Below are 56,140 nucleotides of genomic sequence, written 5' to 3' on the forward strand. Positions count from 1 at the left end.
TCACTAACTTAGAGAAAAACATACCTTTATTAAGTTGATAGTTGATAATTTGGGAGAGAAATCATTGAAAAATTATATAGAAATAAAATTAAGTAAAAAAAAAATAGAGATGGGGAAGGATGTCGTTGGATATAGGAACGGATGTCGCCAGAGAGAGTGATAGATGGAGATGGAATGAGTTGCGATTTAGGGATTTAGGTTATGAGTTGCTGCTGCTGCGTTGTTATATACCCAAAACATTTGTGTTGTGAAACTAAAACCTGTTGCGAATTTGAAATTCAGTTGCGAATTTGACTTTCGCGTTGCGAATTTGGAATATCGCAACGCGAATTTGGAAAATCGCATTTACATATTCGCGTTGCGAAATTGGAAACTGTGTTGCGAAATTGGAATTCGCATTGCGAATTTGAGATCGCGTTGCGAATTTGTTGGTCATTTTGGCAAATCCAAAAGAAGTTGATTAAATTCGTATATTATAAGTCATTTTTGGTCACTGAAGTTATTTTCTCAAAATTAAAAGGTATTAATGAGGCTCAACGAACGTGTGGGGACTCTTTCATCGGTATGGGGGAGACATGTGACCAATTAATACTAATGTGTAGTCAAACTCGAGGGTTTTTGTTGTTGTTGAAACCTAATTTGTCGGTAATAGAGATGAATACACATCGTACATTATGTTAGAACCATTAATAGATATGTTTTAACAATTTAAAAATATTTATCATTTAGCACAATACATTTAAATAATTATGTATGAATAGATACATAATCGTTTAAATAAACAGCATCTATGTAACTAAATTTCCTAGGAAAGTGCCAAGACAATCTTTTCGTTTCACTTGTACTTGGACTGGCCCTCGATATTTTAATATTACTCTTGTTGTGTTCAACGATGAAAGGTTGGGGAAAAAGGAATAAAAGGAAGCCACTGTGGGTTTGCTTCTTATCTCTATATAAACCTTGTCTTCCTGGTTTGGTTTCTCATCATTCCTGCACTTTCGTTTCAGGTTCAGGATCTTGATTTCCTTCACCAAATCATTTTTTTCAAAGCTCATAAAAGAATTTGCTGCAAGCAAGTGCTCGATCAGGTTGATTCCAAAATCTATAACTTTATTGTTTGCATGTTAACATTCTCCTTCTCCATGTTTAAGCTACCTGGTTTTTGATGTTCTTGGGATTTTTGGTTGTTTCTTAAGAAAGTATAAGCATGAAATTTGCAGGTTTTGATATTATACTGATGAATTCATACATTAACTTATCCCCATTACAACAGTGACAAGTATAGTAAATTGATCCGTTTTTGAATCAGAAGGGAAGAGATCATCATGTGGAAGCTTAAGATCGCAGAGGGTGTTGATGGTCCTCATTTGTACAGCACCAACAACTACGTGGGGAGACAAACCTGGGAATTCGACGCTAACGCCGGCACCCCAGAAGAGCGAGCTCAGGTGGAAGAAGTTCGCCAAAATTTCTACAAGAACCGATTCCAGGTGAAGCCTAGTGGCGATCTCATTTGGCGCATGCAGGTATCTTCTGTCTCTATTTTAAATATACAAATATTTCGGATGCCCATTTTGAATCCTCATTTGAAACATTTTACTCTTTATTCTTTGTCTGTTCTTTTAGTTAATTTTTGTTTCAAAATATTCTGGGATTTGTTAGGTTTATGTCTGTCATGCCACTGCCTTAAACGAAAGGCCAAAAGATACGATCTTAATAACAATAAAAAAACCCCCAAGTTTCTCTATTTTATTTTTCCTTTCTTTAAAGACTGAACCATCTTTATCTTGCTTTTAGAAGCCTATGAAATACTTATGAAAATCGGTTAATTATGAAGATTTTTTTATCTCATCTACTAAATAAAAACGGTCTTTTATTTATTTTTATTAACTCGTGTTTAGATATTATAACATATTTATAATTTTAATAATTATAATTAAGTACAATTATAAAGCAATTATTTTTTAGATATGTTTAATTGATAAAATACAATTATATGATAATTATTAGAGTCATGTTTAATAATACAAATTATAATTATATAGGTGTATGAATTCAAATTTTAAAAAAATATTAATTATAACTATGTATTAAATATATCATAACTATATACTTATACCTAGCCACATACAAAACTAATTATATAACTTTCTAAACTCACTTTAATGTTCTAAAGTCCAATGTTTAAACGTAAAAGAAAACAAATAGTTTATGATTACTTATTTGACATAAAGTAATTGATACGAAATAACTGGCATAAAGTCCAACGCTACTCTTTTTAATGACAAATCAAATATACATGTGGTACGAAAGCCAGGAAATAAAACGATTCACCTACACAAGGTCATGTTAGATACGTATGTGCTTATATAATTTTTTCATGGATTCTTATCAAATTTTGATATATATATATATATATAGTATATACTTTTATAAAGTTAAAAAATGTTATATTACTAAAAAAAATTAAAATTTAAAAATTATCAGACCTAAAAAGTACTTTATCTCCAAATAAAAACATCTCATTAGCAATAATACATCATAAAGAGTAGATGGTAGGTGTATGGAAAGGAAAAGAAGTTGAAAAAAATGTACAAATATAGTAAGATATTTATTAAAGTGATTTTACTCTTAAGAAATAGACTATTATGCTTTTCAATTTTAAATGTTATTATATATGTTTTAATTTTCAATCAATCTCGTGTTAATCAACTCAACAACACTAAATTTATTTTTGTACTAAAGTAGAAATAAAAAGAAGTAACTATATGTTGCACGTTGTGCATTTCTTGTTCCTTTTCATTTGCTCGTATTTTGACACGTATCTGGGGTTTTTTTTTATAAAAATTAAATATGAAATCATCATTTTAATAAAAAGGCAAGTGAAGTGCATTTGGTGTGAGGTGAAACGTTGTCAGCAAAAGAGGAGAAAAGAAGTGTGGAAGTTGCGACGACTTTGAAAATTTTACCTTGTTTCTACGCCGAACCACACCATGCATTTTTCTCACTCATTTTCAGTTTACTGTGTTTTATACGCATTGTATAGAATTTTCACAAACCTATTTTATTTAATATATTATATAAAGTAAATTTTATACTATTTATATTTAGGGTAAACTGCATATTTAATATCTAAACTATCAGTTTTGATCCGTTTTAATACTTAAATTTTCAATTTTTTTAAAACCACACCTAATATTTAATTTTTGTTTCATTTTAATACCACGTCGTTAAAAATTTAACACGTTTAGTACCTAAACTATCAGTTAAGTATGGTTTAGGTACCTAAACTTTCAAATTTTTCAAAGTTTAAGTTTTGATACTAAAAATGAAACAAAAACTAAACTTTATGTATGATTTTGAAAAAATTGAAATTTTAGGTACTAAAACGGATCAAAAATGATAGTTTAGGTACTAAATGCATAGTTTACCCTTATATTTATAACTTTTTTCTTTGAATAATTCCTATCTAGAGAGGAGGAAGAAAATTTTAATCTTATTGGGTATTAAACTCATAATCTAGGAGAAGAGAATGTCGATTAAAAACTTTTTACCACATACTCTAAAGATCGTTGACAATTATATTTATAACTTTCAAATCTATTATAATATATAAAATGGATCGGCTCTATCAATAGGGATAGGATCCTGTTACATAATGTAAAACTCTTTTTGTTTTACACAGATTTAGAACCGTTAGATGAGTGAAAATAGATGATCGATATTAACATTAAGAAATGAGAAGATATTTACTGGAAAAAAAATAATGAGTCAATTTCAACTATCTATTTTCACTTACCTAATGGTTTTAAATCTGTGTAAAACTAGAGAATTTTACATTGTGTGGAAGTGGATCCAAACTCATCTATATATATATATATATAATTTCTTCTTTATTTTCTTCTTGAAAGTTGAATTCGATAAGTTTAAGTGGGTAAAATTGAAAAAGGATTAGCTTTTTTCTTTTTCTCTTTCATTTTTTTGGTTGATTTATGACATATTCCCATTACTATTAACATGTTTGAGACAGGCTCCCGATGTCATTTAATTAATTTGTCAGTTAAATTATTTGGATAATAGTTTAAAAATATTTTTTAAAATAATTATAAGTACTTATATATTAATTTTAAAAAGTGATAAGAATAACAAGTTTTTCATTCTTTCAGAAAATTAGGGGAAAAAGATTTCAATCCTTTCAAAATAATTAAAAAATTATCAATTGACGGTTTAGTGGGAGGAAATCTTAGGATTAGAATATTTCCGAATTATTTCTCAATTCTTTTTAATTTGGTTTTTATATGATATTAGAAAATTAATTCCTTGCGACAGAAATGAAGTAATTATTTAATTTGGTGATCCATATCACGCGATGAGTATATAAATTTTTATTTACAGTTTCTGAGGGAAAAGAATTTTAAGCAAAGTATACCAGCAGTGAAAATTGAAGATTCTGAGAAAATCTCAGACGAGAAGGCCAAAACAGCACTGAGGAGGGCTGTCCATTTCTTCACAGCTTTGCAAGCCAGTGATGGTCATTGGCCTGCTGAAAATGCCGGTCCATTGTTTTTCCTTCCACCCTTGGTAAAATTCCTTCTCTTCGACTTGTCAATCAGCTCTTAACCAAATGCAAATGCTAATCTATGATGTTATCTACACAAAAATTGCAGGTTTTCAGTATGTATATTACTGGGCACCTTAGTACCGTATTCCCTGAAGAGCATTGTAGAGAAATCCTTCGTTATATTTACTATCATCAGGTGCATATTCTATATTTTGATATAATTGATGTATATATATCCAAGTACATTGAAGCATTTTTTTTACGAGTGTGATGCAGAATGAAGATGGTGGTTGGGGATTGCATATAGAAGGTCACAGCACCATGTTCTGCACCGCACTTAGCTACATTTGCATGCGTATTCTCGGGGAAGGTCCCGATGGCGGACTCAACAATGCTTGCGCGAGAGCTCGAAAGTGGATTCTTGACCATGGCAGTGTCACTCACATGCCCTCTTGGGGAAAGACTTGGCTTTCGGTGTGTATGCATGAATGCACATGTTTCACGTATTGACCTTTAAAATTTACCCATATTCAGATTGAGAAAACCAAAGAAATCATACAATGTGCTCTCTTTTTTGGTAGATACTCGGTGTTTTTGACTGGTCTGGAGCTAATCCGATGCCCCCAGAGTTCTGGCTCCTCCCTTCTTTCCTTCCTATGCATCCAGGTTTGCATGAATCAATTTCATTGCATCAATGTATATATCGATGAAAGACGTTCATCTGAAACTGTCCTTTTAAATGTGCAGCTAAAATGTGGTGCTACTGTCGTATGGTGTACATGCCGATGTCATATCTATATGGTAAAAGGTTTGTTGGACCGATCACACCTCTCATCAAGCAATTGAGGGAAGAACTCTACCTTCAGCCTTACAATAAAATTAATTGGAAGAAGATACGCCATTCATGTGCACCTGTAAGTTTATCTTTATTGTATACAAATTACAACCTGCAAAGATATTAAACTGCACTACAATTAAGTTCATAAAACATTGATAAACAATTTGTTGTCACAGGAAGATATCTACTATCCGCATCCTTTGATTCAGGATCTGATGTGGGATAGTCTATATATATGTACTGAACCGCTTCTTACTCGTTGGCCTTTTAACAAGTTGATCAGAGAGAAGGCGCTCCAAGTAACAATGGAACACATCCACTATGAAGACGAAAATAGTAGATACATCACCATTGGTTGTGTGGAGAAGGTAATTCTACGATCTTAGTCGAGTTTGTGAAAATTCGATCCATGTATGTATGGCTACTTGATTGCTAACCATCTGGTGCCACTGAATGGAGTAGGTGTTATGCATGCTTGCCTGTTGGGCTGAAGAGCCAAATAGTGATTATTTTAAGAAACACCTTGCTCGAATCCCGGATTACCTTTGGGTGGCTGAAGATGGAATGAAGATGCAGGTTTGTGCACATTCATTCTTTAAAACAAACCTATTTATTGATTGAATCGGTAACAATGAAAGATGTTGCAAGCATTAAAAACCTCCATGATTATTGGTATGCAGAGCTTTGGAAGCCAACAATGGGATACTGGTTTCGCTGTTCAAGCTTTGCTTGCAAGTAACCTCACTGACGAAATCGGACCTGTACTCAAGAGGGGGCATGACTTCGTCAAGAAATCTCAGGTTTAATATCAGTTTCATTCATCATGAAGTCACTTTCAACCTTTCCCATAGCTCATCATCGAGAATAATTGTTATCTTTCGATTATGACGAATAGGTCAAAGACAATCCTTCTGGTGACTTTAAGAAAATGTACCGTCATATTTCGAAGGGATCTTGGACTTTCTCTGATCAAGATCATGGATGGCAAGTTTCTGATTGCACTGCAGAAGGTTTGAAGGTAACTGATTTCTTTATTCTCAATCAAATGCAATACAAAAATAGATATACGACTGATGCATCTATTCTATATATTCATGTTGCCTTAACAGATATTCCTCTGTTTTGCAGTGTTGCCTGCTGATGTCCATGTTGCCAGCAGAAATTGTTGGTGAGAAAATGGAACCTCAGCAGTTATATGATGCAGTCAATGTTATACTTTCTCTGCAGGTAACAATTTTCTCACTCTAGATTTCAAGGATGCTTTTCACGTAGTTTAAGTTGTTCGTTTCGACAAGCTTAAAATGCTTCACTTGTTATATACAGAGCAAAAATGGGGGATTAGCTGCCTGGGAGCCTGCTGGAGCTCAAGAGTGGTTGGAAGTAAGTGCTTAAGCCATTGATGTGTACTCTGGTTGACTATTAGTTTTATATGTTAATGATGATTCCTTCTTTGTTCTTCTTCTCCAGATGCTTAATCCTACCGAATTTTTCGCCGATATAGTCATCGAGCATGAATACATTGAGTGCACAGCATCTTCAATCCATGCTTTGGTTCTGTTTAAAAAGTTGTACCCTGGGCACAGGAAGAAAGAAATCGAGAATTTCATCACAAATGCTGCTCGCTACGTCGAAGATATACAAATGACTGATGGTTCATGGTACGCTCTTTTCTGATTTAAGTGAACAGACCTTTTTATGATTGCTTTTCAAAAATCATTAGAGTTTAATTGTATTGAAAACTTAAACAGGTATGGAAACTGGGGAGTTTGCTTCACATATGGTACATGGTTCGCACTCGGAGGACTTACTGCGGCTGGCAAGACATACGCCAATTGTGCAGCAATGCGCAGAGGTGTTCAATTCCTACTTAGAACCCAAAGAGTCGATGGTGGGTGGGGTGAGAGCTACAAATCATGTCCCGACAAGGTAAAATCTTAAATGTCACAAAACCCTCAGTCCGAATGTCCTGTTCCATGTTTGGCATACCATTGGCTTAATCAGTAAAAATATTGATTGGGTTGGTGATGCAGAGATATGTGCCTCTGGAAGATGGAAGATCAAACTTGGTGCATACTGCATGGGCCATGATGGGTTTGATTCATGCCGGACAAGCAGAACGAGACCCGACGCCTCTGCACCATGCCGCGAAGCTGATAATCAATTCTCAGTTGGAAGATGGCGATTTTCCGCAACAGGTGCTGGCTAATTCATGTTGTATAGCTTACTTGCATATTTACAAGACTTCATTTACAGAAATCATTAGAAGCTGACAATTGGATTTTATTGTTATGAACAGGATATCACTGGCGTGTTTATGAAAAACTGCATGTTACACTACGCAGCATATAGGAACATTTACCCACTGTGGGCACTTGCAGAGTACAGAAAACGTGTTCCGTTGCCATAATGCTTTGCCTAAACCTCTTCAAACTTGTACTCGTCAAACACAAAACAAGTGGGTTATAGGGATTTGTTGCTTCTGTTTACTACTTTATTCTATTTTTAATTTTTTTTCTCACGTGAATGTAAGATGAAGCTTGTAAAATATTGTATTGACTAATGATAAAAAGTGATATAATTCTTTTTAAATGTATCAGCTTCGGCCACTATAACAGCAGTCTGAAAATTCTAATATTTAAAGTTTATGTTTTGAAGTTATATTTTTCAAAAATTATAATTATGTTTAATTTATTTTAAATAGAATCATAAAGTCATAAAAATGAAAATAAATTAAAATTTTAAAAATATTTTTTCCCAAAAATGTAACTTTTAGATTTTAATTTTTTTTTGTAATTTATTAGTGTTAAAAATAATTTTAGTTTTTAAATTTATCATGTAATTTGTCATGAGAAATTTAAAGTTCATGTAATTTTAGTTTTGTAGTTTACCGTAAATAAATAAACCTCATAGTTCATAACTTGATTCAAGTTGGTGTTCGTAAAAAACCCTTTAATTATAAAGTTCAACATATTTAGTCTACAAATTAAACAAAAATGATTTCTTATTGGATATCTGATGTGTTTTACGGATTGATGAAGAGTTGGGATTGAAATTCCAAAAATTGAAGTTAGATTTGAGCATTTATCAGTTGAAGGAGACGTTTATGTAGGAAGCAGAGCCCTTCCTACGCTGCTTAATGCTACTTATGAACATTATAGAGGTACCCATTCTCTGTTTTTCTCCATTATTCAATCTCTGGTAACTATTCTTTTTAACGGGTGACGTGTTTTTCATGTTTCATGGACCGCAGAGTATTCTCGGATCGGTCCGGCTTCTACCATCGAAGAAGAGAAAGATTGAGATACTCCAAGATGTTAGTGGAATTATCAAACCAACAAGGTAAAATTCCATGGAAAGTCCTCAATATTTTTATACTAGTGGAGTGTAATCATTGAGAAATTGCGACAAGCCAGCACTATTCAGAATGCCTTCAAGAGATGAAATTCTATTCCATGAAAAAGTATCCGTGAATTTTCCACGCAAAAATGTTAAGTTGTACTCCTTTGCTAATGAAAGATAATTTGAAGGATGAAATCACTAGCCTGTTATTTATCAATTAGTTTGTATGGAAATTAATAGGATGACCCTAGTCCTGGGTCCTCCAGGGTCAGGGAAAACAAAGTTGTTACAAACACTTGCAGGAAAGCTTGATCGTGATCTAAGGGTGAGTTTCAGAACAATTCTTCTTTTTCCCCCTTCAGGTATCGATAGCACTAGCTAACAATCTTTATCTGAAATATTTTTCCTTGGCATTGGGGAAGTCTAGTGGGAGAATCACATATTGTGGTTATGAAATGAGCGAGTTATTCCTCAAAGAACATGTGCTTACATCAATCACCATCACGTCCAACATGATGAAATGACAGTGAGGGAAACATTGGATTTCTCGGGACGGTGTCTCAGCGTGGCATTATATGTGAAATATTGAAGGAGGATCTCTGTAAATACTCATTTTGTTCAGGGTTTCATCCAAATTTTATTTGTGTTTATCTATATATATATATATATACTATAAATTAGCTTAAATATAAGAGATTGTTAGGTTAATTATTTAATTATATATATAGTGTGCATGTCATAGGTATATATATTATATTATTATTATCATTAGTTATGTGTTAATATATACATGTTTATATATATATATATATATATATATATATATATATATATATATATATATATATATATATATATATATATATATGTTACTTATTAGTTAGGATTATATATTATTATTAGTTATATTTATATGTTATATTATATTACTTATATAGGCTAATTATTAGTTACTATATTTAGTTATGCGTGTGTTTGTGTATATATATAATTTATTTATACGGTTATATTAGGACATATATATATGTATATATATAGGAGTGCATATATTATATTGTATATATTTATGGTTGTGTGCGTGTGTTCCACATGATAAGCGTATAATATATTATATATGTACATGGGTTAATATGGTTGTGGGCGTGTGTTCTTTATTATATATGTACAAGATTCTTAACCTTGAGGTCGTGGGATCGAGTCCCACGGAGGGCATTTCATAATTTGGAGGTCTCTTACGGAAGCTGCTCTCAACCTGATGTTGGGGGTAGCCTACTATCTTACCTCCCCCTTACCCCATATATATGGGAAAAAGGGACAGCCATATATTACACATATATATGTGAAGAATGAACATTAAATAAATGCTAATTTGTATTAAATATGCTTTTACAAGCCCAAAACAAAATGCCCAAGTATCATGGCCCAAACTGCTAGGGTTTGAAAAAACCCTAGCTCCCATCGAGCCCCAGAGCCGCCAGATTCTAACCCTCGGATGGGAGAAGGATCCAACAGCTTAGATGGTCGCTCAAGATTTGATGTTAACTGTTGGATCCAATCAATGATCCAACGGCTCAAATCCCAGCCGAGAAATGCCAACCGTCCGGATCCCATGTGTGAGACACACGCACGTTGCTCCAGCAGTCACGCGCCAACGCTTGCAGCAGCAACGTATGTCCCCCTACCACATTCCCTCTGCCATGGCAGTGACAGGGGGGCAGAGCCTCCACGATGCAAAACTCCAAAACGACTAACGGGCTCCTCGGAGCCCTTAGATCATTCACGTGACCATATCAACGGGAAAAGAGATACCTTTCCCTTTGTCTCCCTCACATGCAAGCAAAAACAAAACAAAAATCAGAAAAAAGAGCAAAAAAGAGGGGAGAACTATATAGCAACCAACAGAGAACAAAAAAAAAAAGAGATCATTTTTCATCGTCAGCAGACACAAAAAAAAAAGATCCTTATTTTCTCGCCTCAGCAAGAGCAACAAAAAAAGTCCTACAAAAAACGAGAGGGGTTTCTTTTATGAGTGAGCCGAGTACCCAAGAAACACAAAAAAATAAAATGCAAAAGCCTCACCTTCCCCGTCGGAAAAGGACCGCTGCCATCCCCTGGAGTCAAAATGCCGCTAAGTTGAAGGTAACCCTTCTTTTGAGTGTATTTTGGGGGTTTAAAGGGCTATCTCGTCGGGACCTAGGTGGTTTTGGGGTTTAGGTCTAATAGGAGGAGTGTTAGGAGAGCACTTAGCCCCTCGTCGGAGCCCCTAAGCGTCGGCGGCCATGTGGTCGTGGATTCAAAGGAAAAAAAGTGAAGAAAGAGAACGGCGTGGGGTGGGGGGGAAAGAGTTTGGGTTAATGATAGGATGACAGGTGCTTAGGGTTTTTTAGGGTTAAATTTGGAGAGTGGGTTAAACCCTAAGAGGGTGTTTGGTTCAAGGATTGTGGGATTCCCGTGGGATGAGAATCCCACATTCCCATGTTTGGTTGGTTAGGAATCTCATTCCCGGTAATGTTTTATTACCAATAGTATATTTTTTTGGGTATATTATCGGGAATGTCATTACCTCCCTTCACTTAGGTATTGTAACATTACCGGCGTTTTGGACTAAAATGCCCTTAAATTTTTATTTTTTTTCAAAAATATACTTCTTCTATCATTAAATAATAAAAATTTTACGAATGTTAAATTACAAATTTATGCTTAAATTATTTTAGATTTACAAAAAAAGTCTATAATTAAAATTTTATATAAAGTTCAAGGGTTAAAAAAATTTACCCTTTCATTAAACCTTTTTTATATTTTTAATTTTGTAAAAAATGTATATAAATATTATGAATTTAATTTTTTAAAGAAAATATATAAATATTTTACAATTTGTAATATTATACAAATATATAATAAGGACAATTTGGTCAAATATACATTCCAATAATCTTTTATTCCTTTAATTAAACACGGTAATCTTACATTCCTGCTAAACCAACCAAACACAAAATATAACATTCCCAGTAATCCTATTCCCTGGTAATCTTTTATTCTCACTGGTAATCTTACATTCCGTGAACCAAACGTACCCTAAAAACCACCGTTTCGTTTGTGGGTTGGGATTGGGTCACCCGTTTGCGTATGGGTTATTTATGTAAGGGATCCTCCATCTTTGTTTCAATGCATTTTAGTCCACATATCGAAGTTTTTGATTTTATCACAATGCTTTTCGATATTTAATTTTAGTCCCCATTCTTAGTTATTTTAAGTTTTTACTTATTTGTAAATTTGACATGACATTTTCAAAAAAAATTTATTTTAATCTCACGCATGTTTATGGGTTTATTTCGATTTTAGTGCCTGAAATATAATTTTTTATGCTTCATGACCTGACGTTTGCCTAGCTTATGGTTTTGACCTTAGATTTACGTCCCTTTTATTTTGGTCACTATGTGATGTCCCTTCGTGTATATATCTGCTTATTTATGCTATGTTTTATTTCCTAAGCTATTGATGTGTTACCTGCTGTGCGTGTTACTTGTTCGATTGTCTAAACCTAGCACGTGTTTAATATATATATTTATATTATATATTATGGTTCCTATTATGCCATATGACATGTTTTCTTTCTTTTCTTTTATGATAATAAACATGTAAATATATATGTAGGGTAAATGTATTTTATGTTGTATTTAGAAGATTTCATGTGTGCACTGATACATGTATATGCGATTCATCTTGGTTATATTTGGTGTGTGTTAAGTATGATGCAGCATATTACGAAATTAATTGGTCTTAAATATACTATGTTTATATACGCCCTCTAAATCTCATTTAATCCAATCTAAACAAAATAATATGTTATTTAATTTAATTTTATGTGTTTATATAAGTATGTTTGTTCATACATATAGGTTTAGGTATTATTTATCTTTTCAAAATTAACATGTGCAATACCTTCATTAGCATAACTCGATTTGATTTAAATAATTGAATTAAGGGTAATACTTTTTCATTTTAGGGTTGTTATGAAATGAATGTCTTAAGGTATAAGAAAATTACTTTCAATAATTTTAAAATGAAAGTGTATCCTATTAAGTGAAAACCATGAAAATTTATCACACCTAAAATTTGGGCACGAGAGAAAAAAGAAATGTCCGTCTATTTAAATTCATTGAAAAAATATCGTTAGAACTTATAAAAGGTCATATCTCGATGTCTTTAAATAATCGATCATCCTTCTTCTTTCTAAAATGATTGGTAATTGTTAATTTATTTTGATTTATTTTATCATTATTCATGCATTCGAAATTTGAATTAATAATGAATTTTTGAATGGAATAGTAATATTTCTTTTATTTCAATTGGATTAAGAACTGACTACTTTAAGGCATGAGAGGTCGTTTCTTCTCGATTCTCGATAAGAAATAATTAAATATCACAGTTTTTCGTCCTAAAATTCAAGGAATTTCATTTAAAGGGATCTTAAATTAAATTCGAACTTGTAAGTTTCATTGCAAATACAACTAATTAATTGACTAGGTACTAATTTAGGGCTTTATGGGGGCGTTAACACTTCTATGTGCGTAATCAACTCTCAAACTTAATTTTTTTGGAAAGTAGACCTAAAAACGTTGCTTTAATAAAATTAAAATTAAAATTAAATTTTTATTAAAATGACGGTTTTTTGGGTGTCCAATCACACCCTAATCAAATATTGGTGGCAAATACTCAAATCATTTTTTATTTTAAAAGTAAACACCAAAATAATCGAGAAAGAGTTTAAATTACCTAAATTGATCAAGCCGGATCCTGAAAATGACGTGTTCATGAAAGCAACAGATATGGCAGGGCAACAAACTAGCTTGGTTTCAGATTATGTTCTTAAGGTTTGGTTTTCACATATTTCTTTTATTTGTCCATTAAACGCCAATCCAAGCATATTTACCCGTTTTATGAAATTTTCAAACTGATACTTGGATTAGAAATGTGTTCGGATACTCTGGTCGGAAACGAAACGCGTAGAGGTATTTCTGGTAGTGAAAAGAAGCGTTTGACTACGGGTATGCTTCTACCACAAGCTGAGCTTCTCGATACACTTATAAAAAAAGTTACCATTCACTCTACCAGCATGTCAAAATTGTACTCGATATCAAGTATACTTGTAATGTTAGATTCGTAGCCTAGGTATTCTCAAATTAGATATTGCCAGTCTAATAGTTTTTGTTTGCCTGAACTGCAGGAGAGATGTTGGTTGGTCCCGCGAAGGCCTTCTTTATGGATGAAATATCGACGGGGCTGGACCGTTGTACTACATATCAGATTTGCAAATTCATGAGACAAATGGTTCATATCATGGATGTAACCATGGTCATTTCACTTCTACAACCAGCACCGGAGACATGATCTGTTCGACCACATTATCCTACTTTCAGAGGGTCAAATAGTCTACCAAGGTCCCACTGAATGTGTCCTTGAGTTCTTTGAATACATGGGTTTCAAATGCCCTGAAAGAAAAGGAATTGCAGACTTTTTGCAAGAAGTAACTTCCAAGAAGGATCAAGAACAATATTGGTTCAGAAAAGACCAGCCTTATAGTATGTTACGGTTTCCGACTTTGTGCAGGGCTTCAACTCATTCCACATTGCGCAACAGCTCGAATCAGATCTTAGGGTTCCTTATGAAAGATCAGTAGCACACCATCATGCATTAGTTACAGAAAAGTATGGCATTTCAAACTGGAAATTGTTCAGGGCATGCTTTGCAAGTGGTTGCTAATTAAACGTAACTCATTCATGTACATATTCAGGATCATCCAAATTACGATCACGTCAACAATTGCCATGACCGTGTTTTTTAGAAAAGAAATGCACGCAGGCGATTTGCAAGGCGGATCGAAATTTTTAGGAGCTTTGTTTTACAGTCTAATCAATGTGACGTTTAATGGTACGCAAGAACTTGCAATGACAATTTCCAGGCTTCCTGTTTTCTATGAACAAAGGGACTTCTTGTTCTACCTTCCATGGGCTTTTATCCTTCCTATTTGGATCACCAAGATCCCATTTTCATTTCTGGAATCTGGATCTGCATCACATACTACACCATTGGATTTGCTGCAGCTGCTGGCAGGTGTCCACATTTTTAACAATCATCGTTCTCACATTCTACAAAATTAGTAGTTTCTTGAGAATCATGGACATTAGTTTCTTTTATCTAATAACTCTTTTCCTCTATATATTCAGGTTTTTCAGACAGTTCCTGGCATTCATAAGCATTCATCAGATGGCTCTATCCCTCTATAGGTTCATTGCTGCAGTAGGAAGAACACTAGTCATCGCCAACACTTTGGGTACCTTCACCATGCTAATAATTTTCGTGCTTGGAGGTTTCATTGTTGCCAAAGGTAAGTAATTCATCTCTATTTGCCTTAAAAGTTTTGCAGTCAAACCAAGCAGTAAGCAAAGCATAGCAATACGATATTACTAATGTCAAAAATTAATTTCTATCATATGTATATAATTGTTTCAATATATCCTTTTGATGTATATATTTAATATTCACTTGTTTTTATATATAAGTTTCTGCTTAAGTTCAACATTGGTAACCCTTTTTCTAACGACAGATGACATTGATCCATGGATGACGTGGGGCTACTATTTGTCACCAATGATGTATGGGCAAAATGCCATTGCCGTGAATGAATTTCTTGATGAGAGATGGAATACAATAAGATTTCTTCATATTCATATATATATATATATATTATAGCATGGATGCATATCCAATTATCCATGTATAAACACTGGTTAGGCACCTGCATTTTCTTGACCTTATTGTATTACTGTCATAACCGTTTTTCAGGTTGAACAATTATTTATTGTTTTTAAAATACAGTTACGACTTTTAATTTTAGAAAATTCAGTGATTTGGAATTAATTTGGATAAAATTGAAAAGAGTCGCCATCAACCTTTGGATTAGGTAGGTCGAACACCTAAAAACGTCTTTTTTAAAAAACAATTTTAAGAAAAATTATTTTTTAAAAGACTTACCAGAAGTTCATTTTAAAGGGTTCGGGAGTCGATTACGCGTGAGGAAGGATTAACACCCCCACAGCGCCCAAAATTAGTACTGTGTCGTTTACATATCGTCGTAAATGGTAAAAAATATGAATCGAATATAAAGTTAAGATATGATCCATTTATTAAATATTAATTAATTTGCTTCAAATTAATTAATTAATTTATAAAAAATTCTTTAATTTGAAAAGAAATCTCGACATTAACAATCCTTTATCGGGAAAGTTATTTCATCTGTTTCTTATTCATAAAGAAATATTCATCCTCATTAAATTTTTAAAAAAACGCAAAGAGAATATAAATTATCGACAATTTACAAACAAAATAAATTGCTACATACAAATGCCTTAAATCATAAAAGATTTAATTAATAAAACAAACTATATTTGTTTCAAATCTCATTTTGTTCGAACATCGTATCGGATTGTACCCCTTTGCACAAATGATACTTTCCATGTCCGTTCTATAAATCAGTATTCTTGAAATTATTCGAGTAAAAAATATTAATAAATAGAGTAAAAAATAATGATGAAAAATAAATTGAAAATTTTATATATATATAAAAATATATGTATACTTATATGAAAATAGATTTAGTGCAAATACGATTAATTTTTTTATTATATATATATATATATATATATATATATATATATATATATATATATATATATATATATATATATATATATATATATAATAAACCTTAATATGCATAAATATATAAAGTTGCGTCATCATGCGTGTAAGTATGGTTGATGGTTTTAATTTATATGCGTATGTATGCTCATTATATATGAAAGGATACAAAAATGTTTAATAAATATATATGGCAAACACGTGTGTATAATATAGCATATGCAAAACAGGTAAAACTATAATATAATATACACATACATATGCGTACAAATATGTAAAGGACTAAAACAAATAAATAATAAAAAAAATGGAATCATTGCAAACTAAAATTCAAACATATGAAATTAAGCAAACTTGATAATTTAAAGGATCATAATCATATTAATAGCAACTTAAAAAACAACAACCCTTACAACAATCAGGGTATTAATCAGAAATATTAACAGCGAAGGTACTAAAAATGCAAATAAACCATAAATGACATTTAGTATTAAAATAAAAAATGTAACAGCTAAGTGCAAAAAATTCGAAATATCCTTAAAGAAGAAACATAGGAAAAGAGGGACCAAATGCAAAACAAGAAAACAATACACCCATAATAGAAAACAAATTCATACTGCAGTCAGAATAAAGGATCTACAATTACAAGGACCAGGGGTTTATATAACCCTTTTTTTTATAACACTGGGCACGTCAATACCTTTTTTCTGATTTTTATTTTTTTATATTTTTTATGTTTTGAAACTACACCGTTTTGTAAATTGATTAAAATAGGGTTTATCTTTTCTAACCCTTTTACCCATTCACACTACTCTCAGCCGTATCTCTCTTCTAAACTCTCATTCTTCTTCATTTTTTATTTTTCAAACCTTCAAAAATCCCAAAACCGACCCCTTTCCTTTGAAACTCGAAACTACAACTTTAAAAACGGGAAAAAAATTACCTTCGTGATGGGGTTCTTCTTCTCCGGCGAGGGCTTCCAAAAATAAGGTAAACTTCTTTTTTTAGTTTTTTTGTTCGAATCTCTGTGTGAAATTGCCTCTATGTTTTTTTTATTCTGAAATTTTGGATTTTTATTGATAATTTTCGAATGGTTTACAAGATACCCTTGTTTGCTCACTCAAATCTTTTTCTCTGATTTTTTCTGTTCGAATGGATTTTCCCCGTGTTTTTTTTCTTTCGAATTTTTTTTCTTTTATTGCTCTTTTTTTCCTCCAATCTCTCTGTTTCAATCTATTTTTTTTGTTCCTCCCCTCCTCCCCCTGTTACCCCTCAATTTATTTCTTTTCTTCTTCACTGAATCCTTGTCCTCTTGCATTTTTTCTTTGCTGTTTGGTGAAATGTTGATGGGTTTAGGTATAATAATATCCTCTTTTTGACTTTGGATCACTGATTTGCAGATGGATGTTGATGGACGTGATCTCCATATGGCAATATGATATTGGCAATCGTGTTCGGATTCTATTTGTTCTAGCCCTTGAAGCGGTACGTGATTACGTGGAAGTTCATACACCATGTGCTCTGTCCTTAACCGCCTATTTTGCTTCAGTTTAAGAGCTGTGGTCAAAGCTGCTTTTGAATTCAAGGCAATTAAAGCATTTGAGACAATGCCACCTTCAAACATAAGATTGTTCTCTTCCAAATCATTGATATCTAGCTTGATTATATGAATTCCATCAGAATCATATTCGATCTCAGCTTTATCAAACTCTGATTTACGAGACTCTGTGAATAGTGTCGATGGAGCTTCGAAAGGTTCTTCAATCGGGTCAAGCTCTATTTGGGTTCCAGTGGGTCTAGGTTGAGTTGATGTGTTGGTCACTGGGATAACTGTATTGGGCCAACTTGGGCTTGAATGCCTGCAAAATAGTGTAACACAAGTAAATAATAATAATAATAATAATAATAAGAATAATAATATTTTAATAATATTTTTTTGACCCGGACAATTACTAAATGTGATATATGCAGAAAACCAATGACACCAAATTTCATGCAACTATAGTAGGAAAACTTCTTCTAAAGCGTAGCTTCTTTACAGAAGATCATTGGTTCTGGATATGTGTTGTTGCACTGTTTGGATTTTCTGTTCTCTTCAACGTTTTATTCATTGTAGCATTGACTTACTTGAACCGTAAGTTACATTAGTAGTTTCATTTTTACTCAGTACTTCAAACAGTTTTTGTATGAATTGAATGCCGAATCTGGGTTGCTTTCTTATGGACTCAGAATTTTGTTCATCTGCATGAATTTTCGATTTTGACAAGTGATTCCTTTGTGATTCAATTTTCAGCTCTGCATGATTCGAAAGCAATCGTTGTTGATGAAGATAAAAATGCGAACAAGAAAGAGTCATCCTCTAGAAAAAAACACAAAAGGTTACTTCAAAACTCAATGTAGAAAACAATTCTTCCTAGATGATGCTTTGCCTTAACTTTTGTGAATGATTGTAGGAATTGATTGGCCAGTGAGAAATTCTTTGGATACCACATACATTGCAGACCAACCAAGTAGAAGCGGAATGGTGTTGTCTTTCAAACCCCTTTCACTTGTATTCAACCACGTCAGCTACTCTGCAGATATGCCTGCTGTAAGTTACTGTTTCCTCAACAATTCACATGTTATTGTATGATATCAATTTCATGAGCCAAACAGTTAAGGTGAAATGTTGTTTTTCTTTTTCTAGGAAATGAAGAGTCAAGGTGTTGAGGAGGATCGTCTTTTGTTGCTACAAGATGTTAGTGGCGCTTGTAGAACTGGGATATTGACAACATTGGTAGGTGTCACTGGTGCCCGGAAGACAACCCTAATGGATGTATCATCAGGAAGAAAAACAGGGGGATACACTGAGGGAAATATAAACATCTCCGGATATCTAAATAATCAAGCTACATTTACTCGTGTCAGTGGCTACTGTGAACAAAACAATATCCACTCGCCTCTTGTCACGGTCTACGAATCTCTTCTGTACTTAGCCTGGCTTCGTCTTTCTACGAAAGTTGACACCAAGACAAGAAAGGTTAAATTATTTGTTATAAAATAACCTCTTTTTCTGTTGTAATTACCTAGAAAGGTTTAAATTTGATTCTCTGGACTATGCACAAATGTTCATTGAAGAGGTTATGGAGTTGGTTGAACTCTCGACATTAAGGAATGCTTTAGTTGGCCTTCCAGGAGTAGATGGTATTTTGATAGAACAAAGAAAGAGGTTGACAATAGTGGTTGAATTGGTTGCTAATCCTTCTATCATCTTCATGGATGAACCAACTTCCAGACTTGATACCCAGGCTGCTGCAATTGTAATGAGGACCGTGAGAAACACAGTTGATACAAGGAGAACTGTTTTGTGATCGATTCACCTGTTGGGAAATAAACGAGTAATTTTCCTATAACCAGATAAGTGAGAATACGAAATAAAAGTGAAAAAATAATACACGAAATTGATAACAGAGTTCATCCAATTATGCCTACGTTTCCGGACTGCTGCAGATTTTTTACTAAAGAGAGAAAATTTACAGGTGTTTACAAAACACTCACTAATCACAAAAAAACTCTCTAGTATTGGGAGAAAGAAATGATTATGGATGATTTTGAAAATAAATGAGCTAGGGTATTTATAGTTGAAGCTTAATGACTAATCTTGTAAATACCCTAAAGTGTGCAGGGATTAAAATGCATTTTCCCCATTTTTATTTTTAATAAAAAATTGGGGCACCGAATTGTTGAAAACGTGCATAGGCGGTGCCCCCCATCCCACCATTGTTAACTTTACAATCTCCCACTTAAAGACTGATTTTAATCTGTCTTCACTCTTCGATCAATGCAACAACATTTCTAGTCTTGTTACTCTAACATGCCAATTGAAGCTGAACACAACTTCAGTTTGTCCGTAGTCACCGTCTTTGTCAACATGTCTGCCGGATTTTGAGCTCCACTAATCTTTTCAAGTTTCAAAATCCCATATTCCAGAAGAGACCGGATAAAATGATACTGTAATTGTATGTGCTTCATCCTGGAATGAAAAGACGGATTCTTTGCTAGATGGATAGCACTTTGACTGTCGCAATACAAGACATTGTTTTCTTGTTTCTTGCCTAACTCTTCCAAGAAACTTTGGAGCCAAACCATCTCCTTGCTGGCTTCCGTAACAGCGACATATTCTGTTTCAGTTGTGGAGAGAGCAACTATCTTCTGTAGTTGAGAAACCCAACTCACTGTAGTACCTCCTAGAGTATAGACATACCATGTAGTTTTCATTCTGATGTCAACATTTCTGGCTAAGTCAACATCTACATAGTCTGTCAGTATTGTATCTCCACCTTTGAAACAAAGTGCTTTGTTTGTGGTACCATGCAGATATATGAGGATCCATTTGGCTACTTCCCAGTGTACCTTGCCTGATTATTCATGTACCTACTAACAGCTCCCACTGCATGAGCAATATCTGGTCTAGTACAAACCATGTCATACATTAGACTTCCAATTGCTGAGGCATACGACACCTTCACCATGTGTGCACGTTCTTCCTCCGTCTTTGGTGACTGTTCTTTGGAAAGTATAAAATGAACACCTAAAGGTGTACTTACTGGTTTAACATCTTGCATGTTGAACCTGGAGAGTACTTTATTGATGTACTCAGCATGTGATAACATCAAAGTCCTCGACTTTGTGTCTCTCTTAATCCTCATCCCAAGAATCTGCTTTGCAGCGCCCAAATCTTTCATTGCAAACTGCTTCGACAATTTTTGTTTCAAGTTTATAATCTCTTGCATGTCTGAGCCTGCAACGAGCATGCCATCAACGTACAATAATAAAATAATGAAGCTGTTGTCGAACCTTTTAATGTAGCAACAATGATCTGCTTGGCATTTGGTAAAACCACTGCTACTCATGAAACTATCGAACTTCTTGTACCACTGTCTAGGAGCTTGTTTTAAACCATACAAGCTCTTCTTCAACCTGCATACCAAGTTTTTCTTGCCTGCCTCTATGAAGCCTTCTGACTGCTTCATATAGATTTCTTCCTCCAAATCACCATGAAGGAAAGTTATCTTTACATCTAACTGCTCAAGATGTAAATTCTCTGCAGCTACAATTTTCAACACCAGTCTGATTGTAGACAGTTTTACGACTGGAGAGAAAATTTCATTGTAGTCAATATATTCTTTTTGTTGAAAACCTTTGACAACCAATCTTGCTTTGTAGCATTTTCTCCCATCATGCTTTTCTTTGATCCTGTAAATCCACTTGTTATGGAGCGCTTTCTTGCCTGGTGGTAATTCATCTAATTCTCACGTCTGATTTGACATAAGCGAGTCCATCTCATCTTTCATGAAAGACTCCAACTTGACTGAATCCTCCACCTGCATTGATTCATCATAACACTCTGGTTCACCATTGTCAGTCAGCAATAAGTAGTGCAAAGAAGGTGAATAACGCTGGGTTGGTTTAGGAATTCTGGATGAGCGTCTCAGTTCTGGTGTGCATGGTTGTTCTTGAACTGCTTCAAGACTGATCTGAACATCATTTTCAGAAATCTCCTCAAACTCAGTAAATTCCTTTGTTTCAGCTTCAGTATTGGAGCTACTTGATTCTATGGTTGACATATCTTTGTACATCACATTTTCATGAAAAATGACATCTCTGCTTCTGATGATCTTTCGATTTTCGTAGTCCCAAAACCGGTAACCGAACTCATCACCACCATAACCAACAAAGACACATTTATTGGACTTGGCATCAAGTTTACTTCTTTCAGCAGAATCTATGTGTACATAAGAAATACAACCAAACACTCTTAAGTGTGGGGTTTATTTCTTTTCTGCTCCAAACTTCCTCTGGTATTCCACCATCCAAAGGAACTGAGGGCCCACGGTTGATCAGGTAAGATGCAGTGTTGATAGCTTCAGCCCATAGAAATTTAGACAATCCGACATGTATCCTCATGCTTTTGGCACGTTTATTCAGAGTTCTGTTCATGCGTTCTGCTATGTCATTCTGCTGCGGTGTCATGGGAACTGTTGTCTCCATCTTGATCCCATTGTCAGACCTCAACCGCTTGACTTTCAAACCAGTCTCATTTTCCACCATGGCCTTCCATTTTCTGAAGGTATCAAATTTTCTGAAGGTATCAAAGACTTCTGATTTCTTCTTCAGAAAATAAACCCACACCTTCTTTGTAGAATCATCGATGAAGGTAACATAATATAGTCAGTCTGTAAGATATAGAACTGGAGATGGTCCCCACACATCAGTATGAACCAACTCTAACTTTTCTGCCTTTGGTGTCTTGTCAATCTTTGCAAAACTGACTTTCTTTTGTTTGCCAAAGATGCAATCCTCGCATAGTCTGGCATCTACATTCTTTAGATCCGGCAGCTTCCCTTTTGACAAAAGTGTCTTCATTCATTTCTCGCTCATATGGTCAAGCCGTTGGTGCCATATGTTTGATTTTCTATCAGCATCTGCTACTGTAATGATATTCTCTAAATTTGAGGTTACATAGAGAGTATCAGTCTTCTTACCACGAGCAATGACGAGTGCTTCTTTGGTAATCTTCCATTCACAACCTGAAAATGTTATACTATATCCTTCTCCATCAAGTTGTCCTACAGAAATTAAATTTCTTTTGAGACCGTGAGTATGTCTCACTCCTGTCAGTTTCCAGGTGGTCTGGTTTGACAACTTTAATTGGATGTCTTCTTTTCCGACGATCTTCAAGATTTCATCATCAGCTAGATGAACCTTCCCAAAATCACCACTAACATAGTTCTCCATGATTTCTTGGCATGGGGTGGAGTGGAAAGATGCCCCTGAATCCAAGATCCATGATTCAATTAGACTGTTGACGCTTAGAATAATGGCATCACATGTCTCCTCTGTCATGTTGGCAGATTTCTGTGCTCCGATATCTTTCTTCAATGCTCGCCAATCTCTTTTAAAGTGACCCTTCTTGCCACAATTATAACAGGTAAAATCTTTCTTTACCGTTCTGGATTTCGATCTGCCACGATTTGAATTTCTTTATGAAGTTCTCCCTCTAGACTCCGTGTGCAAGGATGAGGAGGTTGATGCTTTACCCGATTCTCTCCATCGAATTTCTTCACTCAATACCAGATCCCGAACATCGTCGAATTTTAATTTGATTTTTTCGACGAGCTGCTGACTGTTGTAACAGTAGCATTCCAGCTGTCTGGTAGAGATGATAAGAGAATTAAAGCTCGAACTTCATCATCGAATTCAATTTCCACGGAACTCAACTAGGTTGTGATTGTGTTGAGTTCATTTAGGTATTGAGCCACTGATGCCCCTTCTGCCATCCGCAAATTGAATAATCGCCTCATCAAGTGAACTTTGTTTGAGGCCGATGGCTTCTCATACATACTGGAGAGAGCCACCATAAGACCCGCTGTGGTCTTTTCCTTTGCTATGTTGAAAGCAACATTGCGGGATAGCGTCAGTTGGATAACTCCGAGGGCTTGTCTGTCGAGAAGAGCACAGTCTTCATTCTTCATGCCCTCTGGTTGCTTTCTTGAGAGAGGTTGATATATATTTTTCTGGTATAGAAAATCTTCAATCTGCATCTTTCAAAAGCCAAAGTTCGCACCATCGAACTTCTCAATTTTCACATTCCCTTCGTCTGCAGCCATCGCTCCCACTCGAATATGGCTTCTTTTGGATCGTTTCTGATAATTCTTGCGAACCACCGTGTATTAGAACACATCCGTCGATAAATTCGTATCGCCGACAAATTTTTTACTATTCACGAACTTCACTCTTTACGTGAATAGTAATGAATAGTAACCTCGCAAAAAAATTGACAAAATTCACAACAAAAAGCTCTGATACCAGTTGTTGGAAAATAAACGAGTAATTTATCTATAACCAGATTAGTGAGAATACGAAATAAAAGCGGAAAAATAATATCCGAAATCGATAACGGAGTTCAGCCAATTATGCATACGTCTCCAGACTGCTGCAGATCTTTTACTAAAGAGAGAAAATTTCCAGGTGTTTACAAAACACTCACTACTCACAAGAAATCTCTCTAGTATTGGGAGAAAAAAATAATTTGGGATGATTTTAAAGATAAATGAGCTAGGATATTTATAGTTGAAGCTTAATGACTAATCTTGTAAATACCCTAAAGTATATAGAGACTAAATTTCTCCATTTTTATTTTTAATAAAAAAATTGGGGCACCGAATTATTAAAAACGTGCATAGGCGGTGCCCCATCCCACCATTGTTGACTTTACATCACCAACTAGCATAGACATTTTTGAGTCTTTTGATGAGGTATACAGACTTTCAATTTGGTAGATTCCTGTCTCAGAATTTGCTGCCTATGTTTCCCTCTTCATCATTACGTTTTGTATTACTCATTTTCAACTTACTATTTTATTTGTTCAGTTACTGCTGATGAAAAGAGGAGGGCAAATCATCTATGCCGGACCTCTTGGTCGCAATTGTCTCCATCTTGGAGAGTATTTTTTAGGTGAGAATTCTTTTTATAAACCAACAATGTGAGAAAATTCTTATTAGACTGTTAAAACGTGTGATCTAATTGCATTGTAGGCTATACCTGGTGTTCCAAAGATCAAGGAAGGATGAAATCCAGCAACATGGATGCTTGAAATAAGCTCTCCAGCAGTTGAAAGTCAGCTGAATGTGGACTTTGCAGAAATTTATGCTAAATCCTCACTTTATCAGTATGTTCCAATACAACGGCAAAATTAAGGCGAATTTAATTTTATCTGGAGTGGTTTAAGGAGTACTAATGGTTCGATTTAACCTCCTCTTTATGTTTGAAAAACTCGCAGGAGGAATCAAGAACTTATTAAAGAGATAAGTACTCCAGATCCAGGCTCCCAGGATCTCCACTTCCCAACCAAATATTATTTACCATTCCTTTCTCAGTGCAATGTTTGTTTCCTGAAACAACACTGGTCTTACATGAGGAACCCTCCGTAGAATGCCATCAGGTTCTTCTTAACAATTGTCGTAGGCATCATGTTCAGCCTTATCTTCAAAGGACAAAAAATGTAAGTAATGTGTTTCTTTTTAATTTATCAACAGAGCAAAGACTGTTTCCATTCATTATATTAACCATCGACAGAGCAAAAAAACAAGATGTTCCGGTCAAGATATACATGAAGGAAAATTTGGGGTTCGAGTATCAGTTCCTACCTGTAGTTGCGGTTGCACACATCGGTTGGTGTCTGCTATTTTTGTTCGTCTTTGCCTATGGCATCAAGTTCCTTAACTTTCAAAGGAGATAAATGACTAGCTCCCGTATATGTTAGTTGTAGGATAGAATTATGTCACAACCCACTGACCGGTGCCGCATTATACCGCAGGAAAATGAGAATACTTCATCTGTAATGCCAGATTATCAACGTAGTACATGATACAAGCTATTGTTATCTTACAAGTTCTAATCATCATATAATTTATAAGAACAATTTACAGTTTATTCCACTGAAATTAGTTTACTTTCATGTAAATCATAATATTTTAATTTAATTAAATTATATCACTTACTAGTTTTTATTATTAATAATTTAAAATATCACAAATTTAAAAAAGATCCAAAGTTTTATTTATGTTTAAAATTTATATTTTTCCAGAATTATAATTATGTTAGTTTATTTTTTAAAAAATAAGAAATATAGAATCATTAAAAATAAAAAAAATCAGAAAATTATAATTTTCAGTGATTTTATATTTTTTAATATTTTTAAGTTTTTATGATTTTATATGCATGACAACTTTCCGATAAAACTGTGTTATATTTATAAAATTATGGGTAAACTAATAGATAAAATGATATAACATAATAAATTGAGAAAAGAAATAGTGCATGGTCAAACTAAGCATTTAAATAAAATATAGGATCGCAAGTCAAGTGGTGTCCGTGGTAAAAGAATTATTGTTAGTCTTTGAAGACCCGAATTCGAGCACTACAGATATCAGGATGTGATGCGTTGTAATTACTTCAGATTAATACAAAAAATAAAATATTGGAAAAAAATATATCCAATGAATACAATTGGTGCGATGCTAACAATGAAAAGTATCCAATAAATGATGTATGAACGTATTGCGTTCTAATCAATAAATCAAACTCTTTTCATCTAATCAATAGTTCTTAAACTCCACTTCGACAAAACTATATTAATAAATAAATGTTTATTCCCTTCCCTGTCTGTTCCGTAAATAAATTAGTTGTTTCATGAATCTATATACTGCATTTCACCAACATAAGGAAAACAACAGAGACAAGAATAAAGCTCATAATTTCTTCCATGTCCAACTTGTTTAAATTATATATTTTTAGTCCGTCAAAAAGATCCTATAACCTGTTCTTCAGAGATTTGCCTTATATATATATATACTCTGTGTTACATCATGTTTAATCACCAAATATCTGAAAGAAACTGAATCAACAAACATGGTTCCCATCCTGCTCATCATTTCAATCTGCTTACCAGTATTGTCCCTTGCAGTCTTCGTGTACTACAAGAAATCTGATTATGCTTCGAATCCCAACCTTCCACCTGGTAAGATGGGGTTGCCGTTGATCGGTGAAAGCATCGAGTACCTCTTAACAGGTCGAAGGGGTCATCCCGAGAAGTTCTTAAACGATAGAATGGCCAAATACTCTTCCCAACTCTTCAAAACTTCGATATTCGGAGAACCGATGGCTGTCGTTTGCGGTGCTGCTGGTAACAAATTCTTATTCTCCAACGAAAACAAGCTTGTCCAGTCGTGGTGGCCGGATTCAGTCAACAAGATTTTCCCTTCTTCGACGCAAACGAGTTCGAAAGAAGAATCGATAAAGATGAGGAAAATGCTGCCTAATTTCCTCAAACCCGACGCATTGCAAAGATACATAGGGATGATGGATATGATTGCTCAAAGACACTTTGAATCCAGTTGGGATGGCAAAAGAGAAATAACAGTTTTCCCGCTAGCAAAAAGATTCACCTTTTGGGTAGCTTGCAAAGTGTTTTTAAGCATAGAAGATCCAGACCATGTTGCTAAATTTGCTGACCCTTTCAATGCTATGGCCGCCGGAATCATTTCCGTCCCCATAAACTTGCCCGGAACGCCTTTCCGTCGAGCTATCAATGCTGCGGAAACGATCAGGAAGGAGTTGATGGCGATCATCAAGGAGAGAAAAATTGATCTTGCGGACAAAAAAGCAACCCCAAATCAAGATATTTTGTCTCACATGTTGCTTGCCACCGATGAGAATGGGCAGTATTTGAATGAACTGAACATTGCTGATAGGATACTGGGTTTGTTGATCGGCGGTCACGATACTGCCAGTGCCGCCATTACTTTCGTCGTCAAGTATCTTGCTGAGCTTCCTAATATCTACAATGAGGTTTATAAAGGTGTGATTTTTCTAAACCCTCTCTCCATTTCTTCATAAAAGTGTCAGCTCATGAGATTTTTTTTTGCAAATATTTCATTTTCAACGGGTGCCTGACAGAACAAATAGAGATTGCAAGAACAAAAAAGGAAGGGGAACTACTAAACTGGGAAGACCTTCAGAAGATGAAATATTCATGGAACGTAGCCTGTGAAGTGATGAGGGTGGCGCCGCCACTTCAGGGTGCTTTTAGAGAGGCCATCACTGACTTCACTTTCGCTGGTTTCTCCATTCCCAAAGGCTGGAAGGTTTACTTCATTTATTTTCTACCTTTTTTTTGGGGGGTTAAATCTCAACAAACAACTAATCTACTGGTCATTGAATTTAGTTGCATTGGAATGTGAATTCTACCCACACAAACCCCGAGTGTTTCCCTGAGCCAGAGAAGTTCGACCCCGGAAGATTCGAAGACAAGGGACCAGCTCCTTACACGTTCGTTCCGTTCGGAGGAGGTCCGAGAATGTGTCCCGGCAAAGAGTATGCTCGTCTCGAAATACTGGTGTTCATGCATAATGTAATCAAAAGGTTTAAGTGGGAGAAGGTTATTTCCAATGAGAAAATGATTGTGGATCCATTGCCAATGCCAGCTAAAGGACTCCCCATTCGTCTCCTTCCTCATTAATCCTCCACATTGCAACTATTTTTCCCAATAATAGCTATAATGCTTTATATCCATAGCTCTACAACAATTCACCTTGCTTTATCCTTCTTTATCCTTGAAGCTTAAGGATAAGCCTCATGGATACTATATTCGTTGTGATATCGCTAATTTCTAATTAATAAAAAAAAAGTTATATTTTCCTTCATTTCCAAACCTTGTCCTTGCTGTAATATTAATATCGTATTAGTAAATGCATTGTTTTTATTTTAGTACTTGTATTGGTATATCTTGAATTAATCAATATTTTAAAAATTAATTTTTACATATAATCAATTTTTAAATTCATAATAAAATATATATGCCTGTAAATATGTTTATATACACTATAAATTTTAAAATTATTAAATTGATTCAATAAGTTAGTTTAATGATTATATTTATTTTTGAAGGTGATTACAAAAAAAATGACTGAGAATAAAATGTCAAATGTTTTATCGAAACAAGTTTAAATTATTTGATAACAGTTTGGGTTGCTTTAATAATCCTTTTTAACATCTAGTATAATAATGCATTCTTTTAGTTTTGATAAAAATTCAATTTTAATTTTTTTTTTATGAAAATAAGACAACTGTTTGAATTCGGATATTTTATTACATTAGTTTTTGAAATCCTGCATTGCCTCCATAAGACTGTTAATGGAAACTTCATATTATAAGAATGGTCAAATGGCTTTGGAAGAAGTTACAGACATAAGTTATCTGACCATAATATCGACCATGGAAGGGGGCCTTCAACACCCGGCAGCGATATTCCCCGAGAGCCCATATCGGAAAAATGTTCCAATAAGCAGAATAGCTGATCATACAGTTCTTATTGAAGACTCCCATGATCTCCCGTGGCAGCGAAATGATAAAAGCAATCAATAATGCATGCAAATATATAGCTATGATATTGGAACTTCTCATATCACTGCAGGAAAACTCTCACACATTCCAATCCAAGGTACACTAAAAGGTGATATTAATAAGCTATGTATATCGAAGAACTTCAATAAATCCCATCTCTTTGCTAGAACAGTACCGGATCACTTGATGCAATAGTTAAAATATTCTCTTCGTAATTCCATAAAATATGCAAAACGTTTTTAGTGTTAATTTTATCCAATCATTTTCTACTTGCAGACAACTGAACCATGCTTTATATTATTTGATCCAGGCACCGTTTTCATCTCATATCTTAACGCAAACAAATAAAACCTGATATATTTACCTGTTGAGGAAAATCTCCATCCTCCACTTGAGAGTTAATTAATATCCTCGCAGCGCAATGCAATCTCTCTGAGCCTTTTGTTGTGGAAGAGTTTGAGTTAGAAGCAAATAATAAAATTAAGAGTGAGGTCGATAACATATCTATAATCTGAAACATTCATTAAGGCCTAAAAATATGCACACTGAACCAGCACATTTAAAGCGCAAAAATAGTGCCACACAATGTAATCATACATCCTGAATTTTGTAGAACATCCACCAAAGAGAAGTTTATCTAATGACTTGTTATAGATTCCTATAACAATGTGTTATGGTCGAAGAAGAAGAAGAACGGCGAGGAGAGGAGGATTTGGGAATGGACGAGCTAGGGGAGAAATTGGGAATGGATGCGCAAGGGTTAGGGATTGGAAAATGTAAATTGGGAATTGAAGCACGTGAAGGGCGTATGATTAACTTACCGGATGAGTTGGAGTAGGCTGAATGGATCCAGGAAGAGTTGGAGCAGTCTGAGTCAGAAGGCCAATACCTGCAGAAGAAAGGAAGGGATAAGTAGAGTTGTTAGAATCTGTTATAAAGGACAACCACCTGGCATTATTAGAATTACCGTACAACCATTGTAACTAAATAAGACCTGACTTGAGGCATTTTCTTCCTCATGCAATGAATGAATGACTATTTTCTTCTCTAAATTCTCTCATTCTCTTCTCGTATCTTTCTCTGTTTCTCTCATTCCATAACAAATTGGTATCAGGAGCCTTAATTCCTGGCAAATTGCAGACTGTATATGCAAAAGAAGAACCACACCATGGTAGAATCTACTGATCTCTCTGCCATCAAAAAGCAGATTAAGGACTTAAAGAAAATAGTGCAGCAAGCAAATGAGGAAACCAACCCTCCCAAGTGGTGGGAGGCACAAGATAAACGTATCAGTTCATTGGAGTCTAGGATGACAACGACTCAAAGCTACATGGAGCAGATATTGGGGATGTTGACAGGGAGGACGGAGGAGCAAGTCCAAAACAACCCTGGAATTGAGCAGATGTTACATATGGCAATAGAAGATACAAAGGATAGGTATCAAGTGTTCGATAAATTACCAAAACCAAAGGTAGATGTACCAGTGCAGCAGAGCTACTTGTGGTACAGTTCAAGCAGTGGTGATTCTGATTCCCAGGTCACCATACTCTACAAAGACAAAGAGCAACCTGTAGCAGGAAATTACTATCCAATTAACCTTGGAATTTATACGGTGGATAAGAAATTTGAACTATCCATGTTGGTTGATCGTGCCACAGGAGGATCAAGTATTAAAGATGGAGAAATAGAACTCATGTTTCACAGGCGAACGATTGCTGATAATTCCAAAGGAGTAGGCGAAGTCCTTGACAAAAGTGTCTCTGCGGGAACCACAAGCGAGGTACTTGATTTTCAATATGATGAAACAATGAGTGTAGGTTATTTCAATGCCATTGAGACTATAAAGAACCATGTAGAAGATGATGACCCTTACAAGTTTAGATTGTTGCTAATGGGAATTAATGCGCTAGTAGAGGTCAAGAAGATAATTGGAAAGGGAAGTGGTTTTGTTGCTGTGGAGATTCCATTTACTTTTCTTGCCAAATGTATTTTGGAAATTTCGTGGAAAGAAGCCCGCCAACTTGGCCATGACATATTAATCCTTAGGCATACTATGGTTATGAACACTTTACAGGGTGAATGGGTCCCTGTTGTTGTTGATGACTGGATTCCATGTGAATCACCTGGCGAACCAGCATTTACGACCAGTAAGAAGGCTAATGAATTATGGGTTTCTATATTGGAGAAGGTATATGCAAAATTGCATGGTTCTTATAAGGCACTAGAAGGCGGGCTTGTTCAGGATGCACTTGTTGATCTTACTGGAGGTGTTGGTGAGGAGATCGACATGAGAAGTTCCCAGGCCCAGTTGGATCTTTCCAGTGGTAGATTATGGTCTCAGTTGTTGCGATTTAAACAAGAAGGATTTCTTCTTGGTGATGGAAGTCCATCAAGCTCTGATGTGAAGGTTTTTTCCAGTAGCATTGTACAAGGACATGGGTACTCGTTACTGCAGGTAAGAGAGGTGGATGGACACAAGCTTATTCAAATTCGAAACCCTTGGGCTAATGAAGTTGAATGGAATGGTCCCTGGTCTGATTCATCTTCGAAATGGACGGATAGGATGAGGTACAAGTTGAAGCATGTTCCTCAGTCAAAAGATGGTATATTCTGGATGTCATGGCAAGACTTCCAAATTCACTTCAGGTCAATATATGTATGTTGGGTCTATCCTCCTGAGATGCAATATTCTGTCCATGGACAATGGCGTGGTTACAGTGCCGGTGACTGTCAAGATTATAATTCGTGGCACCAAAATTCCCAGTTCCGATTGAGGGAAACTGGTCCAGATGCTTCTTATCCGATTCATGTGTTCATCACCTTAACTCAGGGTGTTAGCATTCTGGAATTTTTGAATGAAAAGATAAGTAAGTTACTCTCTGGTGATGACACTAAGGCAGTCCAGAAAATTATTATCTCTATCGGGAATATGTGTGTGAAAGAAACTTCTGCTTTTAATATGAAAATTGCGCTTGATTTGATTTTTAGCCTTTGTTGTTCAAAGGTTGAGGATATTTTAATTGCAGCTGGAGAAGCTCTATCATTTCTCTGGGGTGGTGTTCCTGTAACTTCTGATGTGATTCTCAAGACCAACTTTATTTCACTTTCCATGCCTTCAAATTTTCTTTTGGGTGACACATCAATGAAGAAAAACCTGGTTGATGCACTTGTTACCACTTTGACTGGTTTTGGAAAGAGGGAAAGAGCGATCAAGTTGGTTGAATACTCGGAGGTATTTCAAGAGGTCACTATTGGTGAAAGCCTTAGTGGGAGGAAACTTAGCACTTACAAGGAGCTTTGTAATCTTGCAAATGAGATGGGACATCAAGATTTAATTTATAAATTTTTGGATCTGGATAATTATCAAGCCTCACTAAATTCCAAGAGAGGTGATGCTTTTGTATTTTCTAAGATAGCCAAGCAAGCTGGTGATGCTCTTCAACCATTTTTAAGAGTATTGATTCCAAGGCTTCGGCGTTCTCGTGAGGAATTGTGCCTTGCCCTTGCACATATTATCCAAGGTCAAAAATTTGATCAGGTTGGGAAGTATTTGAAGAAAATAAGGGTGGTTGCTTTTCGTGCTATGGATGACATCAAAGAAACTGTGCGAAATGCTGGTGACAAACTATGTCGTGCTGTAGCCTCACTAACAATAAGGTTCTGTGATGTGTCCCTTACTGAAGCATCAGATGCAAGCCAATCGATGGATATTGTTCTTTCCATTTTGCTTGTAGTAGGCATATTAAGTAAATTTGACAGTATCAGGAAGGCAATATGGGAGTTGTTAGCTTCAATTATAAGAAGGAAAAACCATGGGCAGTCTATGGTTCACTTCATTCTCAAACCCAAGGAAAACATGAATCAAAGGTTAAAGGCATGGGGCGTGAAGGCACAAAGCAAAATGGAAATTTATAGAAATTTGAAGGTCGTGGGGCGAGTTTACTTGAAATTTCAGTCTTACCATCAAACCTCACTTGCTCTTCGAAAGGGATTAAAGCTGGCAGCAAGGTTCTATGGTTCTGTAAGGATCGACAAACGTAGAGAGCAGGAGCACAATCAGATACCGTGCATGAAATTAGAACTGGAAAACATTACGGTGGTAAATTATATTGTACTTCCAGCACAATTCTCAGATTTTGATCCTTGGGGACAAGGATCATCTCGTGGGGCGGGTATTGTTATGGTCGGAGAAGAAGAAGAACGGCGAGGAGAGGAGAATTTGGGAATGGACGAGCGAGGGGAGAAATTGGGAATGGATGCGCAAGGGTTAGGGATTGGAAAATATAAATTGGGAATTGAAGCACGTGAAGGGCATATGATTAACTTACCGAATGAGTTGGAGCAGGCTGAATGGATCCAGGAAGAGTTGGAGCAGTCCGAGTCAAAAGGCCAATACCTGCAGAAGAAAGAAAGGGATAAGTAGAGTCGTTATAATCTGTTATAAAGGACAACCACCTGGCATTATTAGAATTACCGTACAACCATTGTAACTAAATAAGACCTGACTTGAGGCATTTTCTTCCTCATGCAATGAATGAATGACTATTTTCTTCTCTAAATTCTCTCATTCTCTTCTTGTATCTTTCTCTGTTTCTCTCATTCCATAACACAATGATACATAATTAAGTGGTAAAGAGTCAATTAAAGAAAGAATTTATCAATACAATTTTCAGATTATTGGTGTTATTAACCATTTTATGTTCTTATCATATCTTACCTCACCACAACCATTGTTTAAGAAAATGATTCCATCTATGATTTTGACCTCACCACTGGAGTTTTAATCTCACATTGCAGTAGTTTTCTGCTTACCAAAATCAATCTTATCATTGTCAAACGGGCTCTTTGCATACCATAATTATAACCATAACGCTTTTAGTGTATATATATGGGTCTAGAAGGACTATTTTCGTGTTCAAGCATTAAAGTTCTTAAAAGTTCAGATGTAGAAATCTAAATAAATTAAATTTGTAACCGATCACAGTTCCCTGTGTTTCATGTTGGAAATGAAACACTCACACAAACAACTTTTATTGAAACTCAAACAAATATTACAAGAGCACTCTCACTCAAAAACAAGAACTACAACTCACTCTTATAAGACTTTGCTTCTTCACTCACTTAGAAGCTCTTAATTTTTCTTGATGCTTAAACTAAAATGGGGAGGGGTATTTATACTACTCAAGAACAATCCTACACCACACAAATAAAATAATTTAAACCATTAAAGTCTACAAATACCTAACTCTCACCTAACTAAATTGATGTAAGCAATGACATATTCATCTAATTTATGTAAGCAATGACATCAATTTAGTTTGGGTTTCGGTTTAGGCTCCCATAATGGATCAAGTTTATGATCCAACACCCCCCCTTAAACTTGATCTTGTGATTCCTAGTAAGTTCCTTAATCTTATGAAGTCTTCGCTCGTCAGTGGCTTGGTAAAAATATCGGCAACTTGATCTTGTGACTTCACGTATTCAACTTCCACATCGTTTCTTGCAACACACTCCCTTATATAGTGGTAGCGAATATCGATGTGCTTGCTTCGATCATGGAATACTAGATTCTTTGCTAAGGCAATGACCAACTTGTTGTCAACACAAACCTTGGTAGGCTCTTCTTGTATTAAACCCAAGATTCAAATTGCGATCGCGGTCGCGTTTTCGGTCGCGTTGCGTTTATCGCGGTCGCGGTCGCGGTCACTACGGTTATCGCAGACATGAATTTTTTTGAAATTTGCACAACTTATCATAAAATATAGTAATTATAATTATAATTATAAAAAATCACTTTTAATGACTTTTAGAGTATTTTCTAACACTTATAGACTTAGTAAGCACACTAAGAACAAAACAATATTCAAAACAATATTCAAAACTTAAAGCCTTTACTTTTTTTCCCGTTTGATGATTTAATGGACTGCAAACTGTAATAGAATACATGGCAATCAACATCTCAAACAAATTTCCCTACGAGGTAAAAACAAGAAAAGCCTCCTAGTGCAAATATAGAAATTCATATCATCAGACATCCACAAAGAGAGCAGGAAAAAGACCACACAACAAAAATATAACAGTACAAGTATAACAACATCAACACTACGTGAAGCATGAGAAATCATTCCCATTTTCATTGATACCAGCAAGGAACAAGCACTGCAAGGAAGTAAAAAACAATAGATTGTAACAGAATATACACATAGAAGCTCTGTTGTGGAAAATTACACAAGTATTAAATCGTTTTCCATCATGATAAAAGTACATGATACGCATTGGCAGGTTTTTAGACCAAAATCAGGCAATATTGCATCACTAGCACTGCAAAACTAGGAAGACTCAAAGCCTTTGAAAATGTCGCCACTATCTTGAGCTATCATCAGGGTCACAATAAAAAACCTAGCAACAAAAGAAACTTTTACAAATATTTTCTCAATTGAGTTTCATTGAATTCCATCAACCAAAGCCTCCAATTAATTAAAAAAAACATACCTTTCAAGTGGTAGAGGAAGAATTTAATTTTCACCAATTAGTGGAATGACGAGGAAGTTCATATCATTCGCCTTCATTTTGAGAGCCTTCTTGACTTGATTCTCGTGGCCTTTGTCCAAAAACATATAAAAAAATAACATTTTCACCTTCATTTTCATATAATTGATGTGGAGGATATATCTAAGGAGGATACATAAGAGGTGGAGGTGGTTGATACATTGGTGGTGGAGGATACATTTGAGGTTGATATGGCACACCATAATTAGAAAATAATGGATAATAACCATATGGTTGTGGATAACCATGTGAAGGTTGGAAATATGGAAATTGTTCTGGTGGATAAAAACCTTGTGTGCAAGTAGATGAATCTCCCTGCCCAAGGTTACTAGAACTTGATCTTCTACTAGATAAAGAGCCTACAGAAGTATGCTTCTTGCATTTTCCTTTTGATGGAGCTTTAGGTTCACTTCTATGTCTTCTAGATTTCGGAGATATATTTCCACCAAATTCTGATCTATCACGAAAATGTCCACTAGTTGTACCAACCCCATATTCTCTTCCAAATCGACTAGAAGACCTAATTTCATCTCTACCACCACCACCATTATCATCATCATCATCATCATCATCAATTGGACTTAAACCACCACCATCAAGTCCATCGCCACTTTGACTTGGTGTTGCACTAGAACTTGAATGAGCCAAATTTTGTTGTTGAGATTCATCAACATTCGTTTCATCATCTGAGGTATCCACAGGCAACACACCGGCAATTTCACCATCTAACAATGTATTCTCTTTCTCTTGAAGCCATTCTGATAATGGATCAACATCTTCAAAGATATGATCAAGGTTGATAGGATTAAAACTAGTGTTTATATCATCGATGCTCGTTCTTTTTTGATGTCTAATCTGGAGCCTCATATTGTAGTAAGTGAACACTAGTTTCTCAAGTCTTTTATACGTCAACATATTTCTTGCCTTGGTGTGAATATAGCTAAATGTGCTCCAATTTCGTTCGCAATTTGATGCGGTAGTTGTTTGACTAAGCACTTTAATTGCTAATCTTTGTAACTCAGGAACACCTGTGCCATATATTATCCACCACTCAGCTGCAAAATAATGTTTAAATTTCAAAATAAATTAAAAATGTACAATATAACTAAATAATATAAATTAAATAATTTAGTTAACTATTTACCTGGATTCATTTGCCTCCAAGCTCTCTGTGCTTGTGGAGTACCGAATGTCTCATGTTTATCTCGAAATAGTAACAACTGCATAAATTAAAGATAAAGAAAAAATGAAGAAAAAAATATTTTCAAATTATGTAATTAAGTTACAAAAAATAATATTTGAATCTAACCTGATTAACCATTCTGATTTGAGTGTCAAGAGAAGGTTCTAATCTTTCAATTACTGATCTTGTAACTTCTAATGTTTCTATCAATACATTATCAGAATGTTCCACCCCAAATTGAAATTGAGGATTGAGAAAATAACCTAAGCATAATTTAAGAGAACATCATTAAATAATAATTTAGAGCTTAAAGTAATAAAATTTCATCTATAATAAAATATAAAAATAATTCTTAATTATATGAATCATTTTATCTTACCAGCTGAATGCAAGTCAGAATGCATAAAATTCCACCTATTATCAATAATCTTTTTATACTCGGTGAAATATCGACAATCTTGTTGAATCGCCCGTTTTGTTCTATCAACAGCTTCATAAATAAAGCCCATTGTTGGTTTTTCATCACTATCCACAAGCCTCAATACTTTCACTAAGGGCTCGTAAACTTTTATGAGGTCATTTGCTTTTTTCCAAAAATCTTTTCCCAAAATAATCTTCTTAGCTTCATAAGTTGGCCCTGTCTTTTGTTGTCCCCATTTTGATTCTTTAAATTCCTGTATATTCATAAAAAATTAAAATTATATAATTAAAGTATTTACAAATAATAAATCATTAAAGATTGTTATATTTAAGTAATTATATAATTAATTATAAAATACTGACCTTTGAATTAAACATTTCTCTCAGACCTTGCTTTTGTCTTGTTATCTCTTCAAGCTGGATGAAATGGGTTGCAAATCGAGTAAGAGCGGGTCGAAGTATTTGCTTCCCTTGTGTATACTTCTTCATTAGATCAACAGTCCAAATGTGATTGTATATGAAACAAGTCACTTTCTTAGCCTCTTCTAACACTTTTGCTACACTAGGCCTTTTTCCAATATCTTCAAGGCATAAATCCAAACAATGAGCTGCACATGAGGTCCAATATAAATGCTTTCTTTTTAACATTATTTTTTTCCCAACGACTTTCATTGCTACCTCATTATCAGTCACTATTTGGACAATGTAGCTTTCTCCAATTTCTTCTACAACTGAATCTAACAAGTTGTAGTAGAACTCAACATCTCTTCTACGAACACTTGAGACATCCATGGATTTCCAGAAAACGGTTCCTTTACTGCAATAAACAAGGAAATTAATGATGTGCATTTGGTTTAAACTGTTGGTCCAACCATCACACATTAGAGTTGCACCGAAATCTTTCCAATGAGTCTTCATTCTATTTACCCAATCACGAACTCGTTCAAATTCTGACTCCAAATACACATCTGAAACCTCATAAGGTATTGGCAGCTTTACACCTTGTCCAACTTCTATTGACACTTGAATTAAATTATATAACCATGGAGAACTTGCTAATTGAAAAGGAAGTCGTTCATATATTAAAAATTTAGATACCGCTTCACCTATCTTCTTGAGTAAAGTCTTTAAAAAGAACCACTGACCTTTGGTTGTTTTGAGCTTGTACTTCTAACCAATTCAGGTGTAGCTCCTCGTAAGGTAAACTCAGACTCACTCGGGATGGATTTACTTGTTCTTTCTTGACGATATCCTCCAACTGATCCATGGGAAGGTCGCCCTTCTTCATAAATATTACTCTAACCACCAGTACTTCGTCTAAATTCTTCTCTTCTATGCCACTCATGTTGTGATTTGATGCTTTCTCGAGTTGCTTGCCTAATTGCATCAATCTCATCAATGAATCCTTCATTTTTCATCCCCCTCTTCTCTTAACTGGGACAAGAATTCTTCTGTTCTCCTCTTTTTGTCTATTTTTTTGTTGCATTCTTTTAATAAATTCATCATACTTTCTCTAATGACACCTGTTAATAAAATAAAATAATGTCAATTTTGTATTGTTATCAATTATATATAATCTATATCAATAAATTTATAGTAAAATTTAAAAAAATAATAAAAATATCACGTACCAGTAACATTAGGGCATGGTGCAACATTTCCAGTTTTATGAGCAATGTGTTCTTTAAATCGTGTTATTCCTCCTTTCACAACTTTACCACATAGTTTACATGAAGTGCTTCCTCTCGCATTTGGCACTGGAGTACCAAAGTGCCAACCTATATCATTACTCGGTGCACCTTCTAATCCTTTCGTCGGAAACTCTTCACGTGGTGGCATGCTTTATTTTTATTTATATACAAGAAACATAAAGCCAAAAAAATAGAATTTAGAAATATAAGCAATTCATCACTTCTATTATCAATAATTTAATACAAAAAATAATAAGCATTATTGAAAGTGACAAAAATAAGTTTATTACACAAACTAATAAATAATAAAAATAATTGAAGTATATAAAATTTAAATTCAACAATTGTTTTAGAAAATTCATAAGGTCATAATATTAACTAATTAAATAGCCTAATCTATTTAATTATATGGGGTAAATTCATAAGGCCATAACATAACAATAACCCAAATACTCCATTTAAATTTATATGGTTCTTTTAGGTCCAAACTTCAAACCCAAAAGGCCTACAAATTAAAAGTAAAAAAAATAATAAGAAATAAAACATAAAACATCTTTAAATCCCTAACGGGTAAAGATAAAACATAAAAACCTATCATCTTCTTCTAAGTTCTAACGTGAAAATGGAGGGACATAGGGCTGGCAAACGCAGAAGCCAGAAGCAGCAAAGATGTCTTTTTTTTCTTCTTTCAAATTCATCCCTTTTCTTTTCTTTGTTACCTTTCTTAAATTTTTCTTGTTATTTCAACCAAAAATATCCACAAACCTACAAATATTGATGGATTTGTGAAGATTTTTTGTCAAATTTTTTTCATACCTATATTGGTTGCTGCATGTTACAAGAAGCAAGAATGAAAAACTTAACAATCATGTATTTTACTTACTTGAAATTGTGAGATTCTCTTCAAAGTGAAAGCTTTTTTCCCTTCTGATTTTTCTTTGATTTTGAGTTTGGGTAGTGAAATTTGAGAGGAGTTTTGAAGTTGTAAGCAAAAATTTCAGATTTTAATTTGGGATTGCTTTTTTCTGTTGCTTTTTGTTTTTATATTTTGTACTGATTCAATAATTGTGAATTTGTGATTACTTTTTTTTTCAATTTGAATATAAAGTAAACTGATTTTTACAGGTTTTACAGAGAATATATTCTTTCATTTTTACTTTTGTTGTAAAGGAAACTGAATTGCTATTTTTTTGAAGTAATTGTGCTGTTGGTGATTTATGATGTTGTAACGGGATTAACGGGAAAAACGGTCCATTATAGCCGTGATCGACCGTTACCCGTTAAATTGCGGTCGTTTTCGGCCGTTATAGGTGTGATTCCGTTTCACACTGTGATTTCGGTTGATATCGGTAACGGTGGCCACCGATACCGCGATATAACGATCGTTATACCGTTACATGGCCGTTTTTTGAATCCCTGATCAAACCTATCTCCTTCAATAGATTTCTAAGCCAAATTGCGTAACAAACGCATGAGGTAGCAACAACATACGAATCCAGTAGTGCTCCTTCGATTATCTATGTCTCCACCCCAATCACTATCGCTATATCCAACAAGCTTGTAATCATTAGAAACTGAATAGAACAAGCCAAAGTCAATTGTACCTTTCAGATAGCGAAAAATTCTATTTGCATCTTTAAAATGGGTGGTTGTTGGATCTACACTTTCGCCTTCTTCATGTTTGGACATCTTGATCCCGTATTCTGTAGGTGTGCTTATTGGCTTACAGTTCTCCATCTTGAACTTCTTCAGGATCTCCTTTGCATAGCTTTCATGTGAAATGAAAATTCCATCATTTTGTTGCTTAATTTCAATACCAAGATAGTACGCCATGAGCTCTATGTCTGTCATCTCGAATTCTTTCATCATCACATCCTTGAATTCATTAAACATGCTTGGGTTGTTTCCGGTGAAGATCAAATCGTCCACATAGAGGCACACGATCAAAATATCTCCATCTTTGATCTTGATATATAGAGCATGCTCGTAGGGACATTTGTTGAAGCCATTCTCTTTGAAGTACTTGTCGCTTTGGCTATTCCATGCCCTTGGTGCTTGTTTTAGCCCGTAAAGAGCCTTCTTCAACTTCAACACATTGTCTTCATGTCCTTTGACTTCGTAGCCTGATGGTTGCTAAATGTAAACTTCCTCTTCAAGAACTCCATTTAGGAAGGCACACTTTACATCCATCTGCTGTATCTTCCACTTGTTTTGAGCTGCCAAAGAAATGATTAGTCTGATAGTCTCTAATCGAGCAACAGGAGCAAATACCTCATCATAGTCAATTCCAGCCTTTTGACTATAGCCTTTAGCAACTAGCCTCGCCTTGTGCCTTTCAATATCCCCTTTGGTGTTTTTCTTTGTTTTGTACACCCATTTGACACCTATCGCTTTATGTCCCTTGGGAAGTGAGGTAAGTTCCCATGTGTCATTCTTCTCGATGGCCTTGATTTCTTCATCCATCGCATCTCTCCATTTCTTTTCTTGTACTGCTTCTTGAAAGCTCACTGGTTCACAATCGACAAACAGACAAAAATAATGTAATATTATCTTATCGTTCAGTTACCTCATAGAGATCTCTAAGGCTTCTTGTACGTTGCACAATTCTTTCACTTTGACTCCCACTTGACGATGACGAAGGTGATGAGTCTCCTTGAGTGGTTGATGTTGGTGAAGTGGGTGGAGTTTCAAGCTCTTGTTGAGGTTCACCTAGTTGTTCCCTCATTGTCTGCTTATCTTCTTCAAACTGAGGAAAGAAATTGATATCATCTGCATGAGAGTTAAAATCTCATTCTCCTTCGTTGAAGACCACATCTCGACTAATCACAAACTTCTTATTGTTTGGATTGTAAAACTTGTAGCCTTTCAAATTAGCATCATAGCCGATGAAGATAAAACTCTCGCTTTTATCATCAAGCTTCGTTCTTCTCTCGTATGGTACATGAACATGGGCTATACTTCCAAAGATTCTCAAGTGGGAAATGTCAGGCTTTCTTCCACTCCATGCCTCTTGCGGTGTCTTTCCCCATACACTTCTTGTTGGAGATCGGTTTGACAAGTAGACTGCACACGCTACTGCTTCCGCCCAAAATTCCTTGGGTAGTTTCTTGCTTTTGAGCATGCTTCGTGCCATGTCGAGGGTTGTTCTGTTCTTTCTTTCTGCCACGCCATTTTGCTAGGGGATCTAAGAACTGTCATTGGTCGAAGAATTCTATTTGCTTCACAGAACTCTTGAAACTCCCTGGAAGTAAATTCTCCATCTCGGTCGGATCTCATGGCTTTGATCTTTCTACCACTTTCTCTCTCCACTGCTGCTTTGAACTTCTTGAAGACTTCGAAAACTTCTGACTTCTGTTTCAAGAAATATACCCAGGTTTTTCTTGAAAAATCATCAATGAAGAGAAGAAAATAGTTATTGTTACCGAGAGAGCTTGGCTTGATCGGTCCACACACATCAGTATGGATGAGCTCAAGTGGGTTCTTGGCTATTGTCTCTGACTTCTTTGGAAAGCTTTTCCTGAATTGTTTCCCGACTAGACACCCTTCACAAAGCTGGTCAGGATGGTTGATGTGAGGTAGTCCCTTCACCATCGCATTCTTAGATAGTAGCTCTAGACCTCCAAAATTGAGATGCCCAAATCGAAGATGCCAAAGCCATGATGCATCTTTGTAGCAAGCTTTCATGCACTTTGCAACATCATTTTGTATGTTGATCAAGAACATTCTATTCTTTGACATCGGCACTTTAGCAATGAAGTTATTTTTATCATCTTTTATAGAAAGATTATAATTATTCATATGAATATCATAACCTTTCTCTACCAGTTGCCCTAAACTTAAGATGTTACTTTTCATATTGGGCACATAGTAGACATTTGAAATAAATTGATGTCTCTTATCTTTCAAGCGGATAAAGATGTTACCTCTTCCTTTCACTGCTATTGTGGAATCATCTCCAAACGAAACATTTCCGCTTACTGACTCGTCTAGCTCCACGAACATGTCTTTCCTTCCACACATATGATTGCTTGCACCACTGTCAAGATACCATGAATTTTCTTGGCCACCATCAATTTCCTTTCGTGTTAGAAGAAGAGTTTCTTTGCCATCTGTCTTTTCCTCTACGTAGTTGGCCTTCTCCTCAATTTTATTGTTGGGAGCTCTACATTCTGAAGCATAATGCCCAAACTTCTGACAATTATAACATCGAACTTGAGATTTGTCATATCTTGAGTTCATATTGATTCTTCCATGGCCTCGTGTTGAGCTTTCTTCTTTCTCATAATTGTTGTTGGAATTATTGTTGTTGTAATTCCAGCCTCGTCCACATCCGCGACTTCCACCTCGTTCATGGCCTCTACTTCTGCCTAGGTCACGTTGATTTCTATCATTGCATTGTGTTTCATGCATATCTTTGAGTTGCAGCTTGAGGAGTTGCTCAGTAAACTCATGCTTCTTCTTATGCTTCTCTTCGTATGCTTCTAATGATCCTTGGAGTTGCTCGATAATCATTTCTTCCAAGTCTTTAGTTTCTTCAATCGTCACAACGATGTGCTCAAATTTAGGATCCAATTAACGAAGTATCTTCTCTATTATCCTCACATCTTCTAACTTTTCACCATTTATTTTTAATTGATTAGAAACAACTACTACTTTTGAGAATTAATCTAAAATAAACTCATGTGCTTTCATGTGTAAGGATTCGAATTCACCTCTTAATGTTTGTAGACAGATCTTCTTCACTTGCTCGGATCCTTTGTAAGAGGTTTGCAGCTTTTCCCACGCTTCCTTGCTAAAGCTTGCACTCGAAATCTTTTCAAGACCATCATCATCTAATGATTGATAAATGAGGTAGAGAGTCTTCTTGTCTCTCTTTCTTGAATCCTTCAAAGTTGTCTTTTGATCTGGTGTAAGAGTAGCAAAAACATCATCATCTGCAAGCTCGTTATAGCCTTTCTCTATGATATCCCACACATCTTGTGGTCCAAGAAGTACCTTCATTTTGATACTCTAATTGTCGTAGTTGTTGTTGAGTGTTGGAACTTGGAATGGTGCCATACCATTTGTCATATCTCTCAATATAATGAGAATTTGCAAAATCCGATTACACGGATGAATCCGGAACACCGAAAAACCTTGGGAGGGACTTGGAAAACTCAGTAAAGGAGCTCCAACTCGGTTGACTTGGCTCAACTCGATGAGTCAACACGATTTTCTAGCAGCAATCTTCTGGCGGTGCATGGCGGCGCGTCAGAACTCAGATTGGGAAGATTTTAGCGGCGTCGGTTTCCTCTTGTCAATACCTTCGATCTTTCCAACTCGCTCTGATGCCACTTTGTTGGAAATGAAACACTCACACAAACAACTTTTATTAAAACTCAAACAAATATTACAAGAGCACTCTCACTCAAAAACAAGAACTACAACTCACTCTTATAAGGCTTTGCTTCTTCACTCAGTTAGAAGGTCTTAATTTTTCTTGATGCTTAAACTAAAATGGGGAGAGATATTTATACTACTAAAGAACAATCATACACCACACAAATAAAATAATTTAAACTATTAAAGTCTACAAATACCTAACTCTCACCTAACTAAATTGATGTAAGCAATGACATCTTCATCTAATTTATGTAAGCAATGACATCAATTTAGTTTGGGTTTGGGTTTAGGCTCCCATAATATATCAAGTTTATGATCCAACATTTCAATGGAGCCGGTAAAAAATAACGTTTAGGAAGTCTTCCAAATGATAATCCAAAAAGTAAAGCCATATTTAAAGGTTCAGATCAGACTGCAAATTGAGTCCTCTAGCCAACCAAGGGTTTCAAGCTTCATGAAAGTAAATGTGTGGGTCTCCTCTCAAAACCTTAAATCAACCCGTTGCTAATGCCAACAAATACTATGTGCTCAAACGCAACTTTCTTCCTCCTCAATCAAAACTGTATATAAATAAATATAATAAATAATAAAAGCCTTGGCATGTTATAGAATATGAAAAGGGCCCTAGAAAAATCTCCCTTCTACACATTCTCAAAAATAAATTAACAATTCATGTTGAGATATCTAACGTTAAAATAACTTGTGCATACATACCCGCCCAGCTTCTATAAGGGCCAACGTGATCCAATAGTACTAACAATATGCGACCGGTTACCCTAAAGATTTGTATAGACCTGTTGAAACAAAAGAATTATAATGCTACACACAAGGAAAGCAGAACCATGAGTCATCCCAATAATTAGTGCAATATTCTTGTCTAATGTAATCTAGGAATCTGAAGTTCTGATATTGCTGATTCTGAACTGAAAACAATTCAAGTCATCCACAACTCTAGGACAACACTTAGAATTCTACATTTTAATAAACACCGTTCAAGAAATGAAATGTTGAAAAAGTTATGCAAATTAAAGCTATTACTAGCTTAATATAACTAAAAGAAAGCTTTTTCTCATTGTTCAGACACTTTTTTTCTTATTTAGTATGCAGTCTTCATCGATCAAAAAAAAAAGTATGCAGTCTTCAGCAAAACTTTAGTTAGCAACTTACAGGAATGTTCTCATATTACAGCTTTTGGCTTTTTACAAACATCATTCGGAGATTCTTTTAAAGTACTTTTCTGCAAGAAATTCAGACAAAATGGAATTTGAGAAAATTGACGAAAATAACTTGTGAAAGATCATTGGTTACTGAATATGCAGATACTAAAAATCTGAGTGTTTGTCTAACCTACGATGGAATGAGCTAAATCTTTACCAGTTCGTGGTGTTTTCAAACAAAACATGGTTTAATTTGGTTTGAGGTTCAATCAAATTGGTCCATTATTTTTCTTTCCATTTTTCTCTTAAAGTTGTGCTTGATTGAACTTGAAACACTCAAATAACTCATATAAATTTAGAGCATAATTAGTAAATTCAAAAAGAGAATGTTTATTCAGGGAGATATTCCATAAAGTCAGATGTTCCTATAGAAGAAAATGCAAGGAAATTCCATAAATGATGGATCAAAACCTTGTTCTGGCATGATAAGTAACTCTCTCCCCAACCACCTGTTTCAAGCTCTGTAGACAACAGAAAATCACATGCTTTACGAATGTGAGAGCTATTCTTGTATGTTCTACCAGCAGCTGATAGCCCCTTTATTCCAAACCATCCTGCATAACTGAAGCAGATGCCCCAGGATTCATACCTGGCAAACAATGACAGCACAAAGCAAGTTCTTCAGCAATGGATACTGAGTTTGCCATGTTGAAGAAGTGATCAAAGTAGAAGAATCTGTCAAGACAAATTATTACGAAGAAGATATAGATTATTATTTTTTTGATAGAAGCAGGACGCCTCGTTAAAAACCTCTCTCATAGTAGTCCTATTCCCTAAGGAAAGAACCGACTAGCGGAAGGAGGAAAAGAGTACCTCATTATATTATTGATAAACAGATTACATAAGACTTAAACACACACCAAAACAACTGTTCTCTAAAAACACACAGAACAGCTAAATAAATAAGAAGATATAGATTATGGAATAGTTCTAAGCGAACCAGGAGCCATCTGTTGCTTGCATCTTTTCGATAAACTCAACAGCTCTACCAATACAAATTTGAATTTCTTCTGTTCTATGTTCAGGATATAATTTCCTGAATGAGGCTAGTGCCTGAATTGCTGCTGAGGTGCATTCAACATGTCTATGTTGCCACTCCATAAACATCAAATCAGAATGTAATCAGTTATAGAAAAATGATTTAAGCAGAAAATGAAGTACGCTAGGAACTTACGGGTAGTCGATAACTATGTCACCAAAAGTTGTCAACTCATGCATGCTTTATAACTGGGGGTAGCCAAGAACATGTAACCCATGCATGCTTTATAACTGGGGGTAGCCAAATTTAAGGGAATGCATTTTATTTTATTTTTATTCTTTAGTTTTGGCTATTCTTTTTTGGTTAAAACCACATTTTCTTTTCTGAGTAACCTTTTTACTTTTAATTGATAATGTGTGTATGCATGTTTGAGTATATATTTCTTTGTCCGTTTGTGTATGTATTTTGTGTATGTTTGATGTAAAGTGGGGAAAATTATAAGACCATATACGTGTCAAGTAGTTGCTTCCAACCATTGATAGGATCTTGTCGACTCAAATGTAGCAAAACCACCATCAGCATTCTGCAGTGATAAAAAAGTCTAATCAAATTTAAGGGAATATCTGTATAATCAAATTTCAGATATGTCCCATCAAAACAAAGTTACTTGATCAAGGTAATGATGACATCCACTAGTGTATACTACAATAAGATCTCAATAAATGAATATTTGATAAACTAATAATTTCGATTAATTAATAAAATCTCGAGTTCAACTCAAACCAACGCATTAAAAATACAGCCTCACTTAATGCATAGATGATAGAATACATGACAGTTCCTATAATACAACGAGGAAAATTTCACTTCATCAACATCTTCTACTTCTCAGTTAAGCTCATTCTCAAAATTTGCATCTTAAAGTTATTTGTAATTTCACTGGTTTGGCATAATTATAAGAACCATGCTCTTCTGTTCTACCTAATTACTAAAAAGCCACAAAACATTATACCTTTTAACAAAATGCCAGCCTCATTTCGAGGTTTCCTCCATTTGTCAACAGTGACCATTTATTAATTCCTAGCACCAGACACTTCTTAGAAGAATTCAAACACTAACACCAATGTAACATCCAAATTACCTGTAAGGAAAGGATAACATTAACAGCATTATATAGCCGCATCACATCTAATGGTTCCCCAGCTGCTGCTGATGGTAGTGTTGATAGTAACAATGTAGCCTGCAGAAGGAGATCATTATTACTCAAATCTAAAATATTTTAGAGTTTGCAGTCTCTTAAAGGTTGTTCATTATTTGTACCTTCAACCCCTCTGCTGTGCAGTCTGAGATGGGCCATCCATGATCTGCAGTTGAGAATGGCCAAGCACCCTTTGAAATATGACGATACCAGAAATTTAGGTCCCCAGGGTAATCTTCTAAAACCTGAAAACACAGAAAACCTAATCATTTGAGGAAACAGTGGTCAATGATAAAACTATTATTAAAAGACTTCTTTAAATGAAACCTGGGAGTATTTTATGAAGTCGTGTGCTTTTCTTAAAGTTGAACCATATTCGTCAGCAAGACCAGTAGAAATAATAGCTTGAACAGCAAATGCAGTGTCCCATAATTGACTTCCATTATAACCCTGAAATAAATTTATAAGAAATTGAATTATATTAGCATCATAGTACAATTTCTTGCACAGAAAAATATCATTTTCCCTGGCATAGTTCAATAAGATAATAAATTGAAACAGGATAGTACCATTTTTAGAACTGCAACAAGACAAGATAGGAACTTGAGTAAAATGGTGTAAATTTAAGAATCAGAAAAACCAATATTGTTCAGCGCCTGCATCTTCATGCCATCTTCAGCTATCCACAAATAATCTAAGATTCTAGGCAGATGCGGTTTGAATGACTCTGAATATGGATCTTCCACCCAACAACAAAGCATATTCAAGACCTGCAGAATACAAGTCATAGGAAATCAGAAACTCCTTAGAGTGAGATGTAAGATTCATGTCCTAAGCATCACTCGGTTCTTTACCATACTGAAGAAGCAACTTAATCTTAGTAAAGTGATATGAATGTCAACATATTCCATCCCTTTCATTGATAGATATTAAGCAAAATGAAAACAATGTGCTTTCTTCTAGATAAAGATCTAAAGATCATGTGCAATCGTTCTACAGGCCCTGTGCATATATACCGGGTATTCTCATCTTCATAGTGTATATGCTGCATGACAGTCTGCAATGCTTTCTCCCTCAAGCTTTTACAAGGCCAGTATTTAATCATAGGCTCATACAAATAGTGGAGAGATGCCCAAAGAATATCCTAAACGAGCGGATGTGGGTAGTATAGATCTTCCTAAAAATATTTGGAAGGAAAAAAAAAAAGAAATAAAGTTCCAATCTTGAAATCTGAAGACAAAATCCATCATCTAGACTGTTATAATCTAAGGAAATAAACTGAAGAAGAGGGAAAGAATAAAAGAGGTAATGAAAGAGAAATCTGATTCTTGAATTTAGGAGATTACAGTAGTCTAAATAAACTGAGTTGCTGATTTCTAATATGATTTTTTTTTGCCAAAGATAAAACCATATTTAGAGATAGAGATTACAAAGACTCCCAAGACTTATTCTTTCTTATCATAAAAGACTCCGAATAATGAACATGCTTTCACAAAAGCAAAAATGGAATACCGTGCAATTAAAGTTTACTTACATACATATTCACATACAGTCTTTAAGAGATTATCTAATTACAATTTAAAGAAGATAAATAATTTTTCCTAAGTCATGAGAAAGCACGAGATTCTTTATGAGTTTATTCATTTAAGCCACTCTAATGAAAAATGCTCAGCGTGTATTTTTTTCATAATAATATCAGGAGCTGGTTTTAATATTTCACAAAAATACCTCGTATCTACTTGCAGACTAACCACGTCAAATAACAAGAGAACCTAAATGAAACAAGTAAGCAGTATCATTGGCTAATTCCAAAACTTGCTATATATATGAAGAAACATTGTTTTTCACAAGACGCAAATGGTTAACCAACCATGGCACATGTGTTGCGAGCTTTATTCCAATCTACTTCATGGTATGGAACAGTGTAGAGCTCTTTTGTCAAAGAAAGAATTATGGGTGTGATAGGACCCACAAACCTCTTCCCATATAAATATGACATTGGCAGATAAACCATTCGACAATGACACCACATTCTTCCTACAGAAATATACAAAATTATTATCTAGAGTAGAAGTATGTAGAACCTTTGCAAGAGATGTAAGACATGTAAAAGGGTCCTATTTACTAACTAGCTTTTGAAAGGAACCAGGTCAATGAAGTTAAGAGGGGGGAAAGTGAAACAGAAGTAATTGGAAAACATCACAATCTTTATGATTTATATAAAAACGTATTAAGGACTAGGAGTGACAAAAAAAGTTATAGCAATGGAAAGTGTCTAGAATACACACCCATGTAAATATTCACAGCTTTTAAAGGTCAGGAAAAACACACTTTTGTTGTTCTTTTACATGGCTTGGAATGCAGAATTAAAAACATAACTATAAAAAAGATAAGAGAAACCTGGATGGATTGGAAGAAAGTAAGGACATAGCCATACTTCTGGAGGCAGTGGATTATTCCCTGACCATTCATAGACTCCAAGCACCTATCAGGGACATCAAATATTGACAAAAGATTGACAGATTTGTTCGAATTTTTACCCCTTTTTCTGAAAATTACAAATAAGTAAACAGTGAAGACTGATTATGTACCGAAAGCAACATTTTTCCCCAAGATGTAATCGCAGTTGCACTCCCATGTTCTAGAATCAACTCACGCCCTTTTTCAACTGCCCCTCGTCCACCTACATCACCTTCTCCAAGCAGCCTCAAGCTAACATAACTTAAGACGAACCAAACATGGTGCTTGGTCCTTCAATGTGAAGACTCCAACCACCATCTCTATTCTGCAAGAAATCAAATAACTCTTTGAACAGAGCAATTTTCTTCATTTGTTCATAAAATAATGGCAAGTTAAGCGGTTTAGTTTTCCTTGATCTAGATAGCACCATGCTTACCTAGAACAAGCTCAACTGATGTGAGAAACATTCCAAAGACCCAACAGAAAAAAAATTACAATGTATTTATGTCATGGTTATTTTGTAATATCTACTCAACAAGCAGAATTAATATATTATAAAGCACACAATCCACATTACTTGCCTGGTGATTGTATAGATATCTGCCTATCTCATATTGATGCTCCTTTGATAGGATGGTATTCAAGGCTCCAGTAACATATAATGTTATAAACTGTTACAGTTTGTAAACAAAGATTGAATTACACATCATCCAATTACTAGTTGTTGAAAGATGCAGTAATGTCAAGGTAATCAGAAAGCTACCAAAATAATCCTGGAATCTCAAAGTAAAAGATGCAGACATAATGGGAAGCAGCAGTTTAATTTCCTCGGTAGATTAAGCACAGAAAAGATATATTAAGTATTTTCCACATCAACAGACAGATTATAATCAGATGCAGCTTACTTAAGCCTTACCAAACCAGGAAGTAGAAACATAGGGCCGCCGTAATCTCCAGGCCAGTGACCATCTTCAGCTTGTATTGTTGAATAAATATTTAGGCTCTGCGTAATGTTGTCACTACAGCCTCTTCCTCAACATCTTCGAACTCTTTCAGTTTGATTTTTGGTAAACTAGTGATAGATTGTTTCTCCTTTGCGAACTGCACCCATAAATGCAAATGGCAAAAACAATCAACAGTGGCTTAGACGACAGGCAAAAAACAACTAGTCTTTTCTCTACTTAATTGGATAGGAAGTGTTTCCATACAATTTGGATATGAAGTTTACCACGGAAAAATAGAACAGTTTTAAGCTTGCACACACACGCACACACACACACACATATATCAAATCAATCATAGAAGTAAAAGTTTCATGTAATGAAATACTAAGAAAAACTATATGGAGATCTCAACAGAAGGGAACCAATTCTGACCAGAAGTGGTAAACAAATTACAGGAACAACTATTTAACAAAATACCCAATTCATTTTTCAACAGCCAGATTAACCTGAATTCTCATGAGAAGATCAGAACTGTGCTTTTTTTCTGGAAACGGTTATCCCGGAAATTCTGACGAGCCATTTCCACCTTAGAAAGCTCTTTCGGGGTTGCTAATTCAGGGCAGAATTCCCATACTTGACCCACATGATTGTTCAAACTCCTTAGACATCCCCCACAATCGCCATCGCCAACACTCTCTCTCGCAATCTTGAGTCTCCACATTTTGTTTAAAAAAAAAAGAACACAATTCTTCAGAATCTTCTTTGGTAAACTTCCACGGTTCTTCAGTTTCGGTGACTATGAATGAGAAATGCTTTGAAGACTGAGGAAGACCCTGTTAGGAAGTGATCACAAATCGTCATCGACATAACAGAATCTAAAGTTTCAATGATAGGATAAACAGATGTAAAAAAAAATCCTGGGATTCACTGGGCATGAGTTATGCTACACTTGAAAACGCGATTGAAAACGCGAATAAAAGCTCAAATTTTGTCATTGGTTACCATGGATTTAATTTTTATATTTTGATTTAATTGATTTTAGTGATTGTACTTTTTTAGTTTATTGAAGTTTAAATTGTTAGATTCAATAATTATTTTTTCATTATATTTAAAATTAAAATATATTAAAATAAAATTCAAACTATTCTTTCAATAAAAAATACATAATATTATCAACTATTAGTTCGCTTAGTTTTTGAAATACATTATATTTATTAAAATATATTGTCTTAAATTATTGTTTATATATGTAAAAAATAAAAATTTACAATAAAATAAAATTCACTTCTTTATTAATATTTTACAACAATAAATATTAAGATTGCAATCATCAACATATTATTTTAATATTTTATTAATTTTTATAAGAATAAAATAAAATAATTCATATTAAATTAGATTTATGCATAAATGTCGTATTATATATTATATATGAATTTGGAAGTGATTATTAACTGTTAGGGATGGCAAACGGGAGCGACGAATGCAAATATACTTTCCTCTATTCTTATACTCACCTAATATTTTTAAATCTATCACCCGTCTACCACCTATGATGGGTAAAAAAATTTAAATCTACATCCGCCTACGTGGGTATATTTTCAGATCCATCCACACACCTATTACCCAACTGGATACGTACCCGACTAGACCCGCCTAACAGCATATATCTTATACAATATTAAGATTTATAAATTAATCTCTAAAATTATACATAAATTCATAATGGTCTAAAATTTAATTGGTATTTAGTGGGCGGATAGATGTGGGGTGGGCGGATACGGGGCGGGCAGGTAAAGTCTCAAACCCATCATCCGCCCACTACCCGCGATGGATATCACTTTCTAAATCTACACTCCCTCACTACCCATTAAAATTATACCAATCCCCCTAATTAAAATGAATACGATACAAAATTTACGAAATTGTATCTATTTACTATAGCTATTAACTGCCATCTAACACCACAGGAAATAATTATAGATAGTTAATGAAAGGATCAAAGCCGGCGGACGACTTTGTTTGATTCGTTATCTCTCTATCACTCCTACTCGTCTTTTAACCCGCACAACTAGGACTGTAAATGAGATGAGACAGATCGCGAGTTACTCGAGATCGACTCAATTAAGGCTCGATAAATACTCGGATCGAATGGACTCGACTCGAGCTCGAGCTCGACTCGAGTTCTTAACGAGCCGAAACGAGCTACTCGATATTCGACTCGAAAAGCTCGTGAGCAACTCGAAAAAAATATTATATTATAATTTTAGATTTTTTAAAATTACATTATTAAAAATATATTAAAAATACATTATTGATAATTATAAAATTTTAAAAATATATTAAAAATTCTTTATCTAATGACAAATATTTAATATATTTCTAATAATAATATTTTTAATAACTAATTTTTTTAAATTATTGTTATATTTTGAGGTTTCGGGTTCAAATATCATAAATATCAAAGGTTTGAGCATTTAATATCAAGATGTTATATTGTACTTACCTCATAAATCGGTACTAAGTAGATTAATTAATGTATTTATAATGAACCCTAAACCCTAAAACCTAAACTATAAACTATAAACCCTAAATCCTAAACTCTTAATCCGTTTATGTGATAGGGGTTAAGTTATGCACATGAAGATAACATACAAATTATGTAAAATGATGTTATATTACTCCTAAATAAATCATTCACATACTTATACATAAACATATCAATGTACAAAATAAATATACACAGCATGCTGATTGAGACATGATTTTATCATATCTTAATGATGACTATTGACACCGTCATTGCTTTTAAGCACTGACTTACCAATATAATATTTCAAGAAGTGAATCGACGACATAATGTAAACGGAAATTTGATGTACAAATACAACTAAAACGATGGGATCATAGTGTTCCATAGGAAGAAATACATGGATCACAGGATACTCTAGAACAACCGTATTTGGCTAATTGTTGCCGTGTTGGGGCCTTTATGTCGAACTCCCGAAAATGTCGATTCCAATTTACATATATTTGGAGCTTGCTAACAAAGATTCAATAAATTAATTACTAAAAAAAATTGACATGTCAAATCTTTGTCTACATGAAATAGACAATTCGGTTGCTTCATAATTTCTTGTCTCTTTAGTTTTAATATTCAAACTGAAAAAAGTTTCTCATACGGACTGCAATCTGCAGGGCAGAGCAGATTAGGAGAATCCGAATGATTTTTTTGTCGTTGGCAATCATATGATTTCAGTTATCAAAATATGAATTTAGTTTTGGTTTGAGCCAACAAAACATGTATTAAGATTCCTTAATTACATGTTATAATTGTTGGTCTTAAACTTTAGTTATTGGAACAATCTTAATTGTTCCATTGATAAAAGAACTCGATCCTTTAGCTTTCTGCTCTGTACCTAGTACAAAAATGGAAGCTTTTTTGGTTAAAAGAAGGGGGGGACAAATTGAAATGCATGGACTGAGTATTGACCTTAGCCAAAATCAGCATGTTACAATGGTTACTGGCCAGGTAATTGTGGTCCTTCATGTTCTTCTATTTGCATCATGGCATTCAGCGAAGTTTAATATACCCCGAGTTACATATTTGAAAATCGAGAGGTTTGTAAAACAAAAATTGTATGCAGAATCAAAGGTTTGTTTGAGCATTTTCATGTTTATATTTTCCTCCTGAAATCGAGATGGATTTGTAAAACTGAATAGTTGTTGATATTTGCACATATATTCATCTTTCATCAAGAATATATGAAGGTTACCTGTGTGGATGTGAAGGGATTAATATTCCATGTGTTGGAAGGTTTGGCAGTATTTTACAGTTACGAGTCGGTGCGACTGAAAGAAGAAAGGGAAGATATATATATGCGTGTGGGTTAAAGGATTGTTATTGACAGGAAAAGAATTGATTTTTTTCTGGTGATTATTTATCTTCCTTAACCCATGAAGTTATAGCAGAAGAAAAATGGAGAAAAGTCAATCCCCAACCGGCTGTTTTCTATTTCAGGGCCAGTAAGTTGTAGTGCGTTGGCTGCCTAAATCCCACATCATAAAGATTTAAAGAAACAAGGCGAGAAGCAGCTTATAAAAGAAGCGGGATTGAACGTGGGGAAAACACATTTTTGAGCTCAAAATCAAGCTTGAAATTGAGCTTGAAATCGAGTTTTAATTGAGTTTGAGTCTTGAGTTTTAATTGAGTTTTTGAATTTTTATTGAGTTTAAATTTTTTCGAGTAATATTATATTTTGAGTTTGAGTCGAGTTTGATAATTTTTAGCTTGTGAGTTTTTGAGTTGAGTTGAGATTGCTGTAAAATTTTTTGAGTTTGAGTAGAATTTAGCAATACTTGAGTTTGACTCAGCTCGTTTACACCCAACAACTCCAATAATAACTTCACCCACGAAATATAGAAATTCCCCAACTAATTACCAACTAAATAAATTTAATTTCCTCCACTGATCACCAACTAACAAATACATGGGATAAAAATGAATTTATTTGAGTTGTTGTATTGATTTACGATTATATATTTTTTAGATTTTAGTAGTTTAAAATATATATAAAAAGGCAAAATTGATTGGGATGTATATGTGCGAAATTAATTTTTGTGAATAAAAAAATAGATAAAGCACATAAATGGTCTTTTGTTGAGTCCTTTAACTATTAAAAGTTATAAAATAATTAATCTATTTTAGGATATTGTTTTGTTGAGTCGTATGA

At 34.7% G+C, this 56,140-nt stretch overlaps 3 protein-coding genes, 2 long non-coding RNA genes and 2 pseudogenes across 6 annotated transcripts; 4 read left to right on the plus strand and 3 right to left on the minus strand.

Annotated features, from left to right (window-relative positions):
• The first annotated feature begins 856 nt into the window (after positions 1–856).
• LOC120133460 (beta-amyrin synthase) lies at positions 857–7,826 on the plus strand. Of its 2 annotated transcripts, none has more exons than XM_039150039.1 (18): positions 857–930; positions 1,008–1,088; positions 1,313–1,526; positions 4,396–4,581; positions 4,668–4,757; positions 4,838–5,035; positions 5,143–5,227; positions 5,309–5,475; positions 5,576–5,767; positions 5,862–5,975; positions 6,080–6,199; positions 6,295–6,417; positions 6,528–6,626; positions 6,723–6,779; positions 6,867–7,057; positions 7,148–7,325; positions 7,430–7,594; positions 7,696–7,806. In XM_039150039.1, exons 1-18 carry the CDS (start codon positions 893–895, stop codon positions 7,804–7,806), a joined length of 2,409 nt encoding a protein of 802 aa, XP_039005970.1. In that variant the 5' UTR covers positions 857–892. The 2 variants fall into 2 exon arrangements, with proteins under 2 accessions (XP_039005970.1, XP_039005969.1); XM_039150038.1 differs by having other exon boundaries at positions 858–930; positions 1,310–1,526; positions 7,696–7,826.
• A 418-nt stretch (positions 7,827–8,244) lies between these two features.
• Positions 8,245–25,719, plus strand: LOC120133420 (annotated as a pseudogene).
• LOC120133462 lies at positions 17,177–18,002 on the plus strand. Its single transcript, XR_005517102.1, has 2 exons — positions 17,177–17,429; positions 17,840–18,002. It is a non-coding gene; the product is annotated as an uncharacterized LOC120133462 (long non-coding RNA).
• A 1,172-nt stretch (positions 25,720–26,891) lies between the features above and the next one.
• LOC120133421 (beta-amyrin 28-monooxygenase-like) lies at positions 26,892–28,511 on the plus strand. The gene is made up of 3 exons (XM_039150006.1): positions 26,892–27,840; positions 27,939–28,126; positions 28,207–28,511. Exons 1-3 carry the CDS (start codon positions 26,892–26,894, stop codon positions 28,498–28,500), a joined length of 1,431 nt encoding a protein of 476 aa, XP_039005937.1. The 3' UTR covers positions 28,501–28,511.
• Positions 28,512–29,753: 1,242 nt separating this feature from the next.
• On the minus strand, positions 29,754–50,833 carry LOC120133423 (annotated as a pseudogene).
• LOC120133422 lies at positions 36,057–39,370 on the minus strand. Its single transcript, XM_039150007.1, has 6 exons — positions 39,168–39,370; positions 37,900–39,059; positions 37,496–37,790; positions 37,243–37,379; positions 37,078–37,153; positions 36,057–36,988 (listed from the first exon to the last, which is right to left on the minus strand). The coding sequence occupies exons 2-6, from the start codon at positions 38,452–38,454 to the stop codon at positions 36,057–36,059; spliced, it is 1,995 nt and encodes a 664-aa protein (XP_039005938.1). The 5' UTR covers positions 38,455–39,059; positions 39,168–39,370.
• A 211-nt stretch (positions 50,834–51,044) lies between the features above and the next one.
• Positions 51,045–52,312, minus strand: LOC120133461. Its single transcript, XR_005517101.1, has 3 exons — positions 51,914–52,312; positions 51,380–51,564; positions 51,045–51,134 (listed from the first exon to the last, which is right to left on the minus strand). It is a non-coding gene; the product is annotated as an uncharacterized LOC120133461 (long non-coding RNA).
• Positions 52,313–56,140: the final 3,828 nt, after the last annotated feature.

This window comes from Hibiscus syriacus, unplaced genomic scaffold (genome assembly GCF_006381635.1).
Source record: "Hibiscus syriacus cultivar Baekdansim isolate YM2019G1 unplaced genomic scaffold, ASM638163v2 tig00110580_pilon, whole genome shotgun sequence".
Taxonomy (NCBI): Eukaryota; Viridiplantae; Streptophyta; class Magnoliopsida; order Malvales; family Malvaceae; genus Hibiscus; species Hibiscus syriacus.

Bases quoted from the DNA above. Each gene is read 5' to 3' on its own strand.
- LOC120133421 (XM_039150006.1), top strand. From the start codon at position 26,892: ATGGTTCCCATCCTGCTCATCATTTCAATCTGCTTACCAGTATTGTCC. The intron at 27,841-27,938 runs GTGTGATTTTTC...GGTGCCTGACAG, and splicing joins CTACAATGAGGTTTATAAAG to AACAAATAGAGATTGCAAGA. The intron at 28,127-28,206 runs GTTTACTTCATT...CATTGAATTTAG, and splicing joins CCATTCCCAAAGGCTGGAAG to TTGCATTGGAATGTGAATTC.
- LOC120133422 (XM_039150007.1), bottom strand. From the start codon at position 38,454: ATGAAGACTCATTGGAAAGATTTCGGTGCAACTCTAATGTGTGATGGT. The intron at 37,380-37,495 runs GTAAGATAAAAT...AATTATGCTTAG, and splicing joins TTCTGACTTGCATTCAGCTG to GTTATTTTCTCAATCCTCAA. The intron at 37,154-37,242 runs GTTAGATTCAAA...TAATTTATGCAG, and splicing joins AAATCAGAATGGTTAATCAG to TTGTTACTATTTCGAGATAA.
- LOC120133460 (XM_039150038.1), top strand. From the start codon at position 893: ATGAAAGGTTGGGGAAAAAGGAATAAAAGGAAGCCACT. The intron at 931-1,007 runs GTGGGTTTGCTT...CTTTCGTTTCAG, and splicing joins AGGAATAAAAGGAAGCCACT to GTTCAGGATCTTGATTTCCT. The intron at 4,758-4,837 runs GTGCATATTCTA...AGTGTGATGCAG, and splicing joins GTTATATTTACTATCATCAG to AATGAAGATGGTGGTTGGGG.